Source organism: Panicum virgatum, chromosome 1N, assembly GCF_016808335.1.
Source record: "Panicum virgatum strain AP13 chromosome 1N, P.virgatum_v5, whole genome shotgun sequence".
Classification (NCBI taxonomy): domain Eukaryota; kingdom Viridiplantae; phylum Streptophyta; class Magnoliopsida; order Poales; family Poaceae; genus Panicum; species Panicum virgatum.
Genome location: NC_053145.1, coordinates 5,496,030 through 5,566,119, shown reverse-complemented (window position 1 = coordinate 5,566,119; position 70,090 = coordinate 5,496,030). Strand labels below are relative to the sequence as shown.

The 70,090-nt window shown below is 45.5% G+C and overlaps 6 protein-coding genes and 1 pseudogene across 7 annotated transcripts; 1 reads left to right on the top strand and 6 right to left on the bottom strand.

Annotated features, from left to right (window-relative positions):
- Positions 1–21,489: 21,489 nt before the first annotated feature.
- Positions 21,490–22,015, bottom strand: LOC120654809 (annotated as a pseudogene).
- A 3,195-nt stretch (positions 22,016–25,210) lies between these two features.
- LOC120654806 (FCS-Like Zinc finger 13-like) lies at positions 25,211–27,030 on the bottom strand. Its single transcript, XM_039932469.1, has 2 exons — positions 26,204–27,030; positions 25,211–25,626 (listed from the first exon to the last, which is right to left on the bottom strand). Exons 1-2 carry the CDS (start codon positions 26,683–26,685, stop codon positions 25,458–25,460), a joined length of 651 nt encoding a protein of 216 aa, XP_039788403.1. The 5' UTR covers positions 26,686–27,030; the 3' UTR covers positions 25,211–25,457.
- A 12,318-nt stretch (positions 27,031–39,348) lies between these two features.
- On the bottom strand, positions 39,349–39,982 carry LOC120654324 (pumilio homolog 1-like). The gene is made up of 2 exons (XM_039931821.1): positions 39,691–39,982; positions 39,349–39,575 (listed from the first exon to the last, which is right to left on the bottom strand). Exons 1-2 carry the CDS (start codon positions 39,980–39,982, stop codon positions 39,349–39,351), a joined length of 519 nt encoding a protein of 172 aa, XP_039787755.1.
- A 7,579-nt stretch (positions 39,983–47,561) lies between these two features.
- Positions 47,562–50,389, bottom strand: LOC120654808 (pollen receptor-like kinase 5). The gene is made up of 3 exons (XM_039932471.1): positions 49,303–50,389; positions 48,558–49,220; positions 47,562–48,474 (listed from the first exon to the last, which is right to left on the bottom strand). Exons 1-3 carry the CDS (start codon positions 50,003–50,005, stop codon positions 47,867–47,869), a joined length of 1,974 nt encoding a protein of 657 aa, XP_039788405.1. The 5' UTR covers positions 50,006–50,389; the 3' UTR covers positions 47,562–47,866.
- Positions 50,390–50,789: 400 nt separating this feature from the next.
- On the bottom strand, positions 50,790–53,853 carry LOC120654801 (trihelix transcription factor ASR3-like). 2 transcript variants are annotated; one of them, XM_039932463.1, is made up of 2 exons: positions 52,827–53,853; positions 50,790–51,243 (listed from the first exon to the last, which is right to left on the bottom strand). In XM_039932463.1, exons 1-2 carry the CDS (start codon positions 53,713–53,715, stop codon positions 50,948–50,950), a joined length of 1,185 nt encoding a protein of 394 aa, XP_039788397.1. In that variant the 5' UTR covers positions 53,716–53,853; the 3' UTR covers positions 50,790–50,947. The 2 variants fall into 2 exon arrangements, with proteins under 2 accessions (XP_039788397.1, XP_039788396.1); XM_039932462.1 differs by having other exon boundaries at positions 50,790–51,246; positions 52,827–53,838.
- A 1,833-nt stretch (positions 53,854–55,686) lies between these two features.
- On the top strand, positions 55,687–58,554 carry LOC120654800 (serine/threonine-protein kinase STY13-like). The gene is made up of 3 exons (XM_039932461.1): positions 55,687–55,924; positions 56,168–57,188; positions 57,910–58,554. Exons 2-3 carry the CDS (start codon positions 56,260–56,262, stop codon positions 58,247–58,249), a joined length of 1,269 nt encoding a protein of 422 aa, XP_039788395.1. The 5' UTR covers positions 55,687–55,924; positions 56,168–56,259; the 3' UTR covers positions 58,250–58,554.
- Positions 58,555–59,080: 526 nt separating this feature from the next.
- Positions 59,081–62,605, bottom strand: LOC120654793 (squamosa promoter-binding-like protein 4). The gene is made up of 4 exons (XM_039932447.1): positions 61,950–62,605; positions 61,231–61,367; positions 60,668–60,901; positions 59,081–59,706 (listed from the first exon to the last, which is right to left on the bottom strand). The coding sequence occupies exons 1-4, from the start codon at positions 62,267–62,269 to the stop codon at positions 59,399–59,401; spliced, it is 999 nt and encodes a 332-aa protein (XP_039788381.1). The 5' UTR covers positions 62,270–62,605; the 3' UTR covers positions 59,081–59,398.
- Between the last annotated feature and the right edge of the window lie 7,485 nt (positions 62,606–70,090).

Below are 70,090 nucleotides of genomic sequence, written 5' to 3'. Positions count from 1 at the left end.
TCCTTATCTTTCTTGGGTTCGTGAAGTACATGTTGCCACCATGATGGCGACGCTGAGCCACGAGATCGAGTTTGGGTCTGCTGGGGTTCCTTTACCTTCGCAGACCGCCTCGGCCATGGAAGAGCAACAGCTAGAAAAGGAGCTTTTCGATGTCGAAGGTAACTTTGTTTGCTTTGGTGGAATGTGTGTGGTAGACTGTGTGATGGTCGTGTTTTTTGTAGGTTTTCAGAAGGAACTCGAAGCTTATGGTACTGGTGACCTTGGCCGAGTGGTTGCGGCGATGAACGCAAAGGCTCTTGTGGCCGGCAAGGTTTTGCTCTGGAGGGTGAAAGCCGAATCTGACAAAATGCTCGAAGGTTCCGCTGAGAGAATGAAGCTGATGGCTGAAAACGAGCGATTGAAGAAGGAGGTTGCCACGCTTCAGAATCTTGAGGACCTTCATAAGAAGCAGAATGAGGAGCTAGAGGATAAAGTTAGGCGTCAGGATATCACTATCGCGGAGGCACAGAAAGAGATGGACTCGAGGGATGAGACCATCGAAGGTTTGCGGCAGGAGATCGCCAAGGAGGTTGACAATGTTAAAAAAGCTGAAGGCCTTGCCATTCAACTTTCTGCTGAGTGCTCGAAGAAAGACAAGCAGATTGAGAAGCTGCAGGAAGAAGCTCAAGAGAACATGCAGTTGCTAATTGATGCGACTGATGAAATTAATAAGAAAAGTGATGCCATCTACGAGGCTTACAGGGACGCTCTTGCGACCTTCGGATCTGAGCCTGAGCCTTTGGCGAGGTCCGAAGATCTGGGAGTTTCTGGTTTGCTGGATTGGATGCTCCAAGAGTTTGTTGTCCTTGGGAATATCTTGACGAACATTTCTGATAATTCCGCTGTTGTCTCGTGCGAGAACGCCTTTGCGTTGCTCGAGCACGAAAGTTGCCAAGACATGAGCAAGATTGCCGACGTTGGGTATCAAATCCCCGAACCTTCGGAGTTGCAAGCTTGTTCCAGCCACATTCAGGCTGTGAAAAAGGCTTTTTTGCGAAGGTTTTGGCTGTCAGCTGGATGCCAAGTTCTACGAGACACAGCTCGCCAGCGCCTCGAGGAGGTTAGGGTGAAACTCTTTGGTTTCTCTTTCTTTGTTTGTTGATCATTTTCTAACTGCTTGTTCTATAGTCCAAGCGAGCTCGTGAGGCCGCGAAGGGGATTGTCAACGAAGGTGTGGAGCCTGGAGAACTCACTGGGACATCGGGTCAAGTTGGAGATGATGACAAAGAGGAAGATAACCCGAAGATGTAGGACTGCAGTTTTTATGAAATGAACTTGTTATTTTGTGATGTGAATTCTGATGTAAATATTCCCACCCTGCCTAGGCGGTTGTGCCGGCAGGTCGAACAATTTCTATGGCGCCGCTTCGGGTCGGGCGCGATGGTGTTGCTGCGCTCTGGACAGATTGGGAGCATTTCAGCTTCGCCCACCCGGGTGCGAGTGTTGCTGAGTTTTTGAAGGCTAGCGGTGCTAGGAGTATCTGAACTGTGACGAACGATATTTTAGTTAGGGAAGATACTATTGATCTTATGTAAATATTCGCTGTGTTTGTTCTGCTGTATTCTTTTTCACGGTTTTCTGCACTTGCTTTGTGCGTGGCGGCTGTTTTTGTTGGCTTCGGCTACCGGGCTTTGAAATAACGTCTCCCTCGAGGGTTCGTGGTGGTTAAGGATGAGCGAAGGCTGTTTGGGCTTCGTAACCACATGCTTTAGACAGCATGGGCAAATTATTTTTGAGGAAAAACGTCTCCCCCACCTTGCACATGCTAGTCGAAGCTGTGAAAGTCCACGTGCTTTAAGCGGCACGGGCAATTTTACTTGAGAAAAATGTCTCCCCCCACCTTGCACGTGCTGGTTGATGTTGCGCGAAGGTTCTTGGGATTTCGGGTTTGAACGATTGACCGCATGCTTTAAGTGGCATGGGCATACTTTTCCTTTGAGAAAAATGTCTCCCACCACCCTGCACATGCTAGTCGAAGCTATGAAAGTCCGCGTGCTTTAAGCGGCACGGGCAATTTTACTTGAGAAAAACGTCTCACCCCACCTTGCACGTGCTGGTTGATGTTGCGCGAAGGTTCTTTTGGTTTGTTATGCTTTAGTTTTTAGGGCGAATGTGTTGTGGTTTCGACGCTAGGTCGACATCTCCTTGCCTTTTGGTGCTTGTTGCACTTAAGTTTTAGGGCGAAGGTGTTTTGGCTTCAACCTTTGATTGGTATCCCCTTGTCTTTTAGTGCTTGTTGCACTTAAGTTTTAGGGCGAAGGTGTTGTGGCTTCGACGCTAGGTCGATAGCCCCTTACCTTTTAGTGCTTATTCCACTTATGTTTTAGTGCGAAGTTGTTTTGGCTTCCACCTTTGGTCGGCAGCCCTTGCCTTTTGGCGCTTGTTGCACCTTAGTTTTAGGGCGAAGGTGTTGTGGCTTCGACGCTAGGTCGACAACCCCTTGCCTTTTAGTGCTTATTGCACTTAAGTTTTAGGGCAAAGGTGTTTTGGCTTCGACGCTAGGTCGACAGCCCTTTGACTTTTGGAGCAAAGGTTTAAGGCTATTTTAGATAAGTATGCTGGGCTCGAGAGGGAAGCAAGCCTAGCTGACTTAGTTTTGCAATTTATATCGAGCGACGGTTGAAGTTTGCGATTTTAACGTTGCTTCGACTATTGAGAGCTTCGGAGATAGGGGAAACATTTTCATTCATAGTGATGAAATTTACAAAGGGTCCTTCTCATTAAAAACCTCACAAAGGGTTCAAAGAAAAAGAAATATAAAAAGTTCCTAATGAGTCTGGACCTGCTTATAGATTCGCAGTCCAATCCTTTTTACAATTGGCTAGATGTAGTACTTTTTGAGACTGTCAGCATTCCATGAATGTGACAGCTCGTTGCTGTAACGACCCGGTCCGGGATAACGGCTAAGATCTACTCTTCAAGTTGAGTAAACCACACCTACTAATTAATCCTCTTGCGCTTTCGTCCTCGCTTCGCGCAAAAAGAATCGATCCGGAATTAATTAGCTTCCCGTGACTCGGTATTTAAATTGGTCTGGCTCTCAATCGGTTTTCAGTACGGGACAATTCCCGCGGGTGAACAGTGTTGTGACGCTACAGTACCCGACATGCTACAGTACTCGAGCTACAGTACCGACATCAGGCCCAGCCCAATTTGGCTACAGTACCCGAGCTACAGTACCCCCGTCTGCTACAGTACCGGCCCAACACTGTTCCCTTGGGCTGTTACAATCATCCCCCCTTAGGACTCGACGTCCCCGTCGAGTACCAGACCAACCTAAATACCAGGATCTCCTCTCTTGGCCACGTCCCATACGTCTAGTGCTAACGGTCCCATGTGCCACGTCCGTGCGTCCAGTGCCAACGGTCACTGTGCGACGTTGTAGGATCAAGAACACCGACTAGAGGGGGGGTGAATAGGCGGTTTAAAAACTAAACCCAACAACACTAGAGAAATTTAATTAATAACAAAGGAAAGCCCTATGTCAAGCTATTACAATCTCTAGATGGGTTTGCAACCTAGGGTGACAAGACACGAATTAAGCTCTAGTAAAGTAAATTGCTCAAAGTAAAGACAAGAATAAAAGAGAGCAAGAGTAGTAACCGAGCTTGACACAAGAATATATCCCGTGGTGTCGATGACTTGCCGGTCACCCCTAATCCACGTTGAGGTGGATTCCAAGAATCAACCGCTCCTCTATCAAGAACCTCTTGATCTTGAGCCGGCTTGAATCAAGGAACCGCTCCACACCTCGATTCCACTAGAGTTGCTCTTCACCACTCCGGTGAGGTGAGCACAAGACCTCTCACAACCGAAATCGGGGCTCCTCAACAATCTCCTTGGAGGTGCTCCACGAAATCCACTTCTCCAAGCCGTCTAGGGAGCGGCAACTCCCAAGAGTAACAAGTTGATGACGCTTGCTTGAAGTTTCCCTAATGCCACAAAGCTCAAACTCTTGATGCAATGCACTAGGAAGCTCTCACACTCTTAAAAATGCAATCTCTAAGCAAGTGTGTGTGAGAGAGGGATGCCTTAGCTCTAATGTGTCAAGAATGCTATCCAAATGGCCAAGAGAGTCACCCAATGGCCGGGCATTGGGTATATATAGACATCCCTCCAAAAACTAGCCGTTACACTCTTTTCTGCGAAGTCGCGGACCGTCCGCGATTCAAAAACCGGACTGTCCGCCGTTATAAACCAGTGAGTCAGAGTGCATTTAATGCATGTCAGAACTAGCCGTTAAGCCCTGGCGGACCGTCCGCGCCCCAGTGGCGGACCGTCCGCAGTTAAGAGTTCCAACCCCACCAGAGACTAACATCGTCTCTGGAACAACTTTGAGATTAGCCTGCGGACCGTCCGCGCCTCAGGAGCGGACCGTCCGCAGTTTAACTTTGAAGCCCACACCAGAGAGACACCCTTTCTGGTAAAAAATGAAATACAGTAGCGGACCGTCCGCCCACCTGGGCCGGACTGTCCGCCAGCCCACCAGAGCCTCTGCAAGCTCTCTGGAACGATCGCGGACTGTCCGCCCCTCTGGGCCGGACAGTCCGCCAGCCCACCAGAGCCTCTGCAAGCTCTCTGGAACGGGCGCGGACTGTCCGCCCCTCAGGTGCGGACTGTCCGCCGTTACTCAGTGAGCTCGAACTTAGTCTATTTCAAAACTTTTCAAAACGCCGTTAGCCCTCATGCATGCAACTAGACATTTTGAGCAAAATGGCACTAAAGACCCGTCAAGCATGAGTACACAACCCCTCTTGATAGTACGGCTAACTATCCAACAAATCCGGTCACTTTTCATCCACTAAACGCCTTGTGACCGGTAAAATGTAAAAGCCCTATTTTATACCTTTGCCTTGAGCCCGAGCTTTACTCATCATCTCCAAAACTCCATACGTTCACAACCAAATGTCTTTCATCCGTGAATCAACCTATACTCATCTTCTCAAATGAAATCGTTAATCCACAAACCGTTGTCATTAATTACCAAAACTAGAATTAGGGGCCTAGATGCTTTCAATCTCCCCCTTTTTGGTAATTGATGACAACACTAAATTTTGGAGTGATAAAAGTTTTCAAGTCAACTTTATACACTAGGCATAAGGTGGACTTGGAATTGAACTTTGGAAGAACTTACTCATTTTCTTGAAAATTTCAGAATATGGTATGAATAAATTCACCAAGTTCGATGAGTAGAGAGAACTCCCCCTTGATATGTGCATATAAATTTTCATGAATACCAAGAGCACATATATATATTTGAGAATTTTGACAGAGTTTTCCCTACAAGTGGAAATCGAGGCATATAAGATACAATAGATATATGATATGAAAGTTTAGCATGGTTAGCACGACCTCACAACCACAAGATGAACATAAATAGATAAGAGTAGCGCAAACTAACATAGTTCATCACACATTACAAACCAAGGTTCAAATCCAAACACAAGTCTCAAATAGAGTTCATGAAAGACACAAATATATAAAACATGTGAGGCAAGCGGAAGCTGAAAACGAATGATCTCCATAAGAAGTCCATGAGCTCCCCCTAGATCCAGGCACTCCAAAGCTCCTTCTCCCCCTTTGGCATCAATTGCCAAGAAAGTCAAACGGCTGGTGGAGGAGGTGGCGGTGGGTAGAACGGCTGGTGCGGATAGAACTCTGGAGGCGGCACTGGAGCTGGAAACACTGAGTAGAAATGATCAGAAAACCCTGTGAAGGCTGTGCTGAAAGCATCAAAGCGCTGCTCTAGCTGCTCCTGTCTCTGCTCAAGCTGCTCAAACTGCTCAGAGGAGGGCAAATCCTCAAAACGTGAGTCAAGGGCTGCTATATCTGAGTGTAAGCTCTCATGAAATCCCTGCATCTGAGTCATCATGGGCTGGAAAATCTGCTGCTGCATGTTCTGAAAGTTGAGGTTCATTTGATTCTGCATCTGACTAGCCAACCCCGCAATCTGAGAGGACATGCTTTCCTGCATGGATGCAAAGTATGGATCAAAGTAGCCAGCTGGAGGAGCCCACTGCTGCTGTGCTGGAGGATGCGGTGGTGGCATGGCATGCTTAGCTGCAGCTGCTCCCATATGAGCATCATCATCACTATCATCTTGCCCCTGTGCTTCGGCATCCATATCATCTCCAGGGAAGGGAGTCAAAGGCCTCAAGAGAAAAGCATTGTCATTCTTGAATGGCCTGAAAGGAGTATGCTTGCTTTCACATAACCCTCTGAAGCTAGTCTTAACCTTGATGATGGACATAATGTATGGAGCAAAGTACAAGTTCATCTCCATGTTAAGCCTCAAGTCTGCAAGCTGATCCATGATAAGAGCAATGACATTGATTCTATTTCCATTCATGACATGAGATATCACATTCCAATAGTGTCCTCTAATCTTGTCCTTGTTGCCACTCTTAGGCATGAATGTGACTCTAGCAATCTTATTGATCACTGCAGGATGATGCCTCAGACCCTGAGTGCCTCCAAAAGTTCTAGCAATTCCAAGATGTGCAGGCTCATAGAACATGGGATAGTCATTCTCATCTAGAGGGTTTTCTAACACAATATTCATACTTTGCTCACTAGTGATGAGATTATAATCCAATTCATTTGCTTCAGCAAACTGTGCAAATGTAGCACCATAGGTTCTTTTCCCAGTTGTCCACCTAAAAGTTTCCTCAACCATGTTGATCTCTAGGGTGGCATAGAACTGGCGTATCACAGTTTCATTCCAATCACACCTATGCTGCAGAAAATTTGCTAACCCCATTTGCTGAAATCTATCTACTAGATCAGTCATGACTTGTTGTTGTCTCATGTAGCCTATGTCAATGGTCTGATGTTTGAATACATTTTTCTTAACTAGATGACCAAAGTAAACATCTTTTTGTACCTCGATTTTGAAGAAAAGAATGTTGGTGTCACGAGGTAAGCTGAATTGATCCACTGCTCTTGCATTGGCATAGCTCTCTGCAGTCCACTGACGGCTAGGTAGATCTAGCCCCATTAAATCTGTAATATCATCATCAACCCCTTCAGTCTCTTCCTCTGAAGACTCATCACCTGCATCTCCTACTGAAGAAGCTGCAGCCATCTCACTGACATTTGGAGCATAGTCCACATCATCCGAGTCATCACTGTCTCTTTGTCTTTTGGAAGACATAGCCTTCTTGATTTTAGAAGCTACCTTGATGATCTTCCGGGGTGGCCTGAGATCAAGATTTAACCATAAGAATAATTACTAAAGCAATAGAATGAATCCTTAATGATATAACTCAATTCAGCACTGATCAGAAAATCTGATACTAGCGGACCGTCCGCACTTCTGAACGCGGACCGTCCGCGGTTCATGAACTACCACGGCGGACTGTCCGCGTCCATCAGGCGGACTGTCCGCGACCCATCTGTTCTGCGCAGGAACACAAAATCGCCCTCATCTTTGATTCATCCACATTTTGAGTTTTGATTCAAATCCACCAACCAAAATTAAACTATAGCATCTCCTCATCACTAGGAATAAGATCCCCCAAGTATTTTTAAGAATCCATGGCCAAAAAATAGATCGGAGCATCTAACCCTAACTCTTTCCAATAAAGAAATCCAAGAACAAGAGTTAGGGATTCATTGAAATACCGCGAGGACATGATGCACTATCTTGAGAAGAGTCCGGGGATGTGCTCGGACCGTCCGGGAACCACTCCAAAAGGGCTTGACCTTGTCGTCTTCCCCACGTGCTTGAGAGAGAAAGAGAGAGACACTTTTGGAGTATGTGTTCGGTTTGGTGGGGGAGGTGAGGGGGGCACCCATTATAAGTCGAGTCTGGCCGACCCCACAATTCTGTCCAGTCGCGGACTGTCCGCGGTCCTTTGGCGGACCGTCCGCCTTTGAAATTTTTTCACTGCAACTGACTGAACTTCCTCTGCCCAACATGCGCGGACCGTCCGCGGTCCTTTTGCGGACTGTCCGCAATGAATTTCTGCGATTGACAACTTCTCTGCAGAGCTTCTGGTGAACAAGTCCAATTAACGGCGGACTGTCCGCCTATTACCCGCGGACCGTCCGCGCTACCAAAAATCTGACAAGTCTGAATTCTGCCAATTTTCTCAATTCCAACTCCAATTTGGGATCATTGCTCTTACAAAAATCCAAAAATCTCAAATATTGCATGAAAACCTTCAAACGACTTATATGAGCAAGTTTCAACAAGAATTCAAAAATAAATCGAGTAGAATCATGAAAACTCATAAATGGCTCAAAAATACCTCAAAAATTCATAAAAATGAAACAAGAAGTGCATGAAAGAACCATATGCCACATGTGCTAGTTTTCAAGCCACATTTGAGAAGTCAATGATATTTAACTCATTTCTCAACTTGCAAAACCGAGATTCATCCAAAGGCTTGGTAAAAATATCGGCTAATTGATCATCCGTGCCAATACCATCAATCTTGATATCACCCTTGTTCACATGATCTCTAAGAAAATGATGGCGGATATCAATATGCTTGGTTCTTGAATGTTGAACCGGATTAGAGGCAATCTTCACGGCACTTTCATTATCACACAACAAGAGAATTTCATCAAATTTCACACCATAATCTAGAAGAGTTTGCTTCATCCATAATAATTGAGCACAACAACTTCCGGCCGAGATATATTCCGCTTCGGCGGTTGAAAGAGCCACGGAATTTTGCTTCTTTGATGACCATGATACAAGAGATCTTCCAAGAAATTGACAACCACCGGAAGTGCTCTTCCTATCAACCTTGCACCCCGCATAATCCGAATCCGAGAATCCAACCAAATCAAAATGAGCACCCTTGGGATACCATAAGCCAATATTAGGAGAATATTTCAAGTATCTCAAGATCCTCTTGACGGCGGTCAAATGACATTCTCTAGGTGCGGCTTGAAATCGTGCACACATGCAAACACTAAACATGATGTCGGGCCTAGATGCGGTCAAATAAAGCAAACTACCAATCATAGAACGGTAAAGCTTTTGGTCAACCGGGTTACCTCCCTCATCTAGGTCGAGATGCCCGTTTGTGGCCATAGGAGTCTTGATTGGTTTTGCATCTTCCATTCCAAATTTCTTCAAGATATCCTTCACATATTTTGATTGACACACAAAGGTGCCTTCCTTGAGTTGCTTGATTTGAAGTCCAAGAAAGAAACTCAATTCACCAATCATGGACATCTCAAATTCCCTAGACATCATTTCACCAAATTCCTCACAAAAACTTGGGTTAGTTGAACCAAAGATAATATCATCGACGTAAATTTGACAAACAAACAAGTCTTTACCAATATCTTTAGTGAACAAGGTAGTATCAACCTTACCAATTTTGAAGCCCTTAGAGATAAGAAAATCCCTCAATCTTTCATACCAAGCTCGTGGAGCTTGCTTAAGACCATAAAGAGCTTTAGAGAGCTTGTATACATGATTTGGCTTCTTGGGATCTTCAAAACCGGGAGGTTGCTCAACAAAAACAACCTCCATTTGAAAAAGTTTAATGTTGTGAGAGCAAGTATAAGCTAATAAAATTCTAATAGCTTCTAATCTAGCAACGGGAGCAAAAGTTTCACCGAAATCCAAACCTTCGACTTGAGTGAAGCCTTGAGCGACCAATCTTGCCTTGTTCCTCACAACCATTCCATCTTCATTTTGCTTGTTTCTAAAGACCCATTTAGTGCCAATAACATTATAATTCTTGGGCCTCTCAACTAAATCCCAAACTTGATTCCGGGTGAAATTATTTAATTCTTCATGCATAGCATTCACCCAATCCGGATCTCTCAATGCTTCATCTACACGGTTAGGTTCAAGAAAAGATACAAAAGAATAATGTTCACAAAATGAAGCAATGCGAGATCGAGTTTGGACACCCTTACTAATATCACCCATGATTTGATCCACCGGATGATCCTTTGCAAGAACATGAAGAATTCTTTGAGGAATAATGGGTTCTTGAGTTGATGAAGAAGGTGCACTAGATGAACCAACTTGATCTTGTACTTGAGAATCATCATTACTTGAATCTTGTATATTTTGTTGTGCTTGATCATTTGAGATAGAAGTTGAAGGATTAACTCTAATAGAGATAGAAGGACCAACTTCATCTTCATCTTCTTCTCTTGGTCTAACATCACCAATTGACATATTTTTCATTGCATTTCTCAAACCATCACTTCTCACATCATCAAGATTTTCTTGTTCATTGTGAGACCCATTGGTTTCATCAAACTCAACATCATATGCTTCTTCAACAATGCCATGTGTTTTGTTGTAGACCCGATAAGCCTTGCTACTAGATGAATATCCAAGAAGAAAACCCTCATCACATTTGCTTTGAAACTTTGATAACCGAGTTCCCTTCTTGAGAATATAGCATTTGCAACCGAACACTCTAAAATATGATATATTTGGCTTCCTTCCAATGAGCAACTCATATGGGGTCTTGTTATGAAATCTATGGCAATACAATCAATTTGAGGCATGACAAGCCGTGTTGATTGCTTCGGCCCAAAAACTGTCCGAAACATTATACTCGGAGAGCATTGATCTTGCCATATCAATCAAGGTTCTATTTTTCCTCTCAACAAGACCATTTTGTTCCGGAGTGTACTTGGTTGAGAATTCATGCTTGATTCCTTTCTCATCACACCATTCCTCAACTCTTGTGTTTCTAAACTCACTTCCATTGTCACTCCTTACTTTCTTCACCTTAAGCTCAAATTCATTTTCGGCCCTTGTAAAGAATTTCTTGAAAGTGTCATATGTATCGGCCTTGTCATGAAGAAAGAAAACCCATGTATATCTTGAGTAATCATCTACTACCACAAGACAATAGCAATTTCCACCAATACTTCTATAAGTTGTAGGACCAAATAAATCCATGTGCAATAATTCCAAAGGTCTCTCGGTTGACATGACACTCTTAGTGGGATGAGTATTTGCAACTTGCTTTCCGGCTTGACATGCACTACAAAGCTTATCTTTATCAAACTTCACATTCTTCAAGCCAACTACTAAATCATGCTTCAAAAGTCGGTTGAGTTGTTTCATGCCAACATGACCAAGCCTTCTATGCCATAACCAACCCAAAGATGATTGAGTGAATAAGCAAGTGGACAAATTTGCCTCTTTAGTTGCAAAATCCACAAGATATACATCCTCATGTCTAAATCCCGTAAAGATGTGATCTTTTCCATCCAAGCTAGTCACTACAACATCATCTTTAGTGAAACTACACTTATATCCAAAATCACAAAGTTGAGTGACCGCTAAGAGATTAAACTTGAGAGAATCAACTAACAATACATTTGAGAGAGAATGATTGCTTGAGATAGGAATTGTACCAACTCCTTTGACTTTGCCCCGGCTATTGTCACCAAAAATGATGTCACTATAGCCACCCACATTCTCATCTAGAGAGGAAAACATCATTTGATCTCCGGTCATATGTTGAGTGCATCCACTATCAAGCACCCAATGTCTTCCTCCGGACTTGTAATTCACCTACAAAGAGGAAGTAACTCTTTTAGGTACCCAAACTTTCTTGGGTCCTTGAGCGTTAGTGACCACATTAGTGACCAAGACTTTTGGCACCCAAATGGCATTCTTTTTAGCACCATTTATAGGTATCCCAACAAATTTTGCACTAACATTGCCATTTGAATTTTTCATAAGCATGTAACTTGAATCAAAGGATATGACTTTCTTGTTGGTGCAATTCTTCTCAACATGGCCAACCTTCTTGCATTTTTCACAATATGGCTTGCCACTACTCTTCACAAAGGTAGTTTTGGTTTGCACAAAAGCCTTCTTCCCTTTCTTAGGAATATATCCAAACCCTTGCTTGTTCAAGGTGAACTTTTGGCTTGCCCAACAATGATTAAATTTTGCTCTACTATCATAGCATTTTCTCAAATCATTAGTCAAGCAAGTAACCTCTTTCTTTAACAAATCATTTTCCATAATGAGAGATTTATTGCAATATGAGTTGTCTAGGTTGGTGCACAAAGAACTAGTAGAGCTAGAGCCACAAGATTTATCATCAATTAAATCACAACTAACACCAATGCTCAATGTTGCTTTTCTTTCATGACTAAGCAAGGTATTGTGAGCTTCCTCAAGCTTCTCATGAGTTTCTTTGAGATTCTCATGAGAAGTCTTTAGCTCCTCATAGGAATCTTGAAGAGAAGTAAACTTCAACTTCAAGTCCCTCAACTTAGCCTTTTCCTTTGTCATGAATTCATCGGCATCATTAAGCATTTCAACAAGATCATCATATGAAAGTTCATCAAGTTCATCATCTTGTTGTACCTTTGCACCACCCTTTGCCATAAGACAATGTGGTGTAGAGAAGAGTGATGGAGCCTCCTTGATGGCGATCCCGGCAACTCCCTTGGATGGCTTGTCATCATCATCATCATCATCATCGGAGCTTGCATCGGAATCCCATTCAACAAAATAAGCTTGGCCATTCTTTTTCTTCTTGATGAACTTCTTCTTCTTCTTTTCATCATTTTTCTTGTCCTTTTTCTTGTTTGGACAATTGACAATGATATGACCTACTTCACCACAATTAAAGCAAGTCTTGTCCACAAAAGGATTTTTTCTTGATGATTGACCTCTCTTGCCAAAGCTCTTCTTGCTCATCATTCTATTGAATCTCTTGACAAAAAGAGCCATCTCCTCATCCGATTCTTCTTCTTGGCATCCACTTTCTTCTTCATTTTTGCTATCTTGAGCTTTGAATGCCACACTTTTCTTTTTCATATCAATTTCTCCACCATGAGCTTCATCTTGAGATTTCTTGAACATGTCATGGGTGAGAATTTCTCCCAATATTTGTGTGGGAGTTGCGGTTTTCACATTTGACCTTACAAGTAAGGTCACAATTGTGTCATATCTTTCCGGAAGACATCTAAGAAACTTGTGGTTGACATCCCCATCCGGTACCTCAAATCCAAGTCCCTTGAGATCATTTACAATGTCATTTAGCCGGTTGAACATCTCGGCTATGCTCTCATCCTTCTTCATGGTGAATTCACTAAAATTTCCTTTAAGCAAGTATAGCTTGGCCTCCTTCACCGTTGATGTACCCTCATGAATTTCCATGAGCTTCTTCCATATGTCATTTGCATTGGTGAGGCTCTTGACTCTATTGAATTCATTTACATCAAGAGCACTAAAGAGCACATTAACCCCTTGATCATTTAGTGTCTCATTTTCCTCATCTAGGGGTGTCAAACTCTTTGGGTCCAAAATAACATATCCATCATTTACTACTCTCCATAGCTTTCTACTCATGGCTTTGAGATGAGCCGACATCCTAGTCTTCCAATAATCATAATTGTTCCCATCAAAGAACGGTGGCTTCCCAACATGAATCCCATGATCACTAGTCATTGTTCTACTCCAAGATGGTTAAATCCTTAATTAATGGAGTACTTAGCTCTGGTACCACTTGTAGGATCAAGAACACCGACTAGAGGGGGGGGTGAATAGGCGGTTTAAAAACTAAACCCAACAACACTAGAGAAATTTAATTAGTAACAAAGGAAAGCCCTATGTCAAGCTATTACAATCTCTAGATGGGTTTGCAACCTAGGGTGACAAGACACGAATTAAGCTCTAGTAAAGTAAATTGCTCAAAGTAAAGACAAGAATAAAAGAGAGCAAGAGTAGTAACCGAGCTTGACACAAGAATATATCCCGTGGGGTCGATGACTTGCCGGTCACCCCTAATCCACGTTGAGGTGGATTCCAAGAATCAACCGCTCCTCTATCAAGAACCTCTTGATCTTGAGCCGGCTTGAATCAAGGAACCGCTCCACACCTCGATTCCACTAGAGTTGCTCTTCACCACTCCGGTGAGGTGAGCACAAGACCTCTCACAACCGAAATCGGGGCTCCTCAACAATCTCCTTGGAGGTGCTCCACGAAATCCACTTCTCCAAGCCGTCTAGGGAGCGGCAACTCCCAAGAGTAACAAGTTGATGACGCTTGCTTGAAGTTTCCCTAATGCCACAAAGCTCAAACTCTTGATGCAATGCACTAGGAAGCTCTCACACTCTTAAAAATGCAATCTCTAAGCAAGTGTGTGTGAGAGAGGGATGCCTTAGCTCTAATGTGTCAAGAATGCTATCCAAATGGCCAAGAGAGTCACCCAATGGCCGGGCATTGGGTATATATAGACATCCCTCCAAAAACTAGCCGTTACACTCTTTTCTGCGAAGTCGCGGACCGTCCGCGATTCAAAAACCGGACTGTCCGCCGTTATAAACCAGTGAGTCAGAGTGCATTTAATGCATGTCAGAACTAGCCGTTAAGCCCTGGCGGACCGTCCGCGCCCCAGTGGCGGACCGTCCGCAGTTAAGAGTTCCAACCCCACCAGAGACTAACATCGTCTCTGGAACAACTTTGAGATTAGCCTGCGGACCGTCCGCGCCTCAGGAGCGGACCATCCGCAGTTTAACTTTGAAGCCCACACCAGAGAGACACCCTTTCTGGTAAAAAATGAAATACAGTAGCGGACCGTCCGCCCACCTGGGCCGGACTGTCCGCCAGCCCACCAGAGCCTCTGCAAGCTCTCTGGAACGATCGCGGACTGTCCGCCCCTCTGGGCCGGACAGTCCGCCAGCCCACCAGAGCCTCTGCAAGCTCTCTGGAACGGGCGCGGACTGTCCGCCCCTCAGGTGCGGACTGTCCGCCGTTACTCAGTGAGCTCGAACTTAGTCTATTTCAAAACTTTTCAAAACGCCGTTAGCCCTCATGCATGCAACTAGACATTTTGAGCAAAATGGCACTAAAGACCCGTCAAGCATGAGTACACAACCCCTCTTGATAGTACGGCTAACTATCCAACAAATCCGGTCACTTTTCATCCACTAAACGCCTTGTGACCGGTAAAATGTAAAAGCCCTATTTTATACCTTTGCCTTGAGCCCGAGCTTTACTCATCATCTCCAAAACTCCATACGTTCACAACCAAATGTCTTTCATCCGTGAATCAACCTATACTCATCTTCTCAAATGAAATCGTTAATCCACAAACCGTTGTCATTAATTACCAAAACTAGAATTAGGGGCCTAGATGCTTTCAGACGTCCGTGCCTCGCACGCGCCCGTCCACATGCCTTGGCATCTGTGCCCCCACGCGCCCGTGCTCATGCCCGCGCACTTCTGCCCGTATGTGGTGTGAAACCGCGAGAGTCGGCTCTGATACCACTGTAACGACCCGGCCCGGGATAACGGCTAAGATCTACTCTTCAAGTTGAGTAAACCACACCTACTAATTAATCCTCTTGCGCTTTCGTCCTCGCTTCGCGCAAAAAAAATCGATCCGGAATTAATTAGCTTCCCGTGACTCGGTATTTAAATTGGTCTGGCTCTCAATCGGTTTTCAGTACGGGAGTCGGCCAGGTGATATGACCCAGGTCTTTTGCTGGAGATGACAAGGTATGGGCCGTCCCATTTTGGCTCCATTTTTCCTGCATTTTCTGCGTTTGGCTTGCGCTTGAGGACCCAGTCTCTCACAGAGATGTTCTTTTTTATCACCTTCTTGTCCCTCCATTTGGTCGTTTCTTTCTAGTATTTATTTAGATTAGAGGCCGCTTGTAAAATGTCAAGCTCTATCAGGTCTGAGTCGTCCGGAGGGTCATTGCCTTCGGGTGCAGAGATTTTCCTTAGGCTTTTGTTTTTTAGCTCTTCTGGGCTCATAGCTTCAGCGCCGTACAGGAGCCTGAATGGAGTGAATTTGGTGGTTCTTGTTTCAGATGTGTTGTGTGATCACACAACCTTCGGGAGTTCATCCACCCATTTGCCTTTTTCTGGTCAAAAAGGCATTTTTTTGATGCTTGTGAAGATAACGCCATTGGCACATTCCACAGCCCCATTAGATTGGGGATGGTAGACTGAAGTGAACATGAGTTTAGTTCCTATGCTTCGGCAGAACTTTTTGAATAGCTGTGAGTCGAATTGTTTGCCGTTGTCTACCGTGAGTTCCTTTGGAACTCCGAATCTGCATATGATGTTTTGCCAGAAAAATTTTCGAACGGCTTCGGAGGTAATGTTTATAAGGGGCTTAGCTTCGGCCCAATTGGTGAAGTATTCAACGACCACCACTGCGTATTTATAATTTCCTTGTGCTGTGGGCAGAGGGCCTACAAGGTCCATTCCCCACCGCTGGAGGGGCCTAGCGGGGGCTATCAGTTGCAAGGGTTCCGAAGGTCTGTTTGATTTTGGGCTCAGCTTTTGGCGAGCTTCGCAAGTTTTGACCACTTTCTCTGCGCCTTTCAGTGCAGATGGCCAGAAGAAAGCCTGCCTGAATGCCTTGGCTGCGAGAGGTCTGATGCCTATGTGGGATCCGCAGATGCCAGCGTGGATCTCTTTCAGAAGTTCGATGCCTTGATTGACTGGGATGCATTTTAGCCAAGGGATTACTACCCCTGACTTGTATAGTTCATGTGAAATCACGTAGCCTCTTGCTCTTTGAGAGAGTCTTTTTTCTTCTGCTTCATCAGTGGGCTCGTAGTGTCCCTGAAGGTACGTCATTATTGGCGCCCTCCAATCTTCGCTAAAGATTGCATTGATTCTGCTTTCCTTCTTTGGCCTGGTCTAAGGTGTAGAGATTTCTTCGAAGAAAACATCTGGTGGAAGTTGCTGCTTTCTGGCCACTGCCTTTGTGAGCCTGTCGGCTTCGTCATTCTGGGCGCGAGGGATGTGGATGATTGTGAAGCCCCTGAATTGTTTTTCCATTGCCCTGACGGCTTCCAAAATACTGGATGAGCTCAGGTTTCCTGGCTTCGGATTCTTTCTCTATATGATCTGCAATGACATTCGAGTCTGTCTTGACGATACAGTTCTGGTGCCCGAGTGCCTTCATTTTGCGAAGTCCGAGCAGAAAAGCTTCATGCTCGGTTGTATTGTTTGTCGAAGGTGGCGACTGGTCGAAGTTGAGACGGGCCGCGTATCTTATTTTTGCTCCCGAAGGTGATTCAAGGATTGCTGCAATGCCGACACCTTCGTTCTGCCAGGCTCCGTCACAGTGAACTGTCCATGTTTCTATGAGCTCTTCTTCCTGAGTTTCGGGCGATCTCCAGTCTACTATGAAATCAACCAGGACCTCTAATTTGATTGATGTTCTCTTTTCAAAGTCAACTACCAGTTCTGATAGTTCCGAAGCCCATTTTTCTATTCTTGGCGAAGCTTCTCTATTGTGTAGCAGGTCGTGTAGGGGTTGATCGGAGATGACTATAATTCTGTGAGCTTCGAAATAGTGGCCAAGCTTGCGGGAGGCCATGATAACTGCATAGGCTATCTTTTCAAGTTCTGAGTAGTGTAGCTTGGACCCGGCCAGAGCTTCGGATGCGAAGTACACTGGGTACTGTTTACGAGTGCCATCTATCTCTCTTTCGACCACTAATACAGCACTAACAGCTTTCTGAGAGGCCGTAGTGTAAAGCAAGAGTACCTCCTTTGGGTCTGAGGAGGTTAGTTTGGTCATGCTCTGCAGGTATTGCTTGAGGGAGTTGAAAGCTTCTATCTGCTGCTCGCCCCATTCGAATTTCTGGGAGCTTCGGAGGACTTTGAAGAACGGCAAGCTTCAGTCTGCCGAGCGTGGGATAAATCTGTTCAGGGCGGCGATTCTGCACGTGAGTTTTTGTACGTCCATTATTGACTGTGGCTCTTCCATGTTGCAGAGGGCGGCGATTTTGTCTGGGTTGGCTTCGATGCCTTTGGTTGAGACTAGACATCCTAAGAACATTTCCCTTGTGGACCCGAAACACACATTTTTCGGGGTTAAGACTCAGGTTTGCTTTCCGAAGGTTAGCGAAAGTTTCTGCAAGATCTGATATGTGATCTTGTCGTGCTGCGCTGATGACGACGATGTCATCGACATAGGCTAGGATGTTTCTTTTCAACTGTGATTCCAGAACTTTGGAGGTCATTCGTGAAAATGACTGGCCGTCATTTTTTAGACCTTCGGGCATTCTTACGAAGTAATAAGTGCCGAAGGGGGGTTATAAAGCTTGTTTTCTCTTCATCTTCTGATCTCATCCAAATATGATGATACCCAGAGAAGCAGTCCAAGAGTGACATCAGCTGGCTGTTTGCGGCATCATCAATGATTTTGTCAATTCGTCGGAGGGGGAAATCATCTTTCGGGCAGGCTTTGTTTAGGTCGGTGAAATCTATGCACATTCTCCATTTGCCATTCTTTTTCTTGATGGGCACTGTATTCACGAGCCAAGTTGGGTACTTTACTTCGCGGATGACCTTCGCATCTAGCAAGCATTGTACCTCCGCCTTGACAGCGGCAGCCTTTTCATCAGACATCTTTTGTGGCTTTTGCTTTTTAGGCTTGACACCGGATCTGATGTCGAGACGGTGCTCCACTATGTCTCTGCTGACTCCCCGAAGGTCACTAGCCAACCATGCAAACACATCTTTGTTTTTGTTCAGGAAGTCGAGTAGTTCTTTTTCTTCTTCTTCGGATAATGTTGCACTTATTGTTACAACCTTATCCGGGAGATGTTTGTCGAGGGGTACTCTTTTGACCTCGCACCCTTCGTTGAAGGTTACTTTCTCTTTACTGGGCTTTTGAGGTTCGAGGACATGTACGTTTCTTTGCTCCGGAGCTACTCCTCGCTCTTTGTCCCTGGCGAGCTGCTGATTGCCGCGTACAGTGATAATGCCTCTTGAAGCCGGCATTTTTATGCACAAGTACAGTTGGTGCACGACTGCTTCAAATTTGTTTATGAGTCCCCGGCCGAAGATGGCTAGATAGGGGTAGTTCATCTCGACAACGTCGAAGATGATGTGTTCTGTTCTTGGATTGGTAATGTCACCGAAGGAACAGGGAGTGAAATTTTTCCGAGGGCCTCGACCCTTTTCTCTCCGAATCCAATTAACGGAATTTTGGCCGGCTGGAGGAGGTTTCTATCAATGTTCATTCTGTCGAAGGTGCTTGGGAAGATTATGTCGGCGGAGCGGCCAGTGTCGACTAGTATTTTTCCAATGGTCCAACCTTGAATGTTGGCTTCGATGACCATTGCATCGGTGTGGGGGTAGCTATTGAGGCTCATATCCTCCTCTGAAAAGGTTATCAGCATGTGAGACCAAGGTGTCTTCTTTGCCGGGCCATCAACCAGGATGCTGTGGACTTGTCTGAAGTAGTCCCTGCGCTGCCTTTTGTTTTGGAACTCCAGGGTGGAGCCTCCGGATATGGGCATGATCATGCCGAAGGATGGTAGTGCAGATGTCTGCGAGGCTTGGGAGCCTTGTGGCTCTAGCTTTGGGGGTGGGCCTAGAGGGGGCGGAGGTAGCTCTTCCTGAGCCTGCTGCTGGCTCAGAGGCGGAGGTAGGGATAGCGGCATGGGGTAGGCTGGTGGCTGAGGGGGCCAGTTGTTTGGGTATGGGTTGTAGGTGAAGGCCGGTGTGGGTTGGAAGGTTGGATTGTATAATGCGGGTGTTGATGGGAATGGTGGTGCCGAAGGTTCTAACCACGAAGTGTGGCTGACCAGTTTGGATTTTTTCTCTTCTTCCATTCGCTCAAGTGTTATTTTTTTCTCTGGGCAGAAGTTGGTTGTATGGTCCAACTCATTGCCGTGGGAATGGCAGAAAAACTTTTTCGGTCCATTCGAAGGTCCACGACCTTTTCCGCGACCACGACCGCGGCCGTGACCGCGACCACGGCCTCGGCCCTTATGCCCTGAATGATTACGGCCCTGATTGTTGAGCTGGCCTTCGGGGAATTTGTTTGGGGGAGGTCATGAATGGGTCCTGTTCTTGATCAGGGCTGGTTTCTTGCGAAGGTTCCACAGGGAACACGAATTGTTAGTTTTTGTTGTGATAGTTCCAGTTGTTTTTCTCGACTTGCCTCATTATCCTTCGCTGCTCGACCCCCCGTCTGTGGTATGCGTCTGACCTAGCGTATTTTTCTACTTCAGCATACATGTCACTGAGTGTTCTGGGTGGCTCCCTAGACAGATGCGAGCCTAGCTGTCCGGGTAGTAAGCCAGCGATGCACTTGGTAATTGCGTCCTTTTCCGGGAAATTTCGAATCAAAGCTTTCTTTTGGACGAACCTCCTGAAATAATCATAGAGGGGTTCTTTGTCTCCTTGGAGACACTGGATGTTTTCTATGGTGTTTGGGTCGAGTCGCCCGAAGCCTTGGAAGTCTTGTCTGAGCCTCGCCTTTAGCTGAGCCCAGCTTTGTAATGAAGCCCGAGGGTTGGTGAGAGTACCAGTTTGCTACTGGATCTTCGCAGGCCATGATGAAGGATTTTTTTCATGATAGGGCCATCGCCGGCAGCCGAAGCTATGGTAGCTTCGTAGACCATGATGAATTGAGTTGGGTCTTCCGAGCCGTTGTATCTGGAAAACTGTGTTGGCTTGTAGCCCAGTGGCTATGGAGTATGCTGCAAGGCTGCAGAGAGTGGCGAGTTGGGGTCATATGTGCCAGCCGAAGGTGGGACGTAATGGTCTTGGAGGGTATAGTTGGTTCGGATGTTGTGGATCTTGTTCTGATGGGGCCCCTAACGGAGGTTGCTGTTCATGATTGGTATGAGTGCTCGCGCATTCTTACTGTATTCTGTCAATTTCTGCTTGCATGGCTGCTATTTTGCTCTTGGTTTCAGCCAATTGGTTTGCTCGGTTCAGAGCATTTTGTTGGACAGCTAGCTGTTTGGTGAGGATATCTTTTTGCTTTTCCAAGACCTGGAGCTGGAGGCTTAGGGCGGTGAGCTCATCTTGGTTGGACCCCGAGGGATCTGTACCTTCGGGAATTCCGTTGGGTGGGTGATTGTCATTTGCTGGGGATTGTGTGGAAAGGTCTTCCTGAGAGGTTCGGGAATCATTTTGGGCGTTGCCCATGGGTGGGTCTGTGGCTTTCCTTTTTATTTGTGCCATCGAGGGTTGGTTTACGAGCTGTGAACACAGTGGGCTCTACTGTTGGATTCTACGCTTCTTTACGACCCAACCAAAATACATACACGAAGGTAGAATTAAGGGGGGGGGGCAGAGTTTCACCCTCATATATGCACGTGTCGAGTACAAGTTGGTTAGGGGGTATTTATACCCCCAACCTTTATTATATAATGACCTCAATACCCCTACTTGCCCAGAATATTCTACGAATATTCCGGGCCGTAGGTCATTTTATATGTTGAAATGTATAAATTATCTATACTATCCGATTCGTGCTCGGGACGCTATCCCAAAGGTCCTCTACAACCTTCAAATTAGTGCCGGATCTTCGGTAGCCCTCTTATTCTTTGGAGAGTCCCTGTAGCCCTCTTGATTCTTTGGAGAGTCCCCGAGACTTCGGGTCTTCGGAGTGACCTTCGGCCTTCGAAGACCTTTGGTTTCATGCGAAGACCTTCGGCCGCATTGCTTGACCTTCGGCCGACCTTCGGCCGGAAGGGTGACCTCTAAGCTCTGGCGACCTTCGGCTTCCGTCCTGCAGCGCAATCTCCTGCAGTCTAGGGCAATCTCCGGTATGCGCGGTGGTAATTCCCAACACCGCCCACCTCCCACCCAGGTGTTTGCCGCTACCGGTAGCGGAACGGCATCGGCGTGAACAGCCCCGTGGAGGCCGCCGGAGGGAGAGCAGCGGGCGAGAGGATCCCGGGCCGGAGGAAGCCCTCCGTGCCGCCGAGGGCCGCCGCGAAGCCGTCCAGGTCCGCGGAGGCCGGAGCGGGGAGGAAGAAGTCGTTGCCGGCTGCGCCGCCGTAGTAGGGCGGATGGGCGCCGGCGCGTGCGGCGGGAGCGGGCGCACGGACCGCTCGATGGCGGCCAGCCGCGCGGCCGGGGAGAGCGGGGCGGTGCTGCTGCTGCTGCGGGTGGTGGCGGCGCGACCGGCGGCTTCCTGACCTTGTGCAAGTCCTCGCTGACGGCGATGAGCCGCGGCGGGCGCGGGCCCTGCAGCTGCCGGCGGCGCGGTGACGAGCGGTCGCTCGACGACGCGTCCATGTGCGGCAACGCTACAGCTTGCTTCATGGATATGCAAGGAGAAGCGGATTGCTTGCTGCTGGTAGTGTGGGATGCTCATGCGGCCACTCTGCTTGTGCTCGGTGGCCATGGTAGCCTGCAGTGGAAGGCGACGAGGCGGAGCAGGCTAACGGAGGTCACGGCAGGGTCAAGCATGGGATGGAAGATAAAAAAGGATCAAAGAAGGAAGTGTGAAGTTTTCAGAGCCATAGAAGGGGGTGTTATTTGTTTCAAAGCCATATAGGATTTTTTTTTTCATTTTTCCGAAGCACTTAGAGGTTGGAATTCTTCAACTTGGCGCTCATTACTTTCCTCAATATTGTTTAGTTTCATTCAACATTCAAACAATAGCAAATGGATGCTTCTTTCAATTTACAGCTTCAAGCCTTCAAGTACTTAACTTTAATATTTTCATTTTTTGGGTGGCCCATATCCATCAGTTTTTTTTTGTGTGGTTCTATTATGCTATTAATTTCTTTTTACCGGAAGTCATGTAAAGTTTAACATATCAGATCCTGTACATATCGCGTATAATTTACCTATCGACCCCGTGAGCTATTTTACTCTACTATTATCCTCGCTGAATTTCATTACCTGCAGAAATTATGATAATCCTGATTTTTTTTCTTCTTTCAGATATTCGTCCTCCTTGATGCAAGAAAATTATTGAGCATGGAACTGAAGCAAATTATACCCTACCAAACCCTGCTCTCCTGTTGGTACTAATAAGCTTTTGTTTGCCAATCGACATAGGTCATTCAGAAAGACATAGTAAGGTTGGGAGGTGATGTAGTTGATCCGTCTAATAATATAACCTAAGCTCATTTTATTGCAAGTCAGTATGAAAGCAGCCTATCTAGAATTAGTGAACTTCTGATCAGACATTTAACAGTTTAGGGCACCCACTGTTACCATGGCCACTTTTAATTGACACTGTGCATGGTAAACTGGTAATCACCACTGGAAACCTCAGCAGGAAAATTGAACATAGGGAAAAATATTCAGGTTTAAAACCTGCTGAGCTTTGTTTTATGCTTATCATAGTCACAAAAGAATATTGTCATCATGAAAGATTCAAATTTAAACATCTATGTATATATCGTAGTTATGGCCACTTATTATCTGGATAGATTGATTACTGTACTCTTCGAATGATCTCCTTCAGTATACAAGTCTAATTGAGAATCAGGAATACAACTGAGCAGTTAACCATTTTTTCCAGATAGCTTGTTAGAGTGTATTATAAGGCAACACGCCGAGAGATTATATTTTCTACAAGATTTAGTGTAAGCAAATCACTTCTTATTCTGTGGACATGACTCTAATAGAATTAATTCTTTTAGCTAGATATATGGAATAAATACTTTGGAATACTTTATGCAGATGCTTCACCAGAGCATATACTTCTTTTATGAGGGCTAGGTAAATATACTATTTCAATGAATGGTTTGTTTTACCCATCATTCGTGTTGCATACAATTCAATTGAATAAGTGGTTTAAATTAATATTCTATGCCAATTGACTCATTATTTTCACATACTCTTGGATATCTACATGCAATTAATGTTCAATAGAATAACATCTCCATGCCCGTCTTTCATAACTCATAACTAAACATTTTGTGCATTTCTGCATGCAATTAATGTTCAAGTATCATCAATCTGCAGCACTTTTCTCTTATGCCTGATAACATGGAACAAATTCTGCATACCATTTTTTAGCATGATAATAATAACTTAATTCCCATAACTATTCACTTTTGATATTCTATATTTATTATGCATAACAAAAGAAAAGATATGAGTCATCACTCTCGAGGAAAGCATAAAACTTACCTAGATTCTGTCTTTCAACTCGAATTAACAAAACTGACTTGGTACTGCAATGGTGCAAAGAGACTAGGTTCTTGGAAAAATAGATGTCCTTATCCGTAGTTGCCAGGATGCCATATCCTATATGGCCCTGGATAGAGCACATTGAAAGTTGGAGATATGGAGTGCATACGTTGTAACATGCCAACATACAAACACATAAATATGTGGAACAAAATTACAGAATGGCATTCAGGGTCATGTGTACCTTTCATGCAAGACCATGTTGACTTATCTTGTTACTTTCCAGCTTTTATTTTTCCGAAGCACTTAGAAGTTGGAATTCTTCAACTTGGTGCTCATCTATTTTCCTCAATATTGTTTAGTTTCATTCAACATTCAAACAATAGCAAATGGATGCTTTTCTTTTAATTTACAGCTTCCAGCCTTCAAGTACTTAACTTTGATATTTCCATTTTTTGGGTGGCCCATATCCATCAAATTTTTTTGTGTGGTTCTATTCTGGTATTAATTTTCTTTTACCGGAAGTCACATAGAAAAGTTTAACATATCAGATCTTGTACATATTGTGTATAATTTACCTATTGATCCCTGCGGAAATGACGATAATCCTACTTTTTTTCAGATATTCATCCTCCTTGATGCAAGAAAATTATTGAGCATGGAACTGAGGCACATTACACCACTACCAAACCCTGCTCTCCTGTCGGTACTAATAAGCTTTTGTTTGCCAATCGACATAGATCAAGATTCAGAAAGACATAGTAAGGTTGGGAGGTGATGTAGTTGATCCATCTAATAATATAATCTAAGCTCATTTTATTGCAAGTGAGTATGAAAGCAGCCTATCTAGAATTAGTGAACTTCTGATCAGCCATTTAACAGTATAGGGCACCACTGTTACCATGGCCACTTTTAATTGACACTGTGCATGGTAAACTGGTAAACACCACTGGAAACCTCAGCAGGAAAATTGAACATAGACAAAAATATTCAGGTTTAAAACCTGCTGAGCTTTGTTTTATGCTTATCATGCTTTCTAATTGGATAGTCGCAAAAGAATATTGTCATCAAGAAATAAAGATTCAATTTTTTTTGAAATAAAATTCAAATTTAAATATCGATGTATATATTGTAGTTATGACCACTTATTATCTGGATAGATTGAGAACTGTACTCTTCGGATAATCTCCTTCAGTATACAAGTATGTGCAGTTTGAAAATTTGCCTAGAAAATACAGTTTTTCAGGGAAGTCTAATTGAGAATCAGGAATATAACTGAGCAGTTAACCATTTTTTCCAGTGTCAAAACTACCTTTCTGGAATTTGGAGAAGGACACGATATAAAACAAAGTTCTTGAAGCATGATATCATTTGAGACAGGGTATCAAATTTCTTTGCTAATTACTCCACTTCATACAGAAAAGAGCGAGCAGTATCTCAAAATTTTCTTCCTCTCTTTTATTCATGTCATGATTAAGAAGCACTTTTAGAAATCACTCTATATGTTCGATTTGTTTAAATGGCCTGTTTCATCTCTATACTCTTTGCTGGTTGGGGAGCAGCTTAGCAGCATCATGCATTCGGTCAACTATGCCGCTGCTATGCTTGGTGAGAAGGCCATCGGCGCAGAGTGCGGCGATACTGTTACCATTTGCAGTTCAGTGGCCCTGAGAGCTTCAGATCCGCAGCTCTCAGCACTATCGTCCATTAGCATCTGATGGCATCGACACTCCAAGCTGCAGAAAGCTTTCTCACCCCTGCAGTTCCAGGCCAAGAACAAGTAGGTAATCAGTATTTAAGGAACTGGTCTTTTCAACTGCTGCTTGTGATTAAAAACCTAAAAGTTGAGCTTTCCAAAAGTAAGATGACTGGAGCTATATTTGTGGCACAAAAAAGTTGACAATTTACATTCTTGTTGAGTTGAGCTAAAAGGGGGGATTATATTTTCAGACTAATAGTTGTGAGCACTGAGGATTACAGATTTATCTTGTTTGTTGGATTAATTGACATATTGTGTACCTATATCCAGCTTAGCTGTCTTATATGACACAGCACCTAGATAAAATTAATTATATTTGGTCATCTTTGCTGAGTAAAAAAGAGAAATTTTAAATAAAGCTGCACGACAAACTTCCCAGTTGGATCTGTTTATTCCAGTTTCATTTCATATCTATAACTAACTTAAGATGCTACTAACTCCAATCATGATTAAACTATGGTTTTGGTTTGTTTTGTTTGTCCAAAACATCTTGATTAAATGGGCGCTCAGCATGGTCCCGTCAACCGTATGTCTGTATAGTTCTTGCAGGAAATTAACGACGAAACTGCACTCACCTGTACATGTAGATGTCGAGCCCATCAAGCCTCTTGTCACACAGGCAGCAGCGGCTCAGGAAGTCGGCCGCCTGCGCGGGCACCTCATCATCGGCTTCCACAAGCCAGCTGCCGCCGCCGAACCCGCGGTACACCCGCTTGCGGACGCTGCCGCCGCCAGCGCCGGCAACGTGCGTGATGACGCAAGTGTAGCTCTCGGAGAGCTCGTCCTCCTCGCGTGCGCGGCGCCTCGCCGCGGGGCCGATGGCGATCGGCTCGGCCCCGGTCAGACAGGGTCGGCTCATGTCTGCGACGATGCCGAGCCCGACGACCCCGCCGGCATCGAAGCTCCGCCTCGGCCTGGGCTTCGGGGAGTTGGCTCCGATGAAGACGGAGAGGAGGTTGGCCAAGGACGAGGAGGCCGTCGTCAGCTTGGCGACGGAGCTCATCCGCCGAGTCAGCGAGGCCTTCTGCTCGGTTGCCGGCTCATGAGACCACATCATCCTCTTGCCAAATTCAGTTCAACAAGCGTGTCGATGTGGGTATATGTGAGTGAATTGTACACAGTTACACACACAGAGAGAGAGAGAGAGAGAGAGAGAGAGAGAGAGCTGTTCTTCACTCCCTCGTCTCTGCTCTCCACTCCCCCTCTCTCTTGCAAGAACGCTAGCTAATATGGGTGAGGCCTAGAGAGGGAGGGAGAGATGGTGGTAGTGATGGTGGGAAGAAGACTATAAAGGGGAAACGGGAAGTGGGGGAGTTAGGAAGAAATGGTTTCATGAGAGATTAGTAATAATAGCAGGGTTTCGCATGTGGGAGCTAGCTCATTTCTTCATAATTGCAGAATATTCCGTAACATTTTGTAATAGAATGAGATCAAGGCTTGTCCTTGTTTATTATTTTGGAGAATTTTTAAAGATGCCAATGGTTAAAAAAAGGTCAGTTGATAATTGTCTCTTTGTTAGCCAGCGAACATAACTCTCCTGTCTCCATATCTACCAATGGTTGCTAAGTAAGGTTGGTTCCCTATGATTTTTTAACAGATAGTGTGGCTGTGTGCATATATGGATGCTTGAATAGTTGAATGTGATGTGCAAGAAAGTGTTATGCATAGCTAGTGTTTGCTCAGGCTTTTGCTACCATGTTAAAATAAGCATATATGGATGCATGCTTGAATGTGATGGGCAAGAGATTATTACTTCCAAAAATGCTTTTAGGCCGTTCCTCTAACCTTTCGTCTGGTTGCATGTTTTTGGAATGGAGACTACAGAGTTTGTTCCATCTTTGTCTGCTACTTTTCATATGGTTAGCCACCTAGTATGAAGTTAGTAAACTTGAAGTGCACAAACAAAAAAGCAAGTCCCCAATCACCTCCCATTTAATTTATGGGTTTGAAACAAAACTCCTTTTCTTGGTACTCTACCGCTAGTACCGCACTGTTTCTTTGTTCTTTAGATAAAGGGCTGGCAAACTTTCTGAAAGCACCTGGAGAAATTAAGAAATTAAAGGATATCTTCTTGTGATCGATCCGATGTGGACGGGTCTCAATTTCTGTGTCACGATCGCCATGAAAAGAATAGAGGCAAATTTCTATTCATGTCACTTGCAGGTGTTATCATCAACCCAGCTGAGAGAAAAAGTATGGATGTATCCACAACCGGAACCCAATGCTAAAGTCCCCATCATGATAATATATATGCCAATATGCACTAAAACGGCAATGCATACCATAATATTTTTATGTGAACGGTTTGCAATGCATACCATTCGTTTCAAATTATATATAGCTCAGTTACCCTAACCAAAAGTACCTTGTATAATTTTGGCCAAGTATATAGAACGATATAATAACATCTATGATACCAAAAAAATGCATAGGATATTTCAATATTTGGTGGATTCAATTAAACTAATTTGATCTAGTTGTAAATATTGATTATTCTTTTTATGAACTTGGTCTAAATTATACAAGTTCAAACTACGATAGAAGGTAAAATGAACTATAAGTTGAAAATAACAGAGTACTATGGAAAACTGAGGATCTTGACATATACGAAAGAGTGGCGTTTAAGGATCCCAACCGTGCCAGCGGAATTGAAGATTTGCTGCCACCGTATCATTTGGTCATTTCACTTTATTTATACCCTCATGTTTTAATCAATTGTAACACTAGTGAAAAGACTATTATACCCTTTTGGACCAAACAAGATGAGATTAGCTGCCCCTTTTTTCCAGCCATGATCAAGCCTTAAGTCAAAAAAAAAATCCATGATCAAGCCTTTACTCTTCACCAACACCCCTGCATGTCACACACATTTACATGGCAAAAAGGTCGACCATATATGCACATCGTTCTCTTTTGTGTAGCCTCCGGAATGGGAAATCCTCGAAGACCACCCACTCCCCCATCCCGGGGAAAATCTATTCATCGTATATGCAATTGGAGCTCCCAACGTCGCACTATTCATCTTCCCGAGCGGGCCGGGTTAAGGGAGGCGTGTTTGCCAGGGTGCCGATGGTCATCAGCAGCATTAGAAGAGGGGGGAGGCCGGGAGGGGGTGGAAGGACGACCGACAGTGGTGGCGGGTTGCGGGCGGTGATGGGGATGCTGTCGGCCGGGAGCGGTGGTTTGATATCTGGTGGGCTAGGGACCGAGCAGGAGAGCTCAGGTCGGAGGCGCATGGTTAGCGGCGGCGGCGGAGACGGTGGATGGCGGGGGAGCAGCAGCAGGGTGGCTTCTGCGACGACGGCAGCACGACTAGCCGCGCGTGCAGGAAGTAGAGGCCGATCAAACACCAAAGTCTACGGTGATAAATTCACAGTATTAGTGGGGATACAATTGGGCAGTTTTAAAAATCATTTCCGTCGTCTGTCACGAACTTCTCATGGCCGGCATACCGAACAAATTAATCTACGCCCGTATCGTGCATGCCCAATACACTTGAAGGTCTATGGCTAAGAAAGGTTTCCTGTGATGCAGGTCACTCTGAACCAACCATCAAGCGCGACCTGCCTTTTCCCTGTCGACCAGACAAGGCACACGACGTCGACAGCCACAAATGTGCATGCGTTTGCGTTTGCCTATGGCAGAAAAGGTATCCCAGGCTCGCTCCTAGCTAGAATAGAACCAGGAACAAATAAAAGTGACGGTGCACAGTGCTCAACCTTACAATAAAGGCTTGACTAGTACAACTATTTATCATATTTATATATAATTGTACTGGTATATATAGCATTAGGATTTATAAAATCCACTTGCCGGAGCCTATACCTATATATGCGCGTGTTAGTCGGTGCTCGAATAAAGGCTTGAGCGAGTAGATAGCATAAAATAATCACCAATAATTGATCTTTTTTACAATGATACTCATTATAGACCAATTTTTTTGGTATAATATATAACTTATAAGAAAGTGAATAAATACTGGAATAAATATCTCTACCGGCACCATCTAGTAGGCTCAGGGTCGGATTTGGTGCGTCGTAGCCAGGTACTCCATCCATTTTAAATTAGTAGTTATTTTAATTTTTCTAGATTTATAAGCTTTACTATGTATCAACATGTATATAATGCCTAGGTGCATAGTAAAACTATGAATTGAGAAAAGGCAGAACGACTATAATTCGGGACTGAAAGGGCATATGGCTTGGCATGATGGTCAGATATGACAGTTGACAAGTGATGCTCCTTCTTGGGACGTGTGGCCATAAGCATTAGAGCATGGTTTAGAGCAAGGGCAATGATTCCGCCGGCTCACGGCGAAATAAAACTCCACCGTGGCAGGTAGCAGCATCGGGAGCTGCGCTCCAGCACATGCAGCCGCATGCGGGCCAATGAAAGGAGCTCTGCAGCGCATGCAGCCAATGGCATCACAGTTCGCCCGCTTCCGCCCGGCGTTTTGCGAGACGCCCGTTCGACATTCTCTCTCCTTTTCTCTCTCTGCCACCGGTGATTCAGCCCGTTGTTCGCCCGCCACAATACTTGCTCTTATAGAATTCGTCGGCAGCCGGCTGAGAGCGGTGCCAGGTCACCATGCATGGGGTGGAGTCCACTAGTATTTAATGCCTGGCAGTGAGAGGATTTCTGATTTCGCCGGCTCGCTGCGGGCGTTTCGGCAGCCGCCCGCACACTCTCTCTCATGCTCTCTCTCTCCAGCCACGTAGGAATCCAGCCGGCTCAACGCCCCTCATAATACTTGCTCTTATGGTCAATGTATATTGCATTGAACAAAGTGGTGGTGATCGACGCCAAATAATGGTTTCACACATTATTATATGGTGTGACAGAAATGATGATGAATTTTGGCTGCTTATGAGTATCCAACTTTAATTTGCTTCGGTAGTTCGAGTACGTCTTGGGTTTTTCTGCACGACAGGTACATGCACCAATACGACGGTCAGTGGATCGAGCACTCACTTATCAAGAAAACCATTTAAAATAAGTGCCGCAGCCCGCAGGGTACAGCCAATTCTGTCATGTGAAATCTGATACTCGATTCCACTTTAAGTTTCACTTAAAGCTTTTATATTTTCTTTGAGGATTGCTATGCGTACCAACTCAAAGTGTCATGGTATAATTTATCTATCTACTAAATCATCGATTATTCTTTGCTAAGGTAACCTAACAAAACGATCCCCCGCTGAAATAGGCAAAATATTCTTTACCTAGGCATCATTTAGTTGCGCTTGTAAAGTTTTTGAAATAAAATCTTTGCACATTTGAAGTATTAAATATAGACTAATTACAAAACTAATTACAGAACTCATCTGTAAACTATGAGACAAATTTATTAAAATAAACTAATCAACCCATCATTAGCACATGTATACTGTAGCAGTTACTGTAGCAATTTAGTGTTTAATCATAGCCTAATTAGGTTTATTAAATTCGTCTCGCAATTTACAAGCAAACTATGCACTTTGTTTTTTATTTCGTCTAGATTTAATATTTTATGCATGTAAAATTCCTTTTCGAGATGATAGTTTTGAAATTTTGAATTTTGTAACTAAACAACGCCGTACAAACACAGCAGCATTGGAATCGACGCCGCGCTCCCCCGCCTCACTCCTGCGCGCCGCCCGCTAGTCGGCCGCGGTTCGAGTAATCGAGTCCGCACTCCTCTCTCTTTTTCCTTTTTTTTCTTCCCCTCCTTTTTTCTTCGGCCGCCGCTGCCCCACGCAGCTCTCCAGCCGGCCGCTGCTGCCCCGTGCCGACCATGGCTGCCCACGTGCGCGGGCTGCCCCACGCGCCGCCGCCGCGCCGAATCCCTTGCTGTGGTGGGAGGTGGACCTGTCTGATTGGAGGATCCATGGTTGTATGAGTAAAAAATCTTTGTACCATGGAGATACATTGCCTGCTTGCTTGCATATCTGTTTCTATTACTCATTTGAACAGATGCAGCACAGCGTTGAAGTTAATTTTCCAATAGCTCAATAGAGATCATCACATTCATTTATGTGGCATTCTCTTAAAATAGGATCAGAGATAGACATGGTGTGGCCTGAAGAGTGAAGACATCCAGGTTTGCCCAATCATTGTCTAACTAACCTGAATTTGCTCCCGAGAAGCCAGATTCAATAATGTAACCCCATTTGATCTTTCTGGTATGGATAATTGAGTGCTGCCCGCTTTATCTCCCCATTTTTTTTAAAAAAAAAGAATGCTGCTGAATGGAAAATGAAACATAATTTTTTTTTTTGCATCAATGGTTGTAAAGTATTGATTGCAGCCTAGCAATGTGCTAAGCTAATGGATAGCCGACTACAACAAAACAACATCAGTTGCTCAGCAGCATGAGATATGGCTAAAGTTCAATGCTTGATGCTGGTTATATAGAATTGTGTTATGAAGGTACGATAAATTTTTACATTTTCATTTTGATCGCAAGACATGGGTAGTCCAAGTGATGTTGAAGTTATTGATCCAAGTCATGTTGAACTAATTAAAAGTCAACCTGTGTGAACCATATATTTCTCAGTTTGGAATATGGATCATGTGTTATCTAATGTATGTCTGAAATTTACCCGTAGCGTTAGCACGGGCACCCTTGCTAGTATTACAGGAAGGTTTTCACTACCTCTCGCATGAACAAAGTATGTAATCAACGTCTTCCTTTGCACTTATAGATGTGTTTTTCATATTAACCAGTTTTTTCTTTACAGTTGTTGAACCCTTGAAAATAGCACCTTTTATTTCATTAATATGGGGCTCTCGATAAGAAAGGAAGTGTGTCCCACTACCCGGAGCAACAAGGAATACTGTCAAATCTCTTAATCCACGAAGCAGGGACATGTGGGCATGGTTGGTTCTCGTGCGAGCAAAACCTAGCATGCAGGTGGGAACCAGGCTGTTGTTGACCAGGCCCAACACATGCAGGGTGAAGATGATTGGTTGCCTCCACCTATCTAGCCTAGCTACTACAAAATGTTGACTGCTTTCCTGTTTCTGCATGCGCCCATGCTTTTCACCTCACACGGAGCAGATGCCTTGCATCTCCCAAGCTTGGCTTGGGAGAAACACCCAATTTCTCCACACCACCCGTACAAGAGCGGGGCTGAACGGCTGGTTGTGCACACCGCGAGCCAGTCCCAACCAGGTTCAACTTACCGACCGCTAACCGGTAACCGCCGGCCTCCGGTTCCAGTATACCGGACCGGTTTGGCCGGTTACCGGTCGGAACCAGACAAATTCAAATTTAAATTCAAACTTTCCCGTTCAACCGGTTCGTACCGGTATACCGGCCGGTTAGACCGGTTTACCGGCCGGTTTGACCGGTATACCGGCCGGTTTGACTGGTAATCGGCCGGTTTGACTGGTAACCAGTCAAATTCAATTTTTTTTCTTTTTTGGTTTAAATTCAAATGCCCGCAAAGTATACTAAATAAATGTTTGTATAACATATTTTAGTCTAAATGAACCCTCCAACCCTCTTTTGTACTACTTTTACATTGTATTTGTATATTTTTGTATGCACGTTTTTTTTTGTTTAACTTTAAATCCCCGCAAACTATACTAAATGAACGAATTTTTGAGAAAACTTGACACCATTAAATTTGTCGCATCTTGAAGTATTTTTAGGAATTTTTTGAGAATTTTTCATTTTTTTTGAATTCAAATTTAAATTTTGAATTTGGACCGGTTTATACCGGATCAAACCGGACCGGTTACCGACGGTTAGGGGAACCATGGTCCCAACATCTGGTGCAGGCAACCAAACTAGGCCAACTTACATCCGGCGGGTCTGGCCAGGACAAATCTGAGCAACCAATCACACCATAAGTAATTGGATGTGTTGGACCAGGTTTGAACTCCATAGCTCGGGGCTATGGCATCAACAAGCAACCAAGCAAAACATAGCTTGCAAATCTCTAATGATAGAACAACTACCTCTAGCGATTAATAACCTACGAAAATATCGATTTGAGATCAGGGAAGGGAGATAACAGGGCGAGGAAAGTGCATGCTAAATTGCACTATGATGAATCACATTCTTAGCCGCGCGATTTGCGGAGTGCGGCCTGCTAAGTTACTAATAAACATCAACATCAGTAGCTTAAAGAGTTTTCTCTTTCTTTTAATGAGAAACAAAAAATAGATACAGATGCTCTCTCACATACATCCCCACACGCACTCTCACACTTATGAAGATCTACCAGAGATGAGCTAGCTGATCTTGAGATTAACAAAGTTATTGCATATGTCTTACTGTGAACGAAGTCACCACTCCCTGAGCTTAGCCGAAAATGCAAGTAGCCATACTAAGTCTAAGACTTGAATATGAATTGACAGGCTATGATCCACCGCAAAGAATTTTTATTGACTAAGCAAGCTTTGTTCACATAAGCATTCCCTACCGCCAGCCTAGAATAAAGATCTCTTCTTCACCGATGACCAGTGAGTAAATTTCCTTAGTGCTATTAAAATTTCGATGCCTTCCCTTAGTGCCATAGAAATTTTTGAGTTCCCCTCAGTGCCATCGAATCTATGAACTATCCTCTTAATGCACATCCGATAGGGATCCATCAAAATTAAACGGAATATAGCCGTTCGAGTAGATTGCACCATGAAAAATGACTTTTCTACCTCTTATCCTTTCACTCGCATCCATTCCTCTCCCTCCCATCCAGGCGCTCACACCAAGCCAGCCCTCTACCCAGTGCCTGCTCCTCGCCGGCGGCGCTGCTCCTCTCCTCTCCCAGCGGGCGGTGGGCTATCCTCCCCCCCCCCCCCCCGAGCGGGTTTCACCTCTATACTCTGGTAATCTAATGGTATTGATTCGTGAGCCTATTTTGATTTTTTACAGGTTCGCACATATGTGTCGACTGCAGACAAAGTTCTGATTATCAGTGCTTGTGCTGTCCACTATACCATGTTTGCCTTGGAAAACTGGAATTTGTATAGCTGAGGAATCAAAACAAAGGATTCTGCAGAATACGCCTAAGCCAGATTATCTTGATCGAGAAGAATGCTGCTGCTGATTCGGATGTGGTAACTGCATGCATATACCCAACTATTTTTCAAATCACAATATTGTCTTTGTCGGTCAATTCATTGGGGGAGGCGGGAACATGTAGCTTAATATAAATCTCTCAACCATATTGTATCTATTTTCTAGTTCTTCCCAGCATAATTTTGGATTTCTTTTTAGAAAGAATGTCAAGGTAGTTTATACTATTTAGAAACCTGATTTGTTCTCTACAATATGTACTTTCTTTTCTGACAACAGTTCACGTGCATCTCCAGGTAGAGACAAAATCACATAGATGCAGAGACCAACGAAATTTTATTTAAAGACTATTGGGAAGTAATTAAAGATAGAGAACATTTGATATTATTTGACCTAGAAGAAATTAGTGTTTACCATAATAGAGGGCTTGACCGTAAAGGAGTGAATTTAGAAAAAGTTCCAGATGATGGTCACAAGTCAGATGTTGTTTCAGAGGATGAAATATCGTATAGTTTTGAAGATGATGATACCCCAGTTATGAAAAAGAAACCTCAAAATAGTCTACAGCCGAAGATTGTTAAGAGGGTTTCAAAACAAAGCAATAGATGTTTTCCCTCCCTTGTTCAGAATAACATCAAACTAATCTATCTGAGAAGAACTTTAGTTGTTAGTATTCAGATTTTTCACCAACAGCATCTAACAAAACAGCCAACAACTTTCCGTTCAAATGTGTCTAGATGACTCAAAAGACTAACAACTAAATTTCTTCTCAGATAGATTAGTTTGATGTTATTCTGAACAAGGGAGGGAAAACATCTCTTGTTTTGTTCCGGAACCCTCTTAACAATCTTCGATTGCAAATTAGTCTAAGGTTTCTTTTCATAGTTGGGGTATCATCCTCTTGAAAACCATAAGATATTTCATCTTCCGAAATAGCATCTGGCTTGTGACCATCATTTGGATTTTTTTTCTAAATCACTCCTTTATGGCTAAGCCATCTATTAAGATAAACACTAATTTCTTCTATGTCAGCCAATGTCAAATGTTTTCTATCTTTAATTACTTCTCATTAGTATTTAAACAAAATTTTGCTGGTCTCTGCATCTATGTGATCTATCTCTACTTGGAGATGAACATGAATTGTTGTCATAAAAGACATGTACATATTGGAGAGAACGAATCAGGTTTCTAAATAGTATAAACTACCTTGACATTCTTTCTAAAAATAAATCTAAAATTATACAAGGGAAGAACTAGCAAATAGATATAATATGGTCAAGAGATTTATAGTGCTCCCCCGCCCAAAGAATTGATGGACAAAGACAATGTCGTGATTAGAATAAAAAAGTTAGGTATATGCATGCAATTACCACATCAGGATCAACAGTAGCATTCTTCTCGATCAAGATAATCTGATTCAGGCATATCCTGCATAATCCTTTGTTTTGCTTCCTCAGCTACACAAATTCCACTTTTACAAGGCAAACATGGCAAACTGAATAAAGTGGACAGCACAGGCACAGATAATTAAAACTTTTTCTGCAGTTGGCACATATGTGCGAACTTGTACAAAGTCAAAATTAGGCCCACGAATCAATACCATTGGATTACCTGAGTACAGAGGTAAAAACTCACTCATGGGGCCACGCTGTACCGCCCTCTTTGGGTGCCGCACGGCCACTTGTGGGGGGAGGGGGGAGGAGCAACCCGCCGCCCGCCGGGAGAGGAGAGGAGCAGCGCCGCCAGGGAGGAGTAGGCATTGGGTTGAGGGCTGGCGGGGTGTGAGCACCTGGATGGAGAGGGAGAGGTGAGAGTGAAAGGATAAGGGGTCCAAAAGTCATTTCCCATGGTGCAATCTCTGCTCGAACTGCTATGTTCCGTTAAATTTTGACCGATCCCTAACGGATGTGACACTGAGGGGATAGTTCGTAGACTCGATGGCACTGAGGGGAACTTGAAATTTCTATGGAATTAAGAGAAGGCATCAAAAGTTTGATGGCACTGAGAAAGTTTACTCATGATCAATCACTAGGTTGGCACATACGTGTCGACTGTAGAAAAAGTTATGATTATCAGTGCCTGTGCTGTCCACTTTACTCAGTTCGCCATGTTTGCCTTGGAAAAGTGGAATTTGTGTAGCTGAGGAACCAAAACAAAGGATTCTGCTGAATATGCCTGAACCGGGTTATCTTGATCGAGAATAATGTTGCTGCTGATTCGGATATGGTAACTGCATGCATATACCCAACTATTTTTCAAATCACAATATTGTCTTAGTCGATCAATTCATTGGGGAGGAGGGAGAATGTACTATTAATCTCTTCACCATATTGTATCTATTTTCTAGTTCTTCCCTGCAATAATTTTGGATTTCTTTTTAGAAAGAATGTCAAGGCAGTTTATACTATTTAGAAACCCGATTTATTCTGTCCAATATGTAATTGTCTTTTCTGACAATAGTTCATGTGCATCTCTAGGTAGAGACAAATCACATGGATGCAGAGACCAGCGAAATTTTTTTTAAAGACTACTAGGAAGTAATTAAAGATAGAGAACATTTGATATTGTTTGACCTAGAAAAAATTAGTGTTTATCTTAATAGAGGGCTTAACTGTAAAGAAATGAATTTAGAAAAAAATCCAGATGATGGTCATAAGTCAGCTGCTGTTGCAGAGGATGAAATATCTTATGGTTTTGAAGATGATGACACCCCAGTTATGGAAAAGAAACCTCAGAATAGTCTGCAGCCGAATATTACTAAGAGGGTTTAGGAACAATGCAAGAGATGTTTTCCCTCCCTTGTTCATAATAACATCAAACTAATCTATCTGAGAAGAACATTAGCTGTTAGTGTTCAGATTTTTCACCAACAACATCTAACAAAACAGCCAACAACTTTCCATTCAAATGTGTCTAGATGACTCAAAAGACTAACACCTAAAGTTCTTCTTAGATAGATTAGTTTGATGTTATTCAGAACAAGGGAGGGAAAACATATCTTGTTTTGTTCCGGAACCCTTTTAGCAATCTTCGGCTGCAAATTAGGCTGAGGTTTCTCTTCATCATTGGGGTATCATCTTCAAAACGATAAGATATTTCATCCTCCAAAACAACATCTGGCTTGTGACGATCATCTGGATTTTTTTTTCTAAATTCACTCCTTTACATTTAAGCCATCTATTAAGACAAACAATAATTTCTTATAGGTCAACCAATGTCAAATGTTCTCTATCTTTAATTTCTTCCCGGTAGTATTTAAACAAAATTTCGCTGGTCTCTGCATCTATGTGATCTGTCTCTACCTGGAGATGCACATGAACTGTTGTCAGAAAAGACAAGTACATATTGGAGACAACTAATCAAGTCTCTAAATAGTGTAAACTAACTTGACATTCTTTCTAAAAATATATCCAAAATTATACAAGGGAAGAACTAGCAAATAGATATAATATGATCAAGAGATTTATAGTGCTCCCCCCCTCCCCCAAGAATTGACGGACAAAGACAATATCGTGATTAGAAAAAAAAAGTTGGGTATATGCATGCAGTTACCACATCAGGATCAACAACAGCATTCTTATCGATGAAGATAATCCAATTCAGGCATATTTTGCAGAATCCTTTGTTTTGCTTCCTTAGCTGCACAAATTCCACTTTTCCAAGGCAAACATGGCAAACTAAGTAAAGTGGACAGCACAGGCTAAGATAATCAAAACCTTGTCTGCAATCGATACATATGTGCAAACTTGTAAAAAGTCAAAATCAAGCTCACGAATCAATACCATTGGATTACTTGGGTAAAGAGGTGAAAACCAGCTCATGGGGCCGTGCCGCGCGCCCACTTGGGGAGGGGGGGCGCAACCCGCCGCCCGCCGAGAGAGGAGAGGAGTAGTGCCGCCGGGGAGGAGTGGGCGTTGGGTAGAGGGTCGACATGGTGTGAGCGCCTGGATGAGAGGGAGAGGAATGGATGAGAGTGAAAGGATAAGGGGTCCAAAAGTCATTTTCCATGGTGCAATCTACTCAAACTTCTATGTTTGGTCAAAATTTTGACAGATCCTTAATAGATATGACACTGAGGGGATAGTTCATAGATTCGATAGCACTGAGAGGAACTCAAAAATTTCTATGTCACTAAGAGAAGGCATCAAAATTTTGGTGCTACTAAGAAAATTTACTCATAGAGAAGGCATCAAAATTTTGGTGCTACTAAGAAAATTTACTCATGATCAATCACTAGGCACCAGCCAACTTGACTGGGGTGGGCCTTCTCTCACTAGTCCATGGAGTGGAGGTCGCACTGGGCCCTCGTTGCAAAAACAATAGCAGCAACAGTCAGCAGATAGCAGGTCTAGCCATGTCAGTGTTGCTGCTGTCGAGGGAGGCCTTATTTGTTTCCCCCATTCTATTCCATTCTATAAAAGAATTTTCTATGCATGGTGTACTAAATAAAATTTATTTGCAAATTTTTTTCAGGAATGGGTGTAACTTCTCGCGATGAATTTAATGACGGTAATTAATCGATGATTTGCTACAGTGATGCTACAGTAACCATCCTCTAATCGCGCGGTCAAAGGCCTCGTTAGATTCTTTAGGGTCACTAGCGCGGGGGTTCTAAAGTTGGTTTTGTAAACTGACTTTGTTTGACACCGTAATTAGCGGTCAAAATGTCACTATTCACTAGCACGCCGCACAAACCAAATGAGGCCTAGTCATCAATCATCAACAACGGTAACCAGGGCAAGGTAGGGCGTCCGTACCCCTAGCGGCGAGGAAGCGGAACCTCTCTATGGCGGCGATGACGCACCTCCCGTGCGTGTACCTCATCTGCTTGGTCGTGTTGCTCCTGGCCACATCCACCAGCACGCGCACCTGCCGCTCCTCCGCTGTCACCACCATCCTCTGGATCACCGAGGTGGCATTCGCGTCGATCATCATGTCCTGCAACTCTGCAAGTACATCACGGCATTCACATCACATTTTCTAATGCTGCATGCAATTCCTATTATTAGCAGTACAAGCGAACAGAAATTGATGGATGGATCACAGGCCACCATCACCAACCATGATTAATGTGATCGGAGTGCTGGCCGCCTCCAGCGGCGGTGATCTCGCTCGTGATGAGCTGCCGGTCATGGTGGCAGCCGAAGGTTAGCTTGTCGATCACATTCGAGGCATACTTGTGGTAGCTCATGGCTGTGGTCTGCGTGGCAAATTTCTTCACCATAACAGCGCCTCCAGCTATGGTGAAGAAATTTGCGCTCGATGGCACACACTTGATGCATTTCTGGATCACATAGTTCGCGTACTGGTCGCGAACACATCTGAGCACTTTCTGATCGAGCTCCATGGCCATGGCCAATTTGTCGTCGTGTTCTGCCACTTCAAAAGCCTAAAAAGACAGCAAATAAAAGGTTTCTGTAAAAAAAAAAGAGAATGTTAAGTCACTTGACAGGCAGAAAAAACAATGGAGGCTAGGCCATCTAAAGCATTTTCTGAATCTGAGCTGCTATTAAATAAAGAGTAAAATACACGGGCGGTCCTCGAACTTGTCTTAAGGTGTCATCTAGGTCCCTAAACTCTCAAAATGCATTTTCAGATCCCTAAACTTGTTCCAAGGTGTCACATAGGTCCCTAATATCTGAAAATATATTTTTAGCTCCATAAACTTCTCTATCGGTGTCATGCAAGTCCCTAAACTCTCAAGATGCTATTTTTAATTTAATATAAATATTGTTTTTCTACTTTGAGTTAATGAAAAGTTCTTTTGCTACTTTAAATTTAATTAAAAATGCTATTTTAATTTTTATTGAGAATAAGAACAAATTATCTTAATAAACTTATACAAAGAGCATACAAAATATAAAATAGTTAGTAGAAAATATTCAGAATTAGCATTGATATCTCCATGTTAAACAGGAAAACTATAATATACATCGTTGCTATCAATTGATCTATATTAACCCCCGATGTATGATTAATAAGCAAATAATTCAGAATTAAAATGGTCTTAGTCGTAAGATTTATAAATGAATTGGCTGAAAAAATAGCTTAATAAACAATCCATACAATTAATTAATGGTAATTTTTAGGAATTTGAAAATTCACCGTGAGAGTTTATGGGCCAAAATGATATATCAAGACAAGTTTGGGGACTTGAAGATGCATCTTGAGAGTTTAGGGACTCTGAATGACACCTCCGGACAAGTTTAGGGATCTAAAAATACATTTTGAGAGTTTAGGGACCTAGATGACACTTTGAGACAAGTTCGAGGACCGGCCATGTATTTTACTCTTAAATAAATATAAAGGGGAATTCTTGAGCTTACCTTTTGGATGACCCGGCAACCGTGCATATGAAGGCTCAGACCTAAAACATCATCCATCAGATGGCCAATGAATATCCTTTTGTAGGATTGTGGGCCATGGTTGATGGAAAATTAATCAATAAGTTACTAGTTACTCTGGGAGTTCAAGATCAATTTATGCCCTGCTGCTTTAGAATTCATTCTAGTAAAAGAAAAAAAACATGCACATATTGGATCAGAGTTGGAGAAACTTAACCTTCTGGACTGCATGATTTCCAAACATGTCAACAGCGAGAGTGCGAACATACCCCCCCCCCCCCCCCCCCCCCCGGCATCAGCACTGTATGAAAAAAATTTACAGTATCACAACTTTCACAAGCTGATATTAGCTGCAAATCAAGTGTTTTAAAATTTTAAATGGTCTGCGTACCAGAAAGCAACTACTTGGCCCCTAATGTGCTTGAGCCTGAAGGTAGTAGTGTGCACTGGAGTCCCCATCAGCTTCTGAAGGAGATGAACATGGTCATTGTCCGGTGCGCCTCCAAATTGCTGGACTTGAGATGAACCATAAGAAACTTTTCCTGGAGCACCAAAAGACTGAGCCCCTGAGAAAATACCACCAGAATCACACACATTGTTTTATCCATAGCTCATCTTGACCTGAGCAATAGTAGCTTCTTTTGCGTTGTTGTCCTGATGGTCCATTGCTTATGAAGAAGAGGTCAAATTGTACATCTCCCGGAGTCCCTGTAGCAGGTACAAATAGGTAGTTAGTATCTACTTGCCTGAATAGGGGGTTGCAGTTATACTGGTAGAGGCCTTTAGATGACCTGGAGTCAAAAGGTCACCTGAAAATTAAAATACAATGCCCATAGTAAGTAACTTACCCTATTATAAAAATAGCATTTTCTTTTAAGAGACAGTATCGTTGTTAGTAAACTCTAAGCATCAGAGAAAAATTCACCCGCAATGGTTATGGCTGCTCCCTACTGACATAAATACATAATGCACGATTTCCAACAATCTCTTTTGGTAAGCATCTGGCACCTGCCTTCTGTGCTACAACACAAATGAGGTCCCACCTGATTCCCACCCCCATCTCAAAGCTTCGCAACAATAATGTTATCTGAAAATATATTCAAATAACTTATAAAAATCACTCTAAAAACTTTTTTACAGCAAATATAATTAGCACAATTACTACAAAAGGTTTTGAAAAAAATTGCCAAAAAATTAAATAGAATAACTTTTAGGACAAAAAATTGTGGAAAAGGTTCAACTGGAAAATTGATGAAACGACCTTTTTATTGATTTTTTTTCTAATAAATACTTCACTCAAAAAAAATTCTAATATTTACCAATAAATACTGAATTCTTTTTCAAAAAGTTATAATATTTTCCAAAAATTTGTTTGGTAATAGATTTTCCAAATAAAATAAAATGAAAAGGTCATATAAAAAGATATTTAACAAGTTTTAGGATAAAAGAAAAATCTAAAGGGAAAAGATAAACTTTAAATACAAGCCGCTTGCTGGCAGCCCCTCGTCCTTTGCTGTGCTTATTGTGATGCCACTCCTCTTAAGGTTGCTAGCGGTTGTTGCTTCTCCGCATCGCACACTACTCCTCTGGATCGAATGTGAAATTTGCCAAAACCCACACCGCTCCTACCTAACCGATGCAAATCGTGGTACCTCCATTACCTAGCTAGCTAGTACTAAAATCCTTGTGGTATGGGAAAACCTTAGCAGTGTATTGACTAAACCTAAGCAAAATCCGGCCGATTGACAAAAAAAATTGCTCACCCAGTCAAGTTTTGTAACGAACATAGCATCATTTATGTCATTTCGAGTGATTTTGGTGATCGTATGACAACGCAATCAATGAGACTAATGGTTTTGTTGAGTGAACATTTCTAAATCTCAGGGATGATGTAAAAAGGCCATACAAAGCAAAACACGAAGAAATAACTCAAAGAAACGCTGAATTGGACAAGTTCTACTGAAATCAGTAGCACCGGAAGAACCGATGCCTATAGCATCGGTGCATCCGATGGTTGTCGGAAGATCCGACGCCCTGGTATTGGTGCAAGACTGAGCGCCTCTGGAGATCAAGTGAAGAAAGAAGTGAAGCACCGGTTGAACCGACGGTGTCAAGTCAAGCATCGGTGCATTCAATATACTATGTTCCAGAGATGATGTCAAGCGAGCAGGAGCCACGCCTTCAGCACCGGTTGAACCGAAGGTGCATAGGAGCATAGCAGCAGTGTAATGACGTCAGCAGGAGAGAAAGAGGTCCAACGGCTAGTTGAGTGCTGTGAGTGACCGGTTTAACCGACACCCAGTCATCGGTTAAACCGATGGTGCTGCAGACAGTGCGTCAGAGGCTCAACGGCTACTTCAGGTCTGAGAGTGGCCGGATGAACCGACGCCACCCCATGCAGAGACATCGGTTCATCCGATGGTATGCTGATTTCTGTTGACCGTTAGAGCAACGGCTACAAGACTTGGTGGCCTATATATACGCCTCACCCCAGCCATTTTGAGTTTGCTGGAGTTGTTGGAAGTCATACCCACACCCAAGAACATCTCCAAGCCATCCAAGAGCATAAAGATCAAATCCTTAGTCCTTAGCACAAGCTTTGTGAGTGTTAGTGCTAGGTTAGCTCTTGAGTGAGTGAACAAGCAAGGTTGAGATCCTTATGGCTGGTTCTAGAGTGAACCACACTTGTATTACTGTCGGTGTCCTGACCCGGCGGTTCGGACCCAACCAGTGATGATGCTGCGTGTTCCTCGTCCCAGATGTTGATGCAAGAGGCAATACAGTAACGCACGGGTTTATCTTGATTCCGGCCGTGGGGCCGTACGTCCAGCAAAGGGGTGTGCGAGAGCACTGTACTATCTTGCACCAGGGGTGCTTGTAGTAGGGGATACAAGCGAGGCGAGAGAGGGAGGGAAGCTCCCAAGTCTCTGCTAGAGGAGGAGTTGATTGAGGCAAGTGCCAATATCGGGGTTCAGAAGAGCGTATGTGCTCTGCCAGTAGTGCGAAGCGTTGTGTTCTACCGAATGGGCCGACCCCCTTTAAGGGAAATCCCGCCTCCTCCTTTTATAGACACAAGGAGGGACGGTGTACATGCACAGGGGATCGTGGAAGTCGTCGTCTTCTCCCCGAATCGCGGGGGTGCAGTGGTCGAGCACTGTGGGAAGTACACTGTGGGGTATGGCGCCGGGCATGGCTGTCGTCCTGGGCATCGTCCTTGGTCTTGCGGAGATCGCGCTGGCGTCCTGGCGGCTCCAGCAGGCGGCGTGGTCGTTGCTGTGGGTGGTACCGTCCTCTAGGCGTGGCGTGGCGGCGTTCCGAAGGTCCTGCAAGCCAGGGTCTTGTCCTGGTCAAGGCCGGAGCCGCTCCTGAGGGTCGTGCCCATGCCGTTCGGGGGCTCCATTAAAGGGAAAGTACGAAGGAGGCATGAGGAGTTGGCAGTATAGTAGCTGGAGCAGTGCCGAGCACGTCTTGCACTGCGTCGCAGGTTCCCACAGTGTCGTCACAGCGTCCGGAATGGCAGAGCAGTGACCGGAGGTGGCGGACAAGACTCCAGTCACAACCACTGTGGGGGATGGCGGCCTGGCGCTGTCAGACCTAGACGCTGTGGAGGAGTGGTTGGCATTAATGCCTCCGTACGGCGGGCGGTGAGTGGAAGGGCCGTTTATCCTTTCTGTCGAGGGGTGGCTTTGCCCGGCGTCAAAAGAGCATGCCTTAACCACTCGCACTTAATACGGGTGGGTGAGGGAGCTTCCAGCGGAAGGCTTGTGCCCGCGCCCGCGTCCGCGTGACACGTGGCGGTTCCGGTCCCCTCCCGAGCAGCTAGCTGAGCCGAGAGCTCGCTGGGGTCCGGATAGGCACGTGGACGTTCCAGACCCATCTGCGGGGGTCCGGGTGGCATGTGGAGGTCCCGGAACCATCTGCGGGGGTCCGGGTCCGTGGCCATAGATGCTGAGCATTTCCACCTCTGGGACTCGTGGTGACACCGGACCCGCTTCCCGGGTGAGATGGAGTCGGACCCCAGGGGTCCAGCTGCTCAGCTCCTTAGGGCGTAGACGATCCGCTTTCTCGAGGGCAGGCTCGCTACCCTCAAGCGAGGCGGAGGCGCAGGGCGCGGTCGAGGGCTTCGGCGGGGAGCCCTCGAGCGAGGCGGAGATCACCCCGCGGGTTTGAGGGGGGTGCGGACGGGCCACGGGCCGCACTGCGTACGTGGGCCGCGTGCTGGGCTTCTTTGAGTCCTTTCCTTTCTTCCAGCTTGGAAGGAGGCTGTAGGGTTTCGTGGGCCCGGTTGCCCAGCATGTGTTTGCATTTTAGGGCGATTTTAGTCCCTTGATTAGGGTGCCCCTAATCACGGTACCCGACAATTACGGTGCGCCGGCCCCTTGGAGCAATTGATGGCTCGCCGGCAAGTCTACTACCCTCCGGCTTGGTGTGGAGTGGCGTGGACAATATTGTGCGGGGGACGGAGACCCCTCCTTCGTGGGCAATCTCCCTTAGTGAAGATCGGGATCAAGGTGACTGTGATTGTATTCACGGAAAAGACTTGATTGCCGGGAAGCGATACTCTTTGTGAGTGCTTCAACAACATGGATGTAGGGGCGTCTTTGTGGCAATCTGAACCACGGGATAAATCTTCGTGTCGAGAGTTTGCTTCCTCTCATCTCTCCCTTTAAGCTTCCACATTTCATATTGCAACTTGTGAGCCTTTACTTTCATAGAGTGGTATCTTGATAGGATTGGCTATATGTTGCTAAACTCTTTTGGGATGAGGGTTTTACACTAAGGTGAACCGTAGTTGCACATTTAGATAGCTTGTTTTAGTTTAAGTTTTGTGCAAACTAGTTGGAGCCATAGGTTAAGATTTTAAGAGTGCCTAATTCACCCCTCCCCCTCTTAGGCTAGAGCACCCGATCGCTTTCAAGTTTGTCTTCGGGCAAGCAAAACCAGCGCCATGCTCGGCAGCCATGTGGGCTGGGCTTAGCCAGATGGGCCCAAGACGAGCTAGATTTTCTTAGGGTCTAGTGTCAACCTCTAAACCTTTGTGAAAAAAGGAAATCTATTTTCCATATTATCAGAAATGGAAAATCTTGTAGGTATAACCATTTTGGATCTAAATTTCAGTGGGACTGTTAGCTCCTCCACCTCATAGCTAAATCTGTGATCCTCAGGGTAGGAAAAAAAACTATATGGGACCTATAGATCATATCACCAAATCTAGGGCACCTTTTATTATTGGCTCTCAACAAGCAAGATTATAGATCACCACTCTAGAAATGTACTTACAAATCCCCCATCGAATTCGAGGCTCAACCTTAGGGATGCTAATTTAGGAGATAGCGATTTACCTTACGATGATCTTCAAGATGTTGTGGTGTCAAGATAGACGGATAGGAACATGTTTGGTTGTAGCACAAACCCCCGATCTAGTGGAGAGGCGCTAGCAAGGCAAAGAGATGGATTATACATATACACTAGAAAATAGTAACTATGATAATAAGAAATTAATAAATCAAGCGATGGTTACCTCAAATAAGAAACAAATCAGTCGATGGCGGCACAAGCTAGGAGGAGGAGGGCAACAGTGGGTGGTGGCTCGGGAGTAGGGTGGCGGCGGAGAAAGTGGGAAGATGTGATTGATGGATGGGATGAGGGTGGGTGGTGGTCTGGAGTAGGTAGGGGTGGCGGCGGAGAAAGGGGGAAGTTGTGAATGATGGATGGAAAGGGGGTGTTTATATAGAAAACACCTAGGTCAAGGAAGTGGGTAGTACTGGGCCAAACACATTTTGCAATGTCTATGTTTGGGCTAAGGTTTCTATTAGTTGGGCCTAACCCTATTCTAACACAATTTTGATCCAAACTGAATTTGGACTTAAGAGCCGCTCGGCCTATACTATAGGATATCTTGGAAGGAAGTTTTGCTAGTATGCCATGGGACCTCCAAATTGAATTTTATCCTTGACACCATCTGGGCTGAACACAACTAGATAGCTTGAAAGGGGATGGCTTACTGGTGGGTCATGAGTCTTTTGAAACATTGTGGTGATGTGCAGCAAGCTATACATGATATGAGACGAACATAGGAATTGATAACTATTTTTTTCAACGGTAGACGATGTGCCCTTAAATAGAAAGATGTATATGATGACTTCATCAATCTACGTTAGTAGAGGTGAGTCAGTGACCTGCATTTGTACCGTGTTGAAAAAGTTGAAATTTGAAATGCCGTTCAGTACCTACTTCATTTCAAGATCTGCCAAACCAGTCTCTCGGATGTACTTATAAACTTAAGTGTGTGCATGGATGTTTATAGGTTTGAGTGCACGTGCATCAATATTGTGTTCAAGAATTGAAAGTTAAAATGCAGCTCATAATAAACACACTCTTTTTAAATAGACACGTGCCGCACATGAAATCCAGCTGATAATACCTTTGAGATTATACAACAAAACAATCTACACGCTAATCTAACATCATTTTCCGGTATGATGACACTTGTAAAGATTTGTACGAATAAGGGGCACAAAATAAGAAGAAAACGTATTAAAAGCACCTTACACACTAGCACCTTTAATTTTATCCCCTTTTTGACAAATTAAGCTAAGCCAATTTACACGCTCGAAATTCCCCATGAGAACCATATCAGAAACCGCATCACCATGATCTATCCCATCTCAACTGTACTTGTTCATCATCAAATCGATCAGTCGATCAACGCATCCAAATTTAGTTGGCGAACCATGAATCCAGCCATGCTTGCCAATCGCCATGCAAATCCTCGTCTCTGTTTCATCTCGTGCATACATGCACAGCTAGCGCTGATCGATCACTGGGATTTTCTTGGTTAGTTACGCGGGTGCATGTGACGATGCGATCAGGAGCGGTGGTGCTCGCCTCGCCTAGGATGACGACGACGTCGAGTCGGCGGCGGCGGCGGGCTCGGGCTCCCGGATCTCGTCGATGCGCGCGATGACCGTCTTGAGCTCCCACCTCCGGTCGACGTCGGCGTCGCAGCAGCCCAGGCCGACCTGGAGCAGCTTGACCATGTCGGCCTCGCAGCCCCGGGCCCCCGTGATGTCCTTGTCGAACACCTCGCCGGTGCGCTCCTCCGCGACGACGGACTGCACCCAGCTGGCGAGGTCGCCGCCGCCCTGCCGTCCCTTCTGGAGGTAGTTCGCCGGGAACTTGCCGGTGAGCACCTCGAGGATGAGGATGCCCAGGCTCCAAACGTCGCTCTTCTTGGACGGCTTCCCCTGCGGCGCGACGCACTCGGGCGCCTTGTACGCCACCATCACCTGCGCCGCGATGTGCGACGTCACCACCGGCACCAGCGCGTAGTCCGACAGCACCGCCTCGAACGTCTCGTCGAGCAGCACGTTGGACGACTTGAGGTGCCCGTGCGGCACCTTCAGCATCGGCAGCTCGTCGTAGAGGTGCGCCAGCCCCCGCGCCGCGCCCTTGATGATCCGCAGACGCTTCCCCCAATCCAACAACGACCCTCGGTTACCTGTCCAAGCACATCGATGGATTAATCAGCCTGCAGCAAGCAAGATCGCACGCGATGCAAGAAGCCAAGAAGAGATTGTTTACCATGGAGGAGTTGGGCGAGGCTGCCATTGACGATGTAGTCGGTGACGAGGAGCTTCTCCTCCTTCTTGTAGAGGTAGGCGACGAGGGGGAGGAGGTTGGGGTGGGCGAGGCGGCCGAGGCGGCGCATGTGCTCGGAGAAGTCCTCCCGGCCGACGCCGTTCATGTCCTTGAACCGCTTCACCACCACGGCGGGGCCCTCGCAGAGCGTCGCCTTGTACGAGGACCCGAAGGTGCCGCTGCCCAGCACCTCGGCCGACGCCCGGAGCAGGTCCTCGATCTCGAACCGGGTGCGGCCCTCCTGGATGAACACCAGCCGCCCGTGCTCGTCCCGCCGCTGCCGCCTCGCCGCGGCGGCGCCCCCGGCCGCGGCCGCGGCGCGCGGCTGGCTCGTGCTGGCGGCGTTCTCGATGTTGACGGCCGGCGCGGTGTTGAGCTTCGGGTTGGAGGGCGTCTGGTCGCCGCTGCCGAGAGACTCGGCGGCCGGGCGCCTCGGCTTCCTCCGCCGGCGGCCGAGGACGCCCGTGGCGATGCCGATGGCGCAGAGGAGCAGGCCGAGGACGATGAGCGCGATGGCGATCTTCATCATGGTCGGCATGCCGGATCTCGGCACCCCCAAGCCGTCGCACTCGGCGTCCAGCGGTTTGCCGCACAGGAACTTGTTGCCTGCAGGTCGCCAAGCATGCAGCAGGGTGAGGCAAGGATCGATGGCTACGACGGAGAGAAGAGGACGAGGACGGTAGGGTACCTGCGAACATGCTCGAATTGAAGCGGCTGAGCCCTGCCGGGATCGGGCCGGAGAGGTTGTTGTTGGAGACGTCGACGAACCGGAGCTCCGGCTGGGAGAAGTCCGGCAGGCAGCCTTCGAAGCGGTTGTTGGCGAGCGAGAGCTCCAGCAGCCGCGGCGAGGTGATGGATCCCGGCACGGGGCCGGAGAACTCGTTGAAGGCGAGGTGCAGCTTGCGGAGGCCGCGCATGGGCCGGAAGGTGCCCTCCGGGATGACGCCGGAGAGGCGGTTCCGCGACAGGTAGAGCATCTTGAGCACGCCGAGCGCGGACACGTTGGGGAACGCGCCGGTGAGCGCGTTGTCGGAGAGGCTGAGCGCGCGGAGGCCCGGGAGCACGGCGAGCGCGGCCAGGTCGGGCGCGGCGCCGGCCAGGCCGAGCCGCTCCAGCTGCAGGCCCTGCACGCTGCCGTTGCCGTGGCACGACACGCCGTACCACGACGAGGTGTTGCCCTGGCACGGGCCCGGCGTGCCCCAGCTCCGCAGCGGGCCCGGGGGCGCGCCGTCCGGCCCGCGCAGCGTGTTCCGGAACGCGATCAGCACGTCGGCCTCCGTGCCCTGGGCCGCGGCGGGGCGCGGCGACAGGAGGGCGGCCGCGGCGAATGCGACGGCGACGGCGACTTCGAGGGCGGCGCGGATGTGGCCGGGCGGCCGCGGCCGCGCCATGGGGAAGCGCGCGGCCGAGCCGAGCTCGTCGTCCGGCGAGGCTGGTCGGTCGTTCACGCGCGCGGTGGTCGGCTTGTCGGCGTCGTCGGGGCTGTGGCCGCGCGCAGCATGCACGCACGCACGACCGGGCGCGTCGTCGTGGGAGGACCGGAGGAGGCGAGGGCGAAGCTACGCGCACCGCGTGTGCATGGGTGAAGAAATGGGAGGGAGGGAGGAGGTGGCGGGGAGGAAATGCGGTGAGGGGTAGCGACGCCGGGTCGGGGAGGGAGCCTAAGAATAGCCTGGAGGGAGAAGACGCAGCAGCGCCTCGCCCAGCTCAGACGTCTGTTGCTGCAGTTTCTCATTCGCGGTTGGATTGGATGCGAGAGGAGGTTTTAAGGTCAGGCGAGTTCATGGTGCTCCAATTTTGAGCCATGTGATGCCTTGCCAGCAAGAAAATGCCAGGTCCCAGGACACCTACCAACAACAGCAACATTCTTGCCTCAAACCTGGAAAGGTTGGTTGGCGCTTCAGAAAACACCATGGCTGCTGGGCTACTTGAGCAGTTGAGCAGCAGCAAGTCAATGATATATATTGACATGAAGCCTGATAGCATTATCACAAGCAACACTTCATCGCAAACGCGATGGATCTGGCACTACTACAGAGCTGCTATTTACCTTACCTCCAAATGCAAGGCGAGTGATCTCTCACCATCTGGGAGAATTCGGAGCCGGAAGGGACACCCCCCCCCCCCCCCCCCCCCCAGACAACAGACTTGAGCATCTGGTCGCGCCTAAGGTACTGAGCAAATGGCGATGCCAATGCGCCTAAAAATCTCCACTACAAATCCCCTGGGTTACAAGGTCATACAGTGCCCTAATATTTACACAGAGAAACTATAGTGCTGGAATCTTAAGCTGCGTGATCTATCCTCCTGAAAGGAAACCTGCACCTCATGCATCAGGTCATTCCGACGATGTTCTCGAACCCGTTTTCCTTGACCAGCTCAGTGAACTGGTTCAGGTAGCTGACAAGTCCGCCGAGCGATTTGATGAGCTCGTCGGCCTTTTGGCGGGTGGTCGCCATGGCATCAGGTGAAACTAAACCAGCAAGAGCGTGGTTTTGGCCAGCGTCTTCATCAGTCTCGTGCTTCAGTATGGTGTGAATATGCTGTGCATTCTCTTGTAACTTGTTGGCCAGGTCCCATGCATTATTTTGGCTTTTCACAGGTTCGCTGTTTGTTCCCATCTCATGGCCTTCTGCCAAAACAGATCACAAAGAAAGTAAGGCAGCAGAAGAATATGACAAGACAAAAGAAACACAAATTCAAGCTCCACCACTGATAAACCCCAGAATAAGCAATATTCACTAGACCGGCATCACCTTCTCGAGTAAAGGCTTCCACCGCGGGTTGACCAAAACGAGGATCCCAAATGGCATGAGCAATAGGTCTTATATGTAAAGGATCTTGTATCCATGATTCAAAATTTCCTTGCCAAATTTATCATCTATTATCATCCTATTCGCTCAATCAACTTGCTCGATATCAAGGTTACTATGTACACTCAATGAACATAAAATCAGGTCCTACAGCAATGTCTGACACCATAGTGCATTTCTGGCTGACACCAACGTTGCTAAATTTTACTGCATATTAATTATTATCTCGTGAGAAAATAGGAAACTAGTGTTATTCTTCATTAGATGATATCTTGTTGTCTGCGTATGAAATGATACTCATGCTAAAATTCCATCAGATAGAAATTCATGGAGATACTTAAAAACTTGATAGCTATAAATGTAATATAAATAGTTCTAGTGCTTCTAAGCGTAAGGGAGAAATGGTAGTCCAATCAACTTTACAGACGTAAATAATCATCTTAATCAGAACAGATCGTTTTCAGTTAGAAATCACCTCATCATGGCATTAAAACAACAACATTATTCAGGGAACATTATGAGCTGACTACAGAAAATTGCTAGGTGGCTAAGATGACAAGACAAAACACAAATAACTAAAGGACAGTATCTCAATATCAAAATACATGAAGGGTAGCAAATCTAGTGAAAACCGGCGCGGCAAAACATTGGGTTAAAAAACAGGAGGTAAGTTTCCATCCAATGTTTTTGTACTCTGAACTTGAATTTCGTGCAGATACAGAACATGCCCTCAGCTACAGATAGTCTGTAAGATTTTTCAAGAACCCATCCCTCAATTTCATGGTTTGTCAACATTCAGCTGGTTTCTCTACATATTTACCCTATATAAATTTCGAAAAACTACAATAGATGAAGAAGTTGTAATGCAGGATCTATAACCTGAGCTAAGACTGACGAACAGCTTTGAGGTGAACCTTACAAGACAGAAACACCTATTGTAATCGCCAATCAGGAACTGTAATGGATCAAGAGAAATGAAGATTATGAGCCTCCTCATTTCCTCAATAACTAGCGAAACAGGAAGTCATCTCTGAATTTCTCAGAAGTGTGTCAGCTTATGATTGTTTCCTAACATTATTATTGACACCTAACTCTGAAGCCTATAGCTGGGTGAACAAAACCATATTTGGTCAAGCACCACATAGCAAATGCACCGCAAAAATCCCCTTGATTTTCTGTGTCACATATTCTCCCATTTCAGGATTCATGCACACATTTTGCATCCATGGAATGCCACATCACTGCAGATTTGTAGAATCATCCACTTGTGACATAAGTTTCACTACCAGACAATCATCACAACCAAGTTTTAAGTATCACCAACTTATTATGATCATATAAGCACACAAGCTCCAAATCGGAACATGAAATGCGAAAGGAGGTGATGAGTTGCATGTACCCAAGTCATTTGAAGCATCAGGATTGCCATCATCCATCTGCATTTCCTCCTGTTCCTCATTGTCTTCTTCATCATCTTCTTCCTCCTCCTCTTCCTCCACCTCCACCACCTCCTCCTCCTCCTCTTTCGCCTCCTCCACCGCTTCATCCTCCTGGACGTCGTCTTCTCCAACCTCACGGTAGTCACCGCCGTCCTGCTCACCCACCTCAACGCCGGCACCGCTGCCAACCAATCCCTCCACCTCGTCCCCGCCACCGGCAGCAGCGCCCGCGAGCAGCGCCTCCTCGACCCGTATGAGCGCGTCCATGGCCCCATACACCTCCACATCAAACTCCACCGGCAGCCCGGCCTTCCTCCGCGCCGCGGCGCCCATCTCCCAGTACCTCCCGCCGGTGCGCACCTCCCACCGCCGCACGGCCCTGTGCTCCGCCGCCAGCGCCTCCCACCGCCGGCGGCACTCCGCCGCCGCCCTCTTGCTCCCCCGCCGCCTCGCGGGCCCCGAGGAGGCGAGGGCCTCGGAGGCGGCGAGGTTCTCGGCGACCATGGCCCACTTCTGGAACGTGGAGACGGAGCGGGACCAGCCGTCGTCCACGGCGGCCACCTCGGCGACGAGCGCGAGCGTCTCGGCGGGCGTCCACTCCGGCGCGCCGCCCGAGCGGGTGCGGCGCGGGCTCGGGGGCGCCGGGCCCGGCGTGGCGGGCGGGGGACGGCGCTTGGCGGCGGCGGGAGAGGAGGCGGCGTCGGCGGCGGCGGCGGCGGGCGGCGGGTGGGTTTTGGCCGGGGAGTGGTGGGCGGGGAGCGCCTGGACCAGTGGCGGCGGCGGGACGGCCTTGGAGTGCGCCGGGAGCGCCTGGATGACGCACGGCAGGTCGGCCGCGGTGGGATCCATCGGGCTGGGCACGGTGAGCCGGCGGTGAGGCCGTCGAGGGCGGCGCGCCGGTGCCCGTGCCGTGAGGCGAGGCGACACGCAGGGTGGGGAGCGCGAGACCCGAGCGAGTGTGCTCGCTGCTGCGCGCGTGTGTTGTCGTGGAGCCGGGCGCGACCAGGGGCAGGCAGTGGGCAGTGGGCAGTGGCCTGCACGTTCCAGCCAGTTCCCTGGGCCCGGCTCGGTTTCCCTCCTCCGCATGGGTCCAGCCCATCTGTTGCCATCTTGGGCCAGGGCGGCCGTTTGGGCTGGGGGCACCAGCAGCAAGTCGTCCTCGCCACTCCCCGCGCGTGTCCACGACGGCGCCGGGTCGCGGTCGGGTGCCGCTGCGTCCAGTTTTCATTTTCTGCCCCTACTAGCAAACAACGTGCTGCTGCTGCTGCTCCCGGACGGTGTCAGAGGACCGCCTCCCTGACAGCGACTGGCTTGGGATCTTGTGAACGTGCTAACTGAGCGCTTTCATTGACTGGCTGGCCGAGCCGACTGCCCTCCCCCGGCTTGACTATGAACAGCACAAGGGAAAGGGACGGCAGCCGCGGCTATTCCTCTTTTCTGACTGTGAAAGGCAGCATGGTGGAATGGAAATAGCTTCACAGTTGAGATTAGTCGGCCGTCATTTAATTTCAAGACTCATCTTCGTGGAACAAACGAGACCTTACTTGGTTTTATGGTTTAGGGATGAAATGATATTCACTTTGTTTTCCTAAAAGTTACCGGCTCTTTTGGTTATGAAAAAATCCCCTTCTCTAATGGTTAATGCACCTTAATCATTTTCTATGTACTAGACAGATCTTTTATATAGATTTCCTTTTAAACTCGGTAGTTTGAAAAAATAATTAAGATATTGCCGTCTGCAGTCAAGGATACTTACAGATTAAAGAATAGAGTAGAGTCTGCAATAGACTTTTTAAAACGCTAGTGACGGTTTTCATATCTTTTCTAATTTATTATCTCCTCATTACCTTTTTCCTAACTCCATCTTCATCCTTTGCTACCTCGGTCTTAAGTCTAGTCTCCTCTCCGTTCTCCAAGCGGAGCATAAGAGAAGAGATCTTAAATTTTCATGCTAAGTTTTTCCCCACCTTTGTGCCGGGGTTGTCGGGGGTTTTCAACCGTGACTCTGCCTCCTTTGTGCCACCATGCTTCCTTCAACTCACTATTTCAGATCAAGTAAGTTTGACCCCATCTAGATGGACTCTTAATTCTATATGGCTCAGTAACTACTTGATTATTTATTGGTAAATAGTTTTTACCACAAATTTCACTAGATGGTTTTTTCATACACTGTTGAATATGTATTTATTCATAAAAGTTAGGGTTTGTTTTTTGGAAAACAAATATTTGCGTTTTCTCTACGATTGATGTGTTGAACAAATTGTTTATTGTGTTTCAACTTTCAATATTTAGAATTGGAAAAGATAACTAAGAGATTGATGTATGGAACCAAGTAATCTTTAATAACTAAATAGAGTCTGCAATAGATTAAGAAAATATGTGTACCAATTTTTTCATCCTCTGTAGTTTTTTTTATTTCCTCTTTGGCTCTTTTCCCATCTTTTCATCCTTCTTCGGGTATCAGATCTTGTCTTTCCTTCTAGATTTTTGCAATAGGTTAAAAAACATCCATGTTTCCTATTATATAAAGAGAAAATAAATATTTTTCTTTTTCTATCTCTTTTTGGAGGAATTAAAAAAAATAAAAAAATACTAGAGCTTTAGAAGAAATTCATTGAAGCATTTAAATTTTGAGAATGGGTTTTAATTTCTTAAATTAAAGGGGTGAAGAACCAATTTATTATTTAGCTATTATATCAAGAGGAACCAGAGAGCAGCATAGAAAGGAGGATGACCGGTAAAAAAAGAAAAAAGAGAAAAGAAAGCAATTGGCTGCCATCGAGAAGCCTGACTTGCCTGAGCGCGTCGCGGTTGCGGCTAGCTGCCTGCTCCCTGCTGGCCTGCTGCTTGCTGGGCGTTCAGTTGTTCACGGTGCACCCCTCCTCCCCTTCAACCCTTTTTCATCAGGGTCATCTGTGTTTCTTCCCTCCCCCTTTCCCTTCTCTCTCAGTCTCCTCCCTTGGTCTTCCTCACCTGTCGGCGACGACTGGGCGAGCGGCGGCGCCATTCGCCTCGTCTTCGCCCGGCCCTTTGCCGGCGACGAGCATCCATCCGCCAGGTATGCCCGCCCCTTCTCTTCCCTTCTTCCTGCTGTGCGGAACGGAGCACTCCAAACCCTAACACAAGCTATTTGTATTCGGATCTGACCCAGTTACGCCTACTAACTGCGATTTTGTTTGCGAAAATCATCGGGTATATACATGCGTACACCCTCGTCCTATGCTGTGCTGCTGTTTTGAGCTGGAATTTCGTGCTGTTTGTGTGTCTGCCAGCTCATCTCATTAATTTCCTCTTGTTGCAGAGCTGGCGAGGGAGCAGGGGACGGCGTTTCTCGCGTGAGTATGGGCAATCTGCAGCAGCTGCAGCTCTGCTACTAGGGTTTGATCCTTGGGCATGGCTGAGGGGGCGAGGTTTCATGGTATGATTGGCGGCGGCGGAGGCAGGGGGATGCAGGACAATGAGATCAATGGCTTCTACAACATGCCTTATTACCAGAAGTTTGGGGAGGGCTCCCACATGTCGGTGGACAGCGCCGACGGCTTCAACCTGGCCAACTGCACCGGCGGTTCTGTCGCCATGTCTGTGGACAACAGCAGTGTGGGCTCGAATGAGTCCCGCACGGTCATACTGAAGCACCCAGGCCTCCGTGATGCTCCGACGGCAAGCTACTCAGTTGGCAATAGTGTCTTCCGCCCCAACCGTGTGGCTGCGCACACGCTGAATGAGGATGCATTGGCTTGTGTCTTGATGGACCCGAATCATCCTACAGAGATACTGAATAACTATGAGCAGTGGACCATTGATCTGGGGAGGTTGGACATGGGGGATCCTTTTGCTCAAGGAGCCTTTGGGAAGCTGTACCGGGGAACATACAATGGAGAAGATGTTGCCATTAAGCTGCTGGAGAAGCCTGAGAATGACCCGGAAAGAGCCCATTTGATGGAGCAGCAATTTGTGCAAGAAGTTATGATGTTGTCAAGGCTGAGTCACCCAAATATTGTGAGGTTCATAGGGGCATGTAGGAAATCGATTGTGTGGTGCATTATTACAGAATATGCCAAGGGCGGCTCAGTCCGGCAGTTCCTGGCGAGAAGGCAGAACAAGTCAGTGCCTTTGAGGTTGGCTGTGAAACAGGCGCTGGATGTAGCCCGGGGAATGGCTTATGTTCATGCATTGGGATTTATTCACAGAGACCTAAAGTCAGATAACCTTCTGATTGCAGCAGACAAATCCATTAAGATTGCTGACTTTGGAGTTGCTCGTATTGAGGTGAAAACTGAAGGGATGACACCGGAGACAGGAACCTACCGCTGGATGGCACCGTAAGTTATAATATCTCCCTTGCTGAAGATTTTCCTACTGCGAATTTTGTTGATATCTATGTATCATTATTTGATTATTTCCATACACAACCTTTCATAGCTCATAAGTTGCCAGGCATCCAGGCCTTCACTCTAGAACAGTACTGTAGATTTATAATCTGTTTAAGTCGAATAGTCGCATAGCAGCCTTCTGTGTCACTTGAACTGTATTATTTTTCTATCAATTATGCAACACTGTCCAATTTTTTTTCATTAGATTATCAATATGTTGTTGCATATCCAATCAATTGAATCATGTTTGCGGGATTGACTTGCATGCTTGCGCATGACACAGTAGACAGACTAACTTCATATCTATCAATGTGGTGAGACTTGTGTGCCCAGTTTCCATCTTTTGGTTGTACAGAGTGTGAGTCATCTTATTTAATGCTAAACTATTGCTGACGTTGCACACTTGCGTATATTTTGTCCACAGCAGGGGGAGGGTGAGTGGGTGACTATACCAACAACAATAATAGCAGAAAGCTATTTTCCTTTTGTATACGTGGTCTACATGTTATTGCTTACATAAAAAACCTGGAGATAAGCGTTCAGCTTCAGCATACCATTGCCTCTTTAGCAGACTTTTGCTTCTATAATTTGGATTTTTTAGCGATAATTCAGTGTTATATTGTGTGTATAGTAAATGATTTGGTATTTGGCCCTTTTTTTCTATTTACAGGGAAATGATCCAGCACAGGCCCTATGATCATAAAGTTGATGTCTATAGCTTTGGGATTGTCTTGTGGGAACTTATAACTGGCATGCTTCCCTTCACAAACATGACAGCTGTTCAGGCAGCTTTCGCTGTTGTAAATAAGGGTGCTCGTCCAGTAATCCCTCAAGACTGCTTGCCTTCTCTAACGCACATTATGACTCGCTGCTGGGATGCGAACCCTGAAGTTCGCCCACCATTTACTGAGATCGTTTGCATGCTTGAGAGTGCTGAGATGGAGATTGTGAGTAATGTGCGTAAAGCACGCTTCCGCTGCTGTATGTCTCAGCCCATGACCACCGACTGAAGTGGAAAATGGTGGCTAGATGAGGAGAATTGATGGAAGAAAGGAGGAAGAGCCTATCTCAATGTGTTCACCGCATCGGTGCTAGGGATCTGCGCTGAAGCCCCCAGGATTTGAGCTTCTGTGTTGTTGCATTCTATCTTGTGTATGCTCCACAGCTGAAGTTCTCTCTTCTGAAAGTATAGGTGATGTTGCCTTGTATGTTAACAAAGATCTAATGGAGTTTTCCTATGTTAATAAACATCTGCTTGTTCTTGTACTCGCACAAGTTTGCCTGATTTCAAGTTTCAGCGCCCTTCTTTGGTGTTGACCTGCGTTTATTACAGTTTTGCTATTCTCAGCGCTTCCAAATGACATGACTTTGGTTTGGTTATCCTGTGTCTGCGTCGTCATGTGTTGCCGAAGTCCAACATGGACTCGGTCCATACCTGTGTGCATCGTGTGCCGGCCATGGAGAAATTTTATTTCTATAAGCAATTCGGTTGGTGGCTCTTGTTTGGAAACCAGAACATGCCAAGTTGTCTTGCGACTAGTCTGGCTAGTTGCACTGAGACATCGGATCTCAGCCACATACTCATGTGGGACAAGCAGGCTTGTATGAAGACAACTGTGATCGTGACTAGGTTCGGCAAACATGTCCAATATAGCTGTTTGATTCGAGGGGACAAAATTGATTTCTTTGCTTATAAAATGATAATTTGTTCGTCGATGATATTAATAAAAACAAGTATCTGCGGCTAGGGTTGAAGTCACTCACATTTGAATCAAGATAGTATTGAACCAACAGCCAGTTTTTAATAGAGAAAAACGTTGTAGAAACTATACACACGAAAATACATGTCCAGACTCCAGAGTCCTCAAGGACAGCTACGAAGATATCTCAATATGTTGACAGTAGGATTGTACAAGTGTAAAATTACAATATCACACTTCAAAAGTTCCAAGTAGTCAAATCACGGGGGGTAAAAAGAAATAGAAAAAATGGGTCAATCACAGGTTGGAACAGCATATTCAACACAAGCTGGCCTACGCTCAGTTCAACTTAGTCCAGGGATGGTCAATAAATATGTGGATGGCATTAACAGAGATCTTGATCTCTGGCAGTTGAAGAACTTGCAAGACCCCATGCCATCTTTGTGCGTCTTTCACACCTTAATTTATCTGGTTTACACCGAAGAAAGTGGGTTCATAGACATTGCTACTCGTATCCATGGTAAAACGAACCAGCTGAGGCTGAGGTGCTATATGCTGTTCATCAGCACATGAAGCTGGACCAGAGTTCCCTCCATGTGATAAATGAAGGTCATCGCTGTTCTCGCTGGCACCAGTGAACTGGATAAGGCAAGATGCTTGCGGTACAGGACTCGGGAATCTGCAAGAGCCAGCTGACAGAAGAGAGAGAGCACGCTGAAGATCCGGTGCTCCATCGAATTTTGAAGCAGTTGTTGATGTGTCCGGACCTGCACAACCAATAGATCAAAACATGTTATTCTCCCATTGAAATCGGGACAACAAAAAACATTAGGATGCAGAAGTCTCTGGAATGGCAAATGAAATCATATGGATCGCCAAACTAGCATGAACAATAAGCAGAACTCAAGTCAATTAGGATTTCTAATTCTGATGCTCAGAATTGCTACACTAAAGACGCATCCCAGAAAGATGCAGGTGCAAGTGGCTCCACTGAAACACCTGTAGTTTCTTAGTAATTTCTTGAATGCAGAATGAAGTTTCTACATCATCCATAAGCAGAACAAGGACTAGTTTACATCAATAGTCATCAAGAACTTCAGCAACATGGCACAGGAAACTGAACAAACAAAATAAATATTACCAAATATGATATTAGTGAAAAACGGACTACTCTTTTTCTTGACGCTCAAACTTCATTGTCACTAATGATAAAGTCCCAATACGGTTTCAGAGAAAAAGATATTGCTATGCAATTTCCCTCAAGTCTAACTCATTCAAGTGTTTGGATAATACACTTGTAATCCAATAATTGTAATATGTTCTTTTTTCTGGGAGTACATTTACAGACTAAAGAATACTGTAATCAGCAATAAAAAAACCAATAGCCCAGCATAAGTACAGTTAAGGCAAGGTGTTGAGCATTCGTTGTTCCACCAACTGTTCTGGGTAGGCTAAATCATACACAGCTACATACATATTGAATTTTTAATTCACAAACTTTTGCAACGAAAATTCACCACTATCTCTGCAACGAAAATTCACCCAAAGAGTTCCTTTTATGTGTCAATTGTACTAGATGTTTTTTAAGTAATGTCCCACTAAGCCAGATATTTTTTTACATCTTTTTCTCAAAAAAATGTGGTGAACCACTTAACAAAACAAATAGCAGCTTCTTCATTGACGAACACATTTCTGCCTTAGGTAAGAACAACATCTGGAAAACCAAACCTTTCATTGGCAACAGCTCATCTTTGCCATGGCTAAGTGTTGGAATGGCATTGGACAGGCGAGATTTATCGAAGTGAACTTGTCCAGTTGTTGTCTCAACTTTTGTTGATAGCTCTCTTATTTCCTTGGCATGTGCAAGCTTGAAGTCAGATGAGCTATCCCAAGAAGAACTGAAAGGTCTTACATGGCTAAGAGGAGCTTTATTCCAGACAAAACTTATTTGCCGCCTATCATCTGCAGTGGCAGAAAAATTCAGGGATAAGAACATTTAATTTTAAACAGGAGGTAAGAAGGTAGAATAGCTGAAACATGACAATATGAGATATATAATACATGATATACATTACTAATCATGGTACTCTCAAATCTCATGCCCAATGTGTATTCAATTCCATTAAGAAGCATAACTGTCAGTCAACTTATTATCAAGTATCAAAGATAGAAAGCTTGCCATTTGCACAACAAGTTTCACACATCTAGTTGCAATGTTGTACTTGCAGATGAAATTCAGCCGGTGTCCACAGATGGCAAATGCCAAACACTATTAAGACATGAAGAATTACCAAACAATGATGAAGGCAGCCTTGCAGAGGCAAAGGCGTACGCATCTGGCTGAGGCTTCCGCCGGCGGGCATTGTGATCAGACAGACGCCTCCTGCAGCTCCTCTTCTTCTGATCAAACTCTGACAGAGCATGGAACCTGGATTATCAAAACCCAAGCAATCAGAAAAACCAAACATACATTCTTGGCATAGATAGCCATGTAATAGTGCAAACAGAAGATATGCCTGCAATTTAGATACAGTAACAGAATCAAAAGACACAGGCCACCAAAAAGCTCATTCCAAAAGCATACACATATATCGAGAGCCATACCAAAACTGGAAAGGGGAAACATTGCACAGCCATTTTACCCATGCGTACGATTCTCCACAAGTACAGCAGTACTAATAGTGGAAAGGCAGCATCTTTCGTTGCCAGATCAGGAAAAACGCAGCTCCGTACCCAAAAAAAAAACCGCACACCAGCACACGCAGACACGCACAGCATAACCACAACACTAAAGAGCTCGGAAAACACATGCTTGCGCAAATCAATCAACTAATCACGCGATTATTGCAGCGTAACAGCGCGACCCATCCTCGCAGGAAGTAATCATCAAAGAAGGAAGGAGAGCAATCGCAGAGAGCCGCAAGATTGCGGCTCCGCGGAGGTCAAACAGAGCAAGCGAGAGCAGAGCAAAGAGCTCCGGGGAGCAATCGAAAGCAAGAACAGCATCGACCGGCTGCACTGCTGGCAGAAGCGGCGCTCCTGGCCGGCGACGACGACGCGGGGGCACTTGGTGTGGGCCTCGCAGACGCGGTGCTTCCGGTGGTAGTCCTTGGCCGTGCCGAGCTCCAGCCCGCACCCCTCGACCTGGCACCTAACTTCCGCTCCCCCGCCCTCCTCTCCCTTGGTTCGCTTCGGCTCCCGTTCCTTCCCGCCGCGCCGCGCTGTCGCGTCGCCGGAGGAGCCTGAGCCCGCGGCGGCGCGGTCGCCCCAGTCCCAGAGCAGGGGAGGCGAGGAGGGCAAAGCGGCGGGCTTCGGGGCCGTCCACTCCATGCGGGGCGCCGATTTGGGCTGGTCAATTCGGGATTTGGGGATCGAGGAGAGAGGGGGGAGACAAGGTGAACAGTGTGGACTGTGGAGAAGAAGAGATGGGGGAAAGAGAATTTGGAATACAAAAAGGCGAAGCCTTTTTTATATTGGGACCTCCTTTTCATTTTCTCGCTTTCTTTGCATAGGATTTTTCTCTACACGTTTTCCTCTTTTTCGTGTGCACTTTTGTCCAGAAAAATATTCTCTTTTCACGGTAGGGCATAAAAATGGTGAATCAAACAAGGTGCTAATTAAAAGTAATTGAAAGCGTAATTTGTTTTGCAATTCATTCCATATGAATTTGCTTAGTCAAAACTCGCCGGCGCTAAAACACCTCGTAAACTACTCGGGGCAACTCTTTTTTTTGCAAGAACTGAGATAATCAAATGACACAAAGGGTGTGTTTGCATAGCATCCGTGGGCCCCCGGGCTAGCAAATATCTAGATTCCCATTGTGCTTTACTGTACTTGTCCCATGATCAGTCCGCAAGTACGCACAACAGCACCGGTATCACAAGTGCACTCAAAACATTTTAGTAACATTAAAATTTAATCAGAGCATATATAATCTGCAGCAGAAGCAAATAGAAATATAAGACTTCCATCCTACAGTAGTGTGACTCACCATTCTCACATGCAACTAACTTGGAGTTAGTCCTAGAAAGAACCAACGTCGAAAATCCGCATCCCTCGGCAAGGAACTGAACTGGGACTGCTCTTCTTCGAACTCTGGATTTTAAAATTTTAGCAACAAGGGTGAGTATAATTTTGTACTCGCAAGGCTTCAGGTGTATATCAAAAATCTTATAATATATGCATGGTTAATCAAGGAAGGCTGACTGGTTCACGAGCACTAGGCTGCATTTTATTTGAGTGTATCTTCATACGCATAATTTTGAAAATATTTTTTTTATATAAAATAGTCCGACTTTACCAATCATGACTCCCCGTTTCCCATTTCGCGGTCCTTTGACCATCTATATCGGTCCACAACCTTTGAACCGGTGCAAGTGTTATCAAACAATTCCCTCACCAAGTTTTCAAATCAAAAGTTCTAAAACCGGCGACTAGCTCAAGCGCTCATAACCGTGAGCACGGCTATTCGAATAGTTTTACATTATGCAGAGGTTCTACACTTTACCCATACGACATGTTTTGCTTTGATGCCAGCACGGAGCCAACGCGCATTTACACAATTACTTAGATGTGTCGGCAAGCTAACATGACAAAACTGTTACATCAACTGAACCCAAAATATGCTACTCGACAGACTGTAGGAATTTATCGGCTCCGTACATCTGCCCCGGTTAGCTACCCCGACACCGACGAACTCCACGAGCACTCGGGCGGTAGCATCCTCTCGGGACCAACTGACTTAATAAACTAAGGCCATTGCCCATTTAGCCGTATGGTTGCACTGTAATAGTTGGTTAGAATAGTGCCAATTACCGGTTCTTAATTTGACACGGGTGATAAATCCCTAAAATGCGCCGCAAACGCATACAGTACCAAGCCATATCCATCATCCATTTTACCATTTATTTTTTTCATCCACATTCTTTTTCATCATTCTTGTACCATCATAACCGCTAGACCATATATTCACCCGCGTCTACCATAGAGTTTTTATTCAATAAAAACAACGATATAAATATATATTTTTTTTAAAAGAAACCAACCCATGTGAAGCTACTTAATTACTGCGCAAAAACTAAGCCAACTAAGCATTCGACGGCGGGCTAAACGAATAACCCATAAACTTATGGCGACAAGGAATAATGGGTGCAACTTATAAGGAAGGTAAATACATTGAAATAGGACGTGTCTACCCGACATAAAATAACATTTAGACTCATAAAATCATCATCGCATACAAATAATTATTGGCTTAGGAATTTAAATAGGAGCAAGAATGATCAAGGATGTGCTTGCCTTGTTGCTGATCGTTCATACTCTCAAGTATTAGCTCAGCGTCTAGCTCGACGTCTGGCGCAGTTACGAACGTCTCATCGTCTACTCGAAACGGACGAACGAAAGCACATGCAAAAGAACCAAATAAACAGCAATCAACAACTAAATAAAATACTATGAGATGATGGAGCATGATTTTTAGAAAAGTTTCTCTAAAAAAAGGAAGTATTTAATTTGAAGTTTATTTGGGCAAGTTACGCAAGTTTGAAACTTAAAACAGATTAAGAGGTGTGTGCATTTCTCCTTTTTTTTTAAAAAAAAAGAAAACGGCAAGAATGCAAAGCACGTGGTTACATATAAGAGGTTAAAGTGTATACCGGATGTATTTCTGCTTTTATTTTTGTAAAGAAAAACGGCCGCTTTGCTTGAGGAGCAGTTTGAGAAGTACCATAGCACTTATAGCTCATAGGGCTCGTCGAAGGTCGCGGCGAGGCACGAAACAAGACGGGGCGTGGTGAGGTGACGCAGGCTCGCGGTGCAGCGGCGACGGCGTGTGGTTGCTGTTCGGCTTCGGCATTGTTCCTCGGCTCGCGGCGTCGGCGTCGATGTTGATCTCCGGCTCGGCTCCCTCGTGCTCGTGGCCGTCGACGTCGTCGTTGCTCCCGGCAGCGGGTTCAGCTCGTCGTGGCCGTCGGTGACTCGGCGTCGGCTTCCGTGTCGGCGTTGTCCTCTTCACGCTCATGGCCGCCGTCTTCGTCGCCTGTGGCAGCGCGGCTCTGGGTGGCTGGCTTGCTCATTGGAGAAGGATGGCGAGAGAGAGTGGCGTGTGGTGGTGCTGCTTGATAGCGGAGAGCAGGGGAAGGGGATGCAGCGCTGCTGTCTAAGTGTGTGTGCGTGGGTGTGCAGTGAGTGAGAGTTAAAGCATGCATGTCTGTGCTTGCTGTATCCACCGACGGAGAGAGAGTTAATTAGTGTGGTGTTGTGTGTGTTCGTGAGTGTACATGCACGTGTACAAGTTGAGTGAGAGTGCATGTGTGCAGGCATGGTGAGAGCAGATGAGAGGCTGGTGGTGCTTGGCTCGTGGTGCTGCTCTTGGCGTGCTTAAGTGAATGAGATGAGAGAGAGGAGATCGGTTGCTGCCGACGGAGAGAGAAGGTGCAGTGCAGCCGAGAGAGGAGAGGTGAGCCGCGTGTTCCGCGTGCGCACATTGTGCGTATGTGAGCTCTGAGCTGGGGCTCACTAGACTGGCACACAAAGGCAGCGAGGACAGTGCGGAGCTGGACGGGGAGGAGCAGTGCGGCGGATGGCGCGTGGTGTTGGAGCTCGTCCAGCTCATGTCCTGGCTCCGGGCGGTGCGGCTGGACGGGAGGCGCGGCGTCGGCCCGATTCCAGCGCGGTACAGGGAGCGGGAAGGAGCTCGAGATGGCACAGCTACAGGGCGGTGGAGGGCGAGGCCGCGCTGTGCCGCTAGGTGACGCGGCTCAGAGGAGCAGCACCGAGCTGTGGCCGTACGCGGGCGGCGCGGGCAAAGCAGCGGGCGGCGCGGGGAAGAAGACAGGGTGGAGCCGCTGACGCGCGGGCCCGGCGAGCAGGGCGCCGCGGGAAGGAGGAGAGGTGGCGGCCGAACGGGCTTGTGCGGCAGGGTGGGTCAGCTGGGTTTTGGCCCAATCCGAGGTGAGCTCTTTTTTTTTCACTTTCAAACCAAGCCAAAATTTGTTCAAAAATATTGAGAAGCTCACCAGAATTTATCTAGTGCTTTAGGATTTGTATGTAAAAGTTTGAGAATTTATTTTATTACTTATCTTTTAGCAACATTTTTAAACATGCTCAAGGAGGGTTATTAATGCATAAAGCATGAGAAGAATCAAATAAAAACCAAATCAAACATTGATTTATTTATTTATCTTGATTTTATTTATATTTGAAGTTTGGGCTGTTACAGCATCAACTCCAAAAAATTAACAAAATTTATAGCCTTTTGAGCTGATCATATCCGGCTCTAGAAATTTTGGAGCTTGAGTTGTAAATAAATCAAGAATCTTTTGCTCAGTCATTATACTTTTATATAAATTTAAAATAAAAATTTTTAATCAATTTTATAAACTTCAGCTCTAGCATGGATCTCAGAGCTGGAGCCATACCTCATACCCAAAATTTCCGTCACTATGAAGATTAAAAATTGGGTCCAGATTCTTGGATGTGAGACAAAACTGTGTATGCATATACAAATAAGTAAAGAATCAAACAAAAAAGGGGAGGCGCAACAGAAACTCAGGTCTTTCATTTCTTCTAGACTGCACATGCTTTTCTTGTGATAATTTTAAAAATGGTTGCTTGGCTAATAATGCTAATCATCAGTGTGCTAAGCTGCTAGTGACACACTTAATTAAACACGCTTAATTAGTTGAGACGTGAGGGGCTGTTGTGGGAGCTAGCGGTGCATCTTCCCTTCTGCCGCATTAACATAAAGAAGTGGGTGAGGTCAGAGGTCGTTTTCCTGGCCCCTTCATTTCCCTCCAAAATTTTTCGCCCTCCCTTTTGATTTTTTTTTTGATTTCAACCCTCCCTTTTGATTGATGGACATGGAAAGGAAAGATGAACGATGCGATGCGATGCGATGGTGAGGTGGCTGTGACTCCGACCCAGCTGCATCCTGACCCCACCATTTTGCATTTGTTCACGAGCTGGCAATTGCTGCCTGCGTTATCTTCTAGTTTTTTCTTTCTTTCATGTGGTTTGTGAAAAGTCAACATGGCCTTCTGACTAAATGGCGACGCACGATCTGAGTGTGCAGCTTCGACTTCGATCTCACACATACAGTTGTGGAGTAATGATCTGGCATGTGGGTCAGGTGGAGCAGCGAGTTCATACAAAATTTGTAAGGGATGTTTTGAACTGCGAGAAATTTACATGAACAAATTAGTATATGGAGCAAAGAAAGCTTTAATTTTAACGTTCGAAAGGAGACACAAAACGTTGTGTTGCGCTGCTCTAGGATAGGAAAATTCAAAAGTTACATCATCCAAAACGACTTATATTTACAAGCAGAGAGAGAGAGAGAGCGGAAATAAATCCTTGATTGCTATAAATCTATATTGTATACCTGAAACTTGAAAGTCCCAAGCAATAATCTATCATGGATTAAACAAGATATTTGTTACCCGGTAAACATGCTTGTAAATGACATGATTCGTCATAAGAATTTTTACTGATGCTGTGTGCTGCCCCACACCTGTTTCCCAAGGTCTAGTGCTATTTTTTTTTAATTACACAGTACAACTCAAAAGCTCTAGTGCTGCTTGATTACACATTGTAATTGTCTATTTCTTGTTAGCAATCAAACAACACGAATTTTTTTTATCGCTTTGCTACTTATAATTCGCAGTTGAAATTTCCTACCTCCAAAGTCCAAACGGCAATTATCAGAATTTCAACACAAACATGCCGGCAAATCACGCGATTATCCATGCAAGAAGTTTGCCGGGAAATTACCGAACCAAGCAGCCAAAATAAGGATGGCAACAGATTGGGTTCGGATCGAGTGGAGTCTTCGTGCACCCAAAACCAAAACCTGAAATCGAAACTTGAACCCGAAACCGATTCGGGTGGAAATCCATCACCAAAACCAAACCTGCGGATACCCGAAACCCGAATGGATATCCGAAATCCGCGGATAATATACACATATTCACATGTATAAACAAGAGGCAACAAATAATAATATTTTCATGAGTCAACTTTCAATAAATTTAATAGTCTAATAAACAAGTTATCATTACATATTATAAAACATGAGTTTTAATTTCAATGATTTATTTCAGATATCCATTGGATATTCACGAGTGGAAACCAAAATCCGAAACCGAACCCAAAATCAAACTCAAACCCGAACCTGAAAACCATAGGCGAAAAACCAACACCAAACCCAAAATCCAAAAACCGAAATCTGCGGATACCCGCACGAACCATCTCTAAGCCAAAGTCACATCAAAAACTGGTTGGTGAGGAAGAGGAGACCAGCAGTATTGGTAGGCCAGGGCATGCATGAGGAACTTCCAGCGAAATGTGCTGGGGGGCCATGCCTCGACGCGAGCATCCAGCGACCGGATAGCTGTCTACGAGTAATTTATGGCCGTCGATTGAGTTCTATTGGATGGTGAGAGCATCTAGGAGGTAGCAGCAGAGCAGGCACAGCATCGGGCCATGCACTGTCATCGTCTCGGCGCCGGCCCGTATGTGAAAATGGGCCCACGATAGTAACACAGCCTTCCCCTTCCCCATCAATTATAATTGCTCCAGAATGAATCCAAAGTTCCAAACAGAACCATCTCTGCAAAAAAAAAAAAAAATGGAGGAGAAGAGAACTCAACGAGAGCTTACGATGAATCTGGGGCCTATATCACGCAGCGACTATACGTCGCTCGGGCTGCAAACTGGGTACCCATCGCCTCAAGAAATCTAGTGTGGGCTGCTAACTATGAATTCGGCCCAATATATGAGCTTTTATATTTCAGCGCTTTTTTCTTTTTTTATATTAAAAAAAATCAAAATTTCAAAAATATATGTCCGTTTCGGAAAATTTCAAAAATATACCCCGGTCGCCCTATAGTGGGCGACAGGCCCTAAATGTATTTTTTTCTTCAAATTTGCAATGAGGTCCCTGGCGGAGGGCGCACGGGTGGAAGGGGGCTGTCGCCCCCCGGGCGACAGGGGGCTGTCGCCCCCCCCCTCGGGCGACCGGGGGCCCACACACAGGCGCGACAGGAGGGCCTGTCGCCCCCCCCCCTCGGGCGACCGGCCATTCCCCTCCTATATAAGCATTCTACCTTCATTCCCTCCTCATTTGAGTCCAAAAATTCCACCAAAAATCCAGAAAAAAAGAGAAGGATGAAGAGAAAGGAAGCGACGAAGTCCTGCCGGATTGCGCACTTGTGATCTGCAGGTTAGTACATTTAGCTTATGTATTTTTCCATTGGTATTGTAGAGTAATTTAATTTAATTAGTGCTATAGTAGAACCATTTAAGTAGAAGTTTAATGATACTTTAGTTACGTAGTAGTAAATTAGTTTAGAAAATTAGTACTATGCGTTTATTATTACAATTGCAGTACTATTAGAGACGTGTTTATAAATTAATTACGATTTAGAATAGAATTTCGCATATGCATTATAGAATTTGAGTGTCATCACGTAGTTATGAATACTTATATGTTGTAGTTGAAATCCATACTTAGTTTTTACGGATTATTGAATAAGGTAGTGAAGTAAAGAGTATAACTCGATAAGTATTCTGTGATATACAGATATGTCGAACAAGATGCAGTTTCAAGTATTTTTTGGTGACTACAATGTTTTGTATGGACCAAATGGAGTAGACTTTTCTGCCTTTAAGTGTACATCTAGCGCCATAGATAAACCTCTAGAGAGGAGTTTTGGTTCCATATGTAAGTGGCTGCAGCGTGAGTTCCGTGTTGATCCGGAGACACATGTGATGACCGTCCAGTCTCTTGTTAATTGGGAGGTAGAAAGTGATTTATGGGAATTGATGATGATACACAGCACTGATGACTGGCAGAAGTACATGCAAGCAGCTCTAGAGCGTGGGTGGCCTCTGGCCATTCTTGTTCAATTCCGGGAGAAGACACAAATGAAATCCAACATGGTGCAGATCAAGCAACTCCGAGTATTCGAAGAGAGACCAACTATGTTGAGCAAGATGAGTCAGAAGAGATAGATAACCAAAACATCGAACCACAGGGCCTTGCTGATGAGGGAGAGAGGATACATTGCATTGTGGACGAGATGGAGGCAGAAGACCAAACCGCAATAGAGATGGAAGAATATGAGGGCTCATCTGATGACGAGCAGTACTCAT

Coding starts and splice junctions, on each gene's coding strand:
- LOC120654806 (XM_039932469.1), bottom strand. CDS start 26,685: ATGATGTGGTCTCATGAGCCGGCAACCGAGCAGAAGGCCTCGCTGACT. Junction 25,627..26,203: donor CTCGACATCTACATGTACAG/GTGAGTGCAGTT, acceptor CTGGAACTGCAG/GGGTGAGAAAGCTTTCTGCA.
- LOC120654324 (XM_039931821.1), bottom strand. CDS start 39,982: ATGGCCATGGAGCTCGATCAGAAAGTGCTCAGATGTGTTCGCGACCAG. Junction 39,576..39,690: donor CTCCGATCACATTAATCATG/GTTGGTGATGGT, acceptor ATGTACTTGCAG/AGTTGCAGGACATGATGATC.
- LOC120654793 (XM_039932447.1), bottom strand. CDS start 62,269: ATGGAGTGGACGGCCCCGAAGCCCGCCGCTTTGCCCTCCTCGCCTCCC. Junction 60,902..61,230: donor GCTGCCTTCATCATTGTTTG/GTAATTCTTCAT, acceptor CTGCCACTGCAG/ATGATAGGCGGCAAATAAGT. Junction 59,707..60,667: donor TGAGCTGTTGCCAATGAAAG/GTTTGGTTTTCC, acceptor TTGGTTGTGCAG/GTCCGGACACATCAACAACT.
- LOC120654808 (XM_039932471.1), bottom strand. CDS start 50,005: ATGGCGCGGCCGCGGCCGCCCGGCCACATCCGCGCCGCCCTCGAAGTC. Junction 49,221..49,302: donor CAATTCGAGCATGTTCGCAG/GTACCCTACCGT, acceptor GGCGACCTGCAG/GCAACAAGTTCCTGTGCGGC. Junction 48,475..48,557: donor CCTCGCCCAACTCCTCCATG/GTAAACAATCTC, acceptor GTGCTTGGACAG/GTAACCGAGGGTCGTTGTTG.
- LOC120654800 (XM_039932461.1), top strand. CDS start 56,260: ATGGCTGAGGGGGCGAGGTTTCATGGTATGATTGGCGGCGGCGGAGGC. Junction 57,189..57,909: donor ACCTACCGCTGGATGGCACC/GTAAGTTATAAT, acceptor TTCTATTTACAG/GGAAATGATCCAGCACAGGC.
- LOC120654801 (XM_039932462.1), bottom strand. CDS start 53,715: ATGGATCCCACCGCGGCCGACCTGCCGTGCGTCATCCAGGCGCTCCCG. Junction 51,247..52,826: donor TGATGCTTCAAATGACTTGG/GTACATGCAACT, acceptor CTGTTTTGGCAG/AAGGCCATGAGATGGGAACA.